This window comes from Coptis chinensis, chromosome 9 (genome assembly GCF_015680905.1).
Source record: "Coptis chinensis isolate HL-2020 chromosome 9, ASM1568090v1, whole genome shotgun sequence".
Taxonomy (NCBI): domain Eukaryota; kingdom Viridiplantae; phylum Streptophyta; class Magnoliopsida; order Ranunculales; family Ranunculaceae; genus Coptis; species Coptis chinensis.
The window spans coordinates 33578119-33639066 of record NC_141464.1 but is presented as its reverse complement, the minus strand read 5'-3'; the positions used below and the strand labels follow the sequence as shown (position 1 = coordinate 33639066).

The window sequence follows — 60948 nt, the reverse complement described above, 5'->3', positions numbered from 1 at the left end:
GTCATCAAATTTATGACGCTTTTTGTTAACTTTTATGACGGGCTCTATAATGACCGTTGTTTTTAAAATGAAAAAATGTCATTAAACCTATTTCATGACGGCTAAAAGCCGTCATCACAAGTCTTTTTTTTAGTAGTGACTGTTGAAATGTAGATAATAAAGTAATAATCCTTGATTGGCTGCTAACAAAATCAAATTCTAATACAAATTATGACTACCAAATTACTAGGATATTCTAGACAGTGATTCCATGCACCTCACTTATATTCAAAACAAGTGCAGAGTTATGACATATGAATTATGATTACTTGCAACTTAAGAAATTTTGGTCTCTATATATAGTTTTTCATGGCTCTTAACCACCACAAGTACTTTCATCCTCTTCAACACAACGTCATGTCTAACATGGCAAGTCAAGCAGGTCAAGCACACCCTGATCGATACAAAGAACACAATATCATTTACAATCCTGATGAAACTCTAACTAGACTCATCTCTTTCCCATGTACTAGTACAACAGATCATAATTCCATTCCAAATCAACCTGTTTTCACTGAAGACATCCCTCTCAACCCAGTTAATAAAACCTGGATGAGATTCTTCAAACCCAATAACCCACCTCCTAACACAAAACTCCCTCTAATACTTTATTTCCATGGTAGTGGCTTCATAATAGGTAGTGCTTCTAATACCACGTTCCATGATTTTTGTACTTCTATGGCAATGGAACTATCTTGTGTTGTCCTCTCATTAGGATACCGTCTTGCCCCAGAAAGTCGACTACCAGCTGCTTATGAAGACGCGATGGAAGCCATAAATTGGATTCGGAACCAAGCGTTAGATTTGGACAGTGAGAATTGTTTGAAGGACATCGTTGACTTTTCAAAATGTTATCTCATGGGCATTAGTGCAGGTGGAAACATGATGTATCATGCAGGTCTGCGTGCGTTGTCAATGGATCTTCATCCTTTGATTATAAGAGGATTGATATGTAACCAACCATTTTTTGGTGGGCTGAAAAGGACTAATTCAGAATTGAGATTGGCTAACGAAAAGAGCCTCCCATTAGCTTCTACCGATATAATGTGGGAGTTGTCGTTGCCAAAAGGATCGGATCGCGATCATGAGTACTGTAATCCAGTGGTTGAAGGGAGTTACAAGGATAAGATTGGATTACTTGGAAGGTGTTTTGTGAATGGGTGTGGTGGGGACATTTTGGTAGACCGTCAGATAGAGTTTGCTAAGATGTTGGAGGAAAAAGGTGCGACTGTTGTGACATGGTTTCAAGAAGGAGGGTACCATGGAGTGGAGCTTTTCGAACCAGAGAAAACAAAGGCCTTGTTTTTTGTTCTGAAAGAATTTATATCTGGTCAATAATTTACGTTCTCTAGTATACAATATTTAACTAGTGATCTTGCTAGAGGAGTTTGGAATTATTTTGCGTCTGTATTTGGAGTTAATCTTAGTGGAGTTGTTGCTGTGAAACATGCTATGTCTCACTGGTATGGGCACTGAAAAAAAAAAGCTTGTTTGAGTTCTTTCCTAAAGAAGAGAACACCTCCTCTAATTGTTTGGGAAATATGGTTGGCTCCCAACAATAAGAAGTACGATATTGTTCCTATTTCTTGTCCGATGGTGATTAAGAAAATTTGCAACTGGTTGAGAAAACTCTCTTATTTTTCTGATCATGAAGCACCTTCTTCTTTTACTGAAAAAATTACTTTGCAAGCTTTTGGGGTGGAATATAGACTGGTGAGGGTAAAATGTCCTACACTCAGGGGCGGACCCAGCATTTCAACTCTCTCCGGGCTAAACAACGATAACCAGTCTTAAACCAAAAAAAATAATAATAGACACATTCCAAATAAACAAATGAAACACCAGAATTCACAACTAATTAACCAAATATATATATTAATTCATCAAAATATCTAATTAAGTTCGACTACAAATCTATTTAAAAAACAAAACTACTTAAATGGTATTTTGCGGGTCTTGCAGGCGTCAAAATCATCTATTACCAAATTCAGATCAATATCATTAGCAAAATCTCTTTCAATGTAGATGACCATTGAATCTGCAAGAAATTCATCCTCCATCTTGTTTCGAAGCTGTGTTTTGATAAGTTTCATGGCTGAGAACGCCTTTTCTGTAGTTGCTGTAGATATGGAAAGAGTAAGTACAAGACGAACCAATCTATCAATCAAGTGGTAGGACTTCGACTTTCCAGTTTCAACTAATCTTCTACACAGCTCAGACATCGTAGACATATTATGGAAAACTGAATTACGACAAACATCAATCTCATAGTGCTGCAGCTGAGTTCTCAATATAAGTAACTCTTGATCACTGAAATCTCAAAAGTAAAATCTCTCAGCAAGACTGCAAATATCATCAATCCTAAATGATCTGAAAGCATCTTTAGGGGTCAAAGCAAAGCTAAGAGTAAAAAGCTCTATTGTTTCTTCGGTGAATCTACTTTTCAACTCCATTAACTGAAAATCTATGGCACTGTTATATATATCAACACGATACCAATGCTCAAACGTTATGCAATCATGTTGCTGACAAGAACGACCCGTGCCCATCGTATAACGTGCATCCATATCAGGTATATCAATGTTATTCTTTTTGCAAAACGAGTCAACTTCACAAAAAAAAAGTGCTCCAACCATCGTCTCTCAGGTTTTGAAGGAGTACTTAGAGACTAGATGCATAGTGTTAAAAATGTCTTGAGATTGATCTTGCAGAGCTTTGCAAAGTATGTCAGTGATTCCCATAACCTTATGTAGCAAATGTAACATGAAAACAAACTCAAACGATCTAAGTGTAATAAGATTACCCTTAGCTTCCCCCCAGTTAGAATTAGTTGATCTGTTTTTTGTGTTGTTCTCAAGAACACGAGAAAGTGCACTAAATGAAACTATCAAACTCTTTACAGATCGAAAATGGGAGCTCCAACGAGTAGACCCAGCTCTCTGCAATGTCGTAATCTGATTCTCCCCCCTTCCTGTCTCCAGTTCACCATAATCAATCAATTTTGAATTTCTTCGACTTGAACAACTAGTAACTTCGGCTTGGCTTAGGAAGCCTTTTAAAATAATTGACAATTGTGCCCAACTTCAAAAAAAATAACCAAATATCTGATACATCTTTAGCAGCTGCAACCAATGCTAATTGTAAACGATGAGTGAAACAATGCACATAATACGCACTAGAGCACTCCCTAAGAAATAAAGCTTGCAATCCATTCCAAGCACCCCGCATGTTGCTAGCACCATCATACCCTTGACCCCTCATATCATCAACAAAGAGATTGTTTTGAACAAGAATATCACATATTTCATTCTTTAGGGTTTGTGAACAAGTGTCATCAACACAGACAACATCTAAAAACCGTTCACGTACAAAACTATCATAGTCGACAAATCTTAATACAATAGCCATTTGTTCTCTATTTGAAACATCTTGTGATTCATCAACAAGAATACAAAACTTAGCATCTCCAATTTCCTCGCAAATCTTACCCCTCACATGATCACTAATAATATTCAAAAGCTCTTTTTGAATATTCGGAGAAGTATATGTGGCTTTTTCGGAAGCACTATCTAAAACACGGTCAATATCAGGATCCAATTCAGCTAAGAAGTTAATAGTTTCAAGAAAGTTTCCACGATTACTTGACTTGATTGATTCATCATGTCCTCTAAGTGCACAACCTTGTAATACAAGCACTACAACATAAATCGCATTTCCTATCACTTAAAAAGTGATGTCAAAAGTATAAGACATCACTTTTGAGAGTGTTGTGAATGGTGGCAACGTGAAAAGTCAGAGTTTTCCACATCACTTTTTAAACGATGTCCACAAGTGATGTTACTTCACATCACTAAGTGATGTTACTTCACATCACTTTTTAATTGATGTCCACAAGTGATGTTATAACTTTGCATCACTTTTTAATCGATGTCCACAACTGAAGTTATAATATTTAACATCACTTTTCATTCAAATTCTAAATTACTTGTAAAGTGATGTGAAATAACTCTATAAATCACTTTAAAAGTGATGTCCCATTTATCAAAATAATAAAAAAAAAAAAACAAAAAAAAAAAAAACAAAAACAAAACAAAAAAAACAAAATTGCCAATATCATCCCAATATAATACCATTTTCCTGGTCATTTATCATCAAATAAAAATAAAATGTATTTTAAAATCACATTTAAACAGTTATGAGGTAAACGTTAAAATAACCGAATCCAAATAACCACAAATAAACCTTAACACATGAAAGTTGGAAACATAAGTGTGTAGAGCAGTCAACACAGTGTCAAAATCATAATAAGAACATATCACATGACAGCCAAAAGTACGATGGGAAAACCCTAACTTGATAATTAACACCTTATAACTTGTCCTTAAATTCGGAGAGAGGTATCATTTGCTCCTTCAAGCCCTTCCTCATATGAATCTCAGACATAAGGGTTGCTGCTTGCTTGCGACCCAGCCTCCAAAGGGTCTGAGGACATCATGTCCCAGTGATCAAACACACACTGTGGGAAGGCATGTCCGGATGTTGTAGCTCTGAGTGGACCGGAGAACCCGAATGACTCAATGACTAGCAAGTACGCTTTGATGTTATATAATGGACTAATGGAGTACTTGGCCTCTGCATCTCCTCAAAGACATGCCCACGTTTCTGATTCAAAACACCATAAATGCCACCAAGTGCCTACTCTGGGGCCTGGATCTCGACCATGTAAACAGGCTCCAATAACCTTGGCTTGGCAGTAATCTGTGAAGCATAGATGACTCTCCTTGTCGTTGGAATGACCTGACCACTCTGTGAATGGCATCAGCATGGAGCACGACATCACATACCTCAAAGAAAATACCCCTCATGTTCTTCAGATAAATAACCCTCCGCCTATATAGCCAACCAGCTTTTCAGATATGTACTTGGCAAGAAACACATCTCCCAGAATAGCCACAAAAGTTACAATTAGGTGCTCAGCAATTGCTTCGCCAGCCACACTCCAAGGAGATTGTACAACACCTAGAGCGATTGTTTAACTACGGCTGGTAGTATAGAATATATATTTGTTGTATGAATTAGGAAATATATATTTCGGAAGGAAGACATATAGCTAGAGACCACTGGTAATGTAAGAAAACAAGAAGAAGATGGAACTTTATGTTGATCTATGATAAAATAGATGGGAAATATATATACTGAAAAGAAAGACATCATGTCTAGGAATAGAAATTTAAGTCACAGAAACAGGTTCTTTGCATCATCAGACATACAATTGAGACTGACTCGAACCACCAAGATGGTAAACTTCCATACAATTTGTTCTATGACAAATCTCTACACATAACAATATATGCAAGGTAATTATGCATCTGATACAAATAATAAAGGATGAAAAGTATGAATACTCTTGGAAGTAAATTGAAATTATGCTGGTAAATGCAATCAAGGAACCATAGGGCATAGACAAGATTCCTTATTGTCTTAATAAGAATAAGAACAAGGACTTACACAGTGATAAGCCTTCTCATCGTAGGAAACCTGCTAATTGCAGGAGGAATGATACCAGAGAAGCTATTGTTTCCAAGAATCCTGCCCATTACAACAATTAGAGGGTAAATAAATAACATGAGATCCCAGTCAGCACAAAGGGGTAAAAAAGTAATCCTATTTATCTGTTTCTTACAAATAAGAGAGGGAATTCATATTGAAAAGGGAGCTTGGGATTTGTCCAGTTAAATTGTTGAAGCTAAAATCCCTAAAGAAGAAGTGGAAAGCTTCAAACAACATGAAGAAACTAAGACAATGGTACTTGAATGGAAGTATGTTTCTTCAATGAAAACCAGCAGGATTTGTTTTTAATGTACATGAATATGTAAATGAGGGTTTATGTAGGTAACAGTGCGGCAATAAAAAATGTCTTGTCCCCGATTTCAGAAACAAAAATCAATGTGAATGCGGCAGTGAAACCTAACTTTGCAATTGCTTTTAAGATTGATGAAGGACTCCCTTTTGCAAAAGCAATCAGCGAAAAAGCTAGAGCACATCCAAGTAATACAATAACTATGGAAACAAAATATGGAACTTGTATGAGAGGCTTCTCCCTGCAAAAACATTAGTGTGTCTGAGTAAGGTTAATTTAAGTACAAAAAAAATTGATTCCCACTAGCAAACATATGACACAGTTAACTGCGTGGGCATTCATGAAGTACAATTTTGTTCAGGGAAAAGGTATATGGAACAGTGTCCAATTAGTAAAACTTATCCATTGTTATGAACATGTGGTTCTCCATTGTATGAGTCGATTTCCAAATGGAAAGCCAACAAACGCAAAAGTAAAACTTAGAAATTGGAGTTACGGTTTAGATATATCTTTAGCAGGAAGAGTGCCCTTCTGGTTGTCATTTTCCTCTCTTCCATCAAATCCCCCATACCCAATACTAATATTAGACGCTTGAGCTCTAAATGTGCCCCGAACTAAACTCAACCTCGATAGTTTCTTGTATCTCAATGAAGGAGATGTTTTAGTTGTTGATAAATTAGTAGAACAAGGCAACCATGTTAAAAAGATGGAAAATATTGAGTAATTTTGGTTACCTGAGGGATGGGAGAATGAGAAAACAAAAGGCGGTCGAGGAGACTAGAGAGAGATTAAGCAGGAAGAAGAAAAAGGGCATAGCCGATGTCCATGGGTATTTTTTTTTTTTTTTTGAAGCATTTAGAGGTTAGGCTGACCTTGACCTACATTAAAGAAAAAGAGACTCATGTTCTCAAATACATTTTCCCCTGTGCGTCCTCCTTTACCATTTCTGATATTTCATAGTCTAAAGGAGGTAGGAAATACAAAATAAAGTTCTCATGTTCCTTGCTTAGCTTTGAGAAGTAATCAGCAACTCGGTTTGATTCCCTGAACACATGTTTAAAATCCACCCATTCAAAGTGTAACTTCAAGCAGGCAATAGCAGCCACTATGTTGAGGGCAAGCATGCAAAGGCTCCTCTACTCGATAATAGATCCTATCGCTCCCTTCGAAGTCCGAGCATACAAAAATCCTCCTCGCTCCTATCCGGATTGCTCCCTTTATTCCGGCCGATTGCTAGCAACTCTTGGGTGATAACCGATCTTTTAGTCAAGTTCCCCTGTAAACACTAATTTGACGGCACCCGAATTCATCTCGAATAACACCACCATACCCATTTCGTCGGTGAAACCGACCCATCTGTGTTGACCCGATGGAAATCCCACAGTTTGCGGCTTGGACCATTTGCACCACACCGAGCCGAACTGTGAATTGCACTTGGATACCGATCCCCGGCCCGTAAAGTACCTTTGTTTTGCTACTTGTTCCGGCACTTCGGTCAACATGATTTGTAGATCGTCTTCATCTCGACTTGATCTTTGCACATACCTGCGCGGTGCAGCCTTTCGCTGAAATTTCCTTAAGTTCCTCTCTCTCCAGATGGGATATATTGTGGCAGAGATTACTGCTCTAGTAATCTCAGATTCAAGCGAGGCATCACGACACATCCTGAGGAGGCTGTACCATTCAGCAGTCGATGCCTTCACTTGCGTGCTCAGACCCAGCCAACCTTTGACACTAGACCAAACCTCTTTTGTATACGGGCAGTCGAAAAAGAGATGCTTGGAATGCTCCCTAGAAGCATTGCAAAAGTCGCACATAGAGTGGTGGATAATCTTCTTCTTAACCAGTCGGTCTTGGGTTGGTAAGCTATTCGAAAATAACTGCCATCCAGTAAACGAGTGTTTCGGTATAACCAACTTGCCCCAAACCACCCGATGCCATTTCACTCTTGGTCTGAGCTGCTTTAAGGACATATACGCTGATTTGACTGTAAATCTACCTGTAGAAGTCGGTGTCCAGATGACCTGGTCCTGCTGTAGCATGGGATTAATTTCGGTGTCTTCAATCTTCTTCTTCAGTGCACTATCAGGCAGACTAGAAACGATGTGATTCCACCTACCATTAGCAATAAGATCACCAACCAAAGCAGTGTGAGGAACCTGTAGCAGCTGAACTGCTTCATCCCAAAAGATGAGCGGAGTGTCATGGCACCATGGGTTGTGCCAAACATATGTTTGCTCGCCTCTCGCTATCTGATGCCTAACAAACTTCTGAGCAGCTTTGCGGTGCTTTAGTACATTCCTCCAGACCCATGAACAGTCAGCTGGGATCTCCATTGTCCAGAAGTGTTGCTTCCGACATGATGTTCAATTGTCCATTTGACCCATAAAAAGAGTCCTCATAGCTGGCTATCTTAAACACCGAGCCACCGCGATCTGTTGCCTTGTTCCACATGCTAGGGTCCACAATGCCCAATCCTCCCTGTTCTTTATCCATTCTAGTGAGAGTGTGGCTAGCATGGTGCATCTTCGGTGTCATGTCTGGCCCTACCCATAGGAAACTATTACAAAGCTTAGCTATATCTCGCAATGTTCTTTTAGGTAACACAAACGCTCGAGCCCGGTAAACATGAAGAGATGATAGTACAGTTGGATTAATTGGAGCCTTCCCGCGCATGAGAGGCGACTTGTTCTTCCAATTAGAAATCTTCTTGGTGACCATTTCCGTCGGTGGCAAGCATTCTTTAATACCCATTCTTGCTTTGCGGTGAGAGGCAATCCTAGGTAAGTTCTGAGGGGGATGCACCACCTTCCAAAATATCCGCCAATTCACACGCCCTCGTGATTACTCATATGCACCTGCAAGGAGTGTCGCCTTCGCCTACTTAGCTTCAAAAATTTCGATTACGCAGAGAAATCATCAATAGTCTTCTTCACGCCTCTCACCTCTTTTCATCCCTTTCTGAGAACACCAAGACATCATCAGCAAAACACAGATGCGTTATGTCTAGTTTCTTACATTTAGAGTGGTAAGAAATTTCCTTCGCCATCACACTCCGATTCAGCATTCCCCCAAGTACCTCCATAACAAGGACAAACAATACGGTGATATAGGATCCCCTTGTCGGAGCCCCCTACAGCCAGCAAAGTAGCCCTGTGGTGTACCATTAACTGTAATAGAATAGAAAGGTGAGGAATAGCACATCTTTGTCCACTCAATGAACTTCTCATGGAATCTGAATCTCGCCATTACTTTCTCAATAGTCTGCCAGCTGACTGTGTCATATGCTTTGGTTATATCAATCTTGATGGAGCATCTTTTAATCCCGTGTGCCCGGTTATAGCTTCTGATAAGCTCATGAGCCAACAGGAGGTTGTCTTGGATCGATCTACCAGGGATGAAGGCCGATTGTTGCTTAGAGATGATGTCAGGCATATACGGCTTCATTCGGTTCGTGAGGAGCTTAGATACACACTTATAGATGACATTGCAACAGGCAATAGGTCGGAATTCTTCTACTCTTGAGGGAGTTGCACATTTAGGGATGAGGGCCGATGTGAGTTGAATTAACTCCTCTATTAATTGTCCTCACAAAGAAACACCGGCAATGCCTTTAACAAACTCCGCTTCACACATGCTACCAGCTTTTTGAAGAAGTATGCATTGAACCCATCAGGCCCTAGGGCCTTATTATCATCCATCTCAAACAAAGCTAGTTGTACTTCTGCTTCAGAAAAATCCCGCACCATAAGTTTTGCCTCGTGTGTAGTGAGCACTCTTGGGAAGTGGAGCTCCTCCATACTTGCCGCATCACATAGAACCGGGGCTGTTTGCCCCAACAACCCTTTGTAGTAATCTATAAATGCTTCTGATACTCCCACCTGTCCCTCCCTCATAATTCCAGTAGTGTCCTGAATCGCCCATATAAGATTCCTGCCTTTTCTCTCTTTGAGCGTCTTATGGAAAAATTCAGTGCATTTATCCCCGTACTTCATCCAATCACATTTTGTTCTATGTCGGAGGTCCTCCCCTTCCATGATAATAAGCTGACAAAGAGTGGTTCTGGCTTCCTTCTCCCGTATGCTTAACAGTCTATCCATTGGATTGCTTTGTTGCTCTTTCTGGATGCTCTTGAGCTCTTTCCTTGCTGCTTCTGTCTTCTTGGATAATTCCGAACAGAAGAACTTTGCCCACCCTTTTAGCTTACTCTTTAGATTCTTCAGTTTTTGGGTGAGGACGAACATGGGGCACCCAAACACTGCTTCATTCCAGCTTGCCGACCGCGTGCCCAAAAATCGGGATGCAAAACCCGAAGTTCTTTGAACACGAAGGGGAGACTTCAGAGGCAATATTCAAAATAGCAATAATAATGGGTGAGTGGTCGGGGCGTGCACGGGGCAAAAATCAGACAAATGAGTAAGGAAAAGACGAGCTCCAAGAGCTGTTTACCAAGCACCTATCTATCTTAGACCACTTCCCGGCAAAGTTAGTCCAAGTGTAGAATCCCCACAAAGCTTTAATATCATACGGTTCAGGCTTGGACTAGGCAACCCAAAAAGCCCTGCTCTCCTGGCATGCACCGCCTCCCCTCCAATCCGTTCAAAGGAGTATAAGACATTGTTAAAGTCCCCTGCCACACACCACTCCCCCTGAAGTCCCGAGTGAATAGAACAAATATCTCCCCATAACCTCAGTCTGTCAGCACTTGAGTTGCTAGCATATACCACAGTTAAGAAGAACGATTGCATTGTAGGTAACAACTCCACCTTGTAGTGAATTAGCTGCTCCATTTCCATAATTTTCATCAATGAAATAATGCCCGGATCCCATGATATCCATACTCGACCACTTGGATTACTCGTATAGTTGTGAACAAAGGCCCATGAAGGGCAACAGAGGCTGCTGATAGCCTGAAACTTCTCAATCTTGACTTTTGTTTCCAACATACCAAAAATGCACAATTTATTCTCATTTCTAAATTTATTCATACATCTAGCTTTATTATTGTCATTAAGTCCTCGCACATTCCAAATAGCTATCTTCGTCATTTCTATTGTTTGTGTTTCCCTTTCCTACTCGAGCCCTTATTCTTTCCCTTTCCCTTCTTCCGGGTGCTTTCCTGCGCTTGTGACCGTGTTATTACTTGCAGGGGAAGCACAACTGCTGAGGCTGCTTGTTGTGGCTACTCATCATTAAAGAGCTCCGTTTCTGGTTCAGAAAGGTCATCCTCAATGATGCCTTCTTCCAACATTGTTGCTTCGTACACTTCTTGCTCATCCCGAAACTGCAGTTCTTCAGTAGCTGCGGGAGTGTCCCTATGGATGATCACTGCCGTACTGTGTTCATGTTCTTCTGCTGTGTTTTGGAGGATGGCAAAGCTACCTCCACTAACATCCAATGGAGCTGCCTGCGGGTTCTTGAACCCGGTTTGCATTCTCACTCGAGATGGTCTCAACCAAATAGCATCCACTGTTGTTGCCCTCTAGTCTGCCATCAGCTCCAGCGCAAGAGTTTAACACTCCAACATTTAGCTCCTCAGTTCCTTCCCTAACATCTTGCGTACCACCCTCATATGGGACTATTGCCCTGCTACCAATACTCAAGCTCACCTCTACAGGAGCAGTAGCCACCACTCTTTCTCCCTCGGCCACCTCTCCTTCCTCTGCTGCCGGCTCCCTCAAGGTATCACCTTCATGTGCACACTCTTGCACAGTAGTATCTACATTAGCTTGTGACTGGCCGCTATGCTGAGTATTTCGTCTTCTCCAAGCTTGACCATTTCTTCCACGACATTCGTCTTCTAAGTGCCCAAACCGATTACATTTTGAGCAGGAAACTGGCCTCCATGGGTATTCTAGTGGGATTACAACCTCTCGAAGTTCACCTTGCAATCGTTAGTACCTCCTTATACTCATGATTCACAAGGAATTCAATGCAAAACCTCGCAAATGAAAGCCTTTTCCGTTGTGCTGTAGCCGCATCCATAAACATAGGTGTTCCTCCGACTAGGCTCGCGAGATAGGACAACCCATCAAACGTCCACATTTCCTTAAGAACATCCATCAACTTAACCCAGACCGGTGCCGAGGCAACCTTGTTTCTGTAGCTATCCACCTCTACTACTGTCCAAGGCTTAACTACAAACACTTTCCCAGCTATAAACACTGGGTATTCTTGAACCAAAACCCTTGCGAGAAAAAAAAATGGGTCGTGACATTTTGGTTTAATTGACCTGGGCTTTTTTTTCTATGGGTTTAGTAAGGGGCAAATATTCTCACCCCCTCAAATTGATAACCTCCCCGCCCTAAAAACTAAAATACCCCGTATGCCGTTCTATCAAAACACCACCACAGTCCACGACCAACTGCTAGTCCTTTCTCTTTTAGCTCTCAATTGATCATCTAATTGCAGCATAGTATATTTATCAAACGTGAAATTGCTTTGGTTGGTTTTAATTTGAAACCAATTTGACGTCAATTCGATAAAGTAGTCTAAAAAATGTCAATAAAGTTTTAACTACTTTGGTTTATTTATTATATTACAGACTTGACTGTTTTAGGAAACCCATCTAGCAAACTAAGCGTGCGCCAGTTTCATTTCTATTTAATCTAATTTTTTCGATGACCTTTTTCTAACTAATTAACTTAATTAAGAGGTATTAGGTATATTAATAATAACATTTTTGTAAGTCATATTATAAGTGATTTTGAATACTTGGCAAAGTTACTTTTAAAGTGATGTTGAATATATAAATATTACATCACTTTATAAGTGACACGGTGAGTGACAACACCTTTAAAGTGATGTTGAATACATAGATATTACATTACTTTATAAGTGACACGGCGAGTGACGTAAAAAGGTGTTACTATATCACTATCACGACATCACTTATTAAAATGATGTTGTACCATGGACCAAAATATCGCCGATATATCCGATATATCGCCGATATATATCGGTATTTTGGTACACCGACATCGATATTTCCGACATATATCCACCGAATATAGAATCCTTTTTTTCCGATATATATCGGAATTTCCGATATGAAACTTTATATCGCCGATATAATCGATATTTCCGATATAATCGATATATATCGATTGACCTTTTGACTATTTTAAAATATAAATCCGATATTTCCAATATATTTTCGATATATATCCGATATTTCCGATATTATATTTCTGATATATCCGATATTTCCGATATTTTAAATAGTTTGAACTGATTACCAAAAAAATGGATATATCCGAAATATCCGAAATATCCGATATATATCGGTTTTTTAGTACACCGATATATTCATCGATATCGATATTTTGGGCCTTGTGTTGTACAACTCTACTACATCAGCCTTTCAAATAAGTGATGTTTAAAAAAGATTGTGATAATTATTACATCACATGCTGAGAAAAGTGATGTCATAGTTTTCATATGACATCACTTCGCTAAAAGTGATCTAAAATTAGTGATGTCATATGTCATATTCGTTGTAGCGAAGCCATCGGAGAGTCCGTAAAATAGTTTTCAACATAAACCTATTCTTCACTACCTCCTGTTTGTATTGGGCATTTAAAAGATTACCAATGTGCCGAGATGAATTCACTAGATCCTCACAAGCAGCTACAGCAGACATATGAGCCGAACAAGGGCCTCCAACATGTCGCAAAAATGCACATTTAACTCCACAATGAACTCTCTTCCAACTTCAAAATCCATTAACAACAAAATTAGAACGTCTAGAACTAAAGACAAAGCAAGGAAAACAGAAAACACTATTTTTTTCTTCAGAATATTCTAACCAAGGAAAATCGTCAAACCAATGACTATTAAAATACTGGTTTTGTTTTCCATTAATGGTGGGTGGATATTCGTCGAGTCTAGAATGAAGTGGCCCAAATGTGACATAAGCTCGTCACGCTGATTAATAGGATATTCACTTATTTGACGGCGTAACCCCGGGTCACGTACCAAAGAACTAGTAACACCGGTTTGACTAGATTCAATCCCTTGAGAGTTGGGACAAACTTGTTCAATGGGTTCAACTCTTTGAAACTTTGAACGACCTTGATCATTCTTTTCAATAGTACTAGCAACATTGGATGTGTCGGCCGTTTCTTTTGGTTTAAAAAAAGAATCTATCTTTCGCACTCCCTTTGACATTGAACGTCTAAAAAAAAAGAAAAAAAATCACACATTTATCTATAACTGTTTGATGAGAAGCCTAAATGAGAACTACATGGTTTCAATACACTTGCACAAAAAGATCCTACCCAATACCCATGGGAGAGGCAGAAATGGTTTTGCAATTTATGAAATATTTTATTCACCCAATTCTAATTCAAACAACCATAACAAGATTATACTATAATTAGACCAACTCATGCAACTGAAATCTATCAAAAACAACAACTAAACCAATGTACAAATGAACAACAAATCTAATTACCTGCCAATGAGCCAATCTCGATAGCAAAATCACCACGAATAGTTCCAGAAGCAGACTCAAAAAGGTTAGTTACTCGTTGCTCCAATAATCTTTTGACCAGTAAGATAACTATAAGAGTAATAACAACATTCAAAATTCCAACCATATATATTGTAATAATAATAATAATAATAAGCGGAACATACTTTCGAAGTTTGAACGAGTCAATGTGTAAAAAGCTTGAGCTAGTAAGCTTTATAATCAATATCTGATAATCATATATCTGAATAGCATAATAGAAGAATCAAGATTCAAGAGACTAAAGAAAGAGAGAGAGCGGGGGTTCGTACTTCGTAGTCGTAGAGTCGGTAGAGAGAAAGAATGGGGTTCGTACTTCGTAGAGTCGTAAAGTCATTCGTATTTTTTTTTTTTTGTTCTTTGGGCTGGCTAATGGGCTTTCAGCGATTCCTGCTATTTTTTTGTTAAGGAAAGGGACCCCGAGCTGAAGCCTGGTGCAGCCCTCTCCTGGGTCTGCCCCTGCCTACATTTATTACTTGGAAAAAATCACCGGTTGGTTTTTTTAAACTTAATTCCAACGGTCGTCTCTTGACAATCGTCGTAGGTGTGGAGGAGGGGGAATAATAAGGGATCATATTGGATTATTTTGTGAAGCTTTTGTTTTTTCTTTTGGACATGGTTCTAATACAAAGGCTGCGCTTTTTGCTTTGCTGGAAGGTTTGAAGATTTGTCTACAATGAAATTTTAGATCGCTAATAGTGGAGGTAGATTCTCATATAATTTGGGCTGGTTTTATGGAGGAAAAGGGCCCCCTTGGTTGTTAAGAAAAGCATGGTCAGCGGTTCTTCAATTGGTGAGTTCTTTTAATGCTTCATTTATTCATGTCTTCAGAGAGGGCAAATGTGTCGCAGATGCTTTAGCTAGGCTTCCAACTAGTACGGATTGTCACTAGATTTTTTCTAATGCGCAAGATCTTCCCAGAGATGCTAGAGGTTGTTATATGCTTGACAAGTCAAGTATGGGTACCGAGTATAAGTTGCTTCTGAACAGGACCAGCTCTGAGGGGTAGGCAGCATAGGCGTTACCTAGGCCCCCACGAAATAGCCCACTAAAAAGGCCCCCACTTGGTATGACTAATGCAACACTAGGTCCAGTTTTGTGTAAAATGTCTCTATCCTAGGGGTGCAAACGGATAAGTTCGGATTTGGATATGCCTGTATCCGAATCCAACAGATATTAAAAAATTTATCCAAATTCGATTTCGGATATCAGATAATATTCGATGATCTGAAAATTAAAATTAATTAAAATTTTATTTGCTTTGAATAATTCATTTTACCACTATAAAAACTAGTATAAATATATATTTGTCATTTATTATTATATTTTGTTAATATAGTTTTATATTATTAGTTTATGATTTTATATAATAAAAAAATGAATAAATTAATTATATATAATAACTATTAATTTTTTAAATCGGATATTATCGGATACTGATATGGCAGTATCCGAAACCAGTTCGGATATAAAAAATTACCCGAATCTGAATCGGGTTCGAATATCCCACTTGCACCCCTACTCTACCCGAACACTAGGTCTAGTTGTGTGTAAAATGCCTATACCCGGAGTCGAACTTGGGCTAAAATGAACAAAGTGTAAGGTTCTAAGAGCATCTTTAGGAGAGAAACCAAGAAAACACCAAATATTTGAACCAAACCAAATACCAAACCAAAAAAACACCAACCAACTTCAGGAACGATATCAGATATATAGTTGACATTGAATGACGTGGTTTTGGATAACCGCACCATATAGCCCGTGCAGCTTTCCCAAAACTGCGCCATAGACACCCACTACAGAAGCCCAAGCCCACGCGGTTTTTCAGAAACCGCGCGATGTGTCGCACATCAACTTTATTCTTTATTCTCTAAATCTCTCGTGCGGTTTTCCAAACCACGCATTTTGGAAAAACCGCGAGAGAGATTTGATACAGCACTAAAGCAAACACCAAATTTTGGCCGATTTGGTGTTTGCTTTGGTGTTTTTTTGGTGTTTTCATCAACATTTGTCTCTCCACTACTAAAAAAAAGGGGTTGTTGTGTCGATTTTTAGTGTGTCGGGTATGTAGGAAACTGACACATCAACTTTTTGTGTCGATTTGAGGTTTGTTTGTATTAGAATCAGGTTTGTTGTGTCACTTCATCGAAAACCGACACTACAAGTTTTTCAATTGTGTTAGTTCTACTAAAACCGACACTACAACGTAAGCTGTTGTGTCACTTTGGTGAAAACTTTAAGTGTAGTGTTTTGGATGCTTCATGAGACCAACATATCAAAATTTCAGCAGTGAAATGTTTGATGTATCTTGCTCCAAAAATATTTTTGTCTCTCTCCTTTTCGTCTCTTTCACACTACAAAAAAACTCTAGCTTCATGTAAACATTGGTTTATATTTTGGGTAAAATCGATGTACCGTGGGCAATAAAAGTTCATGCCAAAGTCCAAAACCCTCTCGCTCGAAAAAAAGAAAGGGATCCACTCGAAACTGTTGTGCACTCAAGCTATTTTTCTCTGCAATTTCGAACCCTAACTTTCACAAATCAGTTTGATTCACATCATTTTCAATTCATTTGGTAACTTTCACAAATCTGATTCTCGATTCATGCTTCCAAAAAGTCGTCCTGCTCACTTCGTGTTTGATTCACATCATTTTCAATTCATCTGGTAAGAATTTCTCGTTTTTAGTTCAAAATTTATTATGGGTTTCTTTTTATTGCGATTTCAACATTTTTAAATTAAATTTCTCTTTTTTAATTTAGAACTCATGGTGCATAATCCCTGATTATCGTCGCATTACTACTCCTTTGAGAAATCCTGATGAGTCTTCTTGCCAATGAACTTTGAAAGAGTCGTGCTTTTTCTGTTATTTCCTTGTTGGTTTGGGAAATTTTACTGTAGTTGCACCAATCTGAAACTTAGATTGCAAGTTGTCTTATTCTTAATTCTTAATTTGCTTAACTGAAATAATGTGTTGGTTGGGTGAAGTGGTCTAGATCGAACTAGGCAACAACAGACATAGTAGCACATTATTTCTCTGTTGTTTTGGGTTTTCAGTCCATCTACAAAGTGTTTGACTAATTATAAAAGTCACAATAATGGCGTATAGCTTAATGGTTTAATTTCACAGCTATTGTTTTTCTTCCCTCTTTGCAGTAGCCGCTTAAATTGTCTACCCTAGCTGGTCTTTGATTCATTGTTGCAGCAGAAATATATAGAAGCAAGATGGATTGTATTGTGTAATATAATTAAATTAACTTTTAGTTAAGCCTGCAAGAAAACTGGTCTTTGATTCATTATTGCAACTGTTTGGGTTTTTTGAATGGGTGTCTAATTTGATTTGTTGGTATGAATTGGAGCATAATTTAGTTACCTTTTTTTTATGAGAAAGCCTGGTTTGGTGAATGCGTCTTTATAGCTCCTTTTGTTTATGGATTTTTGTATGTAACTCTCTTTGAGTTAAGAATAGTTAAAAGAGTATAAGACTATTGTTGGAGAGAGATAGAATTATTCAGGAAGTGGTTAACTATAGTTTCTACTTTCTACTACTCGTTCTATTTTTTAGTGACCTATTTATTTTGTTTTGTTTGATCATTCTTGAGGGTTGGTTAGATTTGCAGGTGTCTCAAGTTCAAGAGCATACTCTTTTAGTTGTTATATATAGATTGTTAGGTGTTGGACAAACTACATCATAAAGGTTAGTTTATATACTAGTCCTACTGTTGACCATAGTTCCTACCCAAAGACCATGAGTCCATGACTGTAGCTTATATCTACTTCAGTCGCTTGAGTATTTAACTCATATCTGATTGGTCATTGGTAGTTTGTTAGTTACTTGTTTTATGGTGGTATTGCTATTTCAGTTTTGTAGATTGCAAATGCTTCAGTTTTGGTTGGTGCGAGGTAGTGAATCAAATGGCAGCAGTGACTTTCTCCAGTGCTTTCTCTCTCTTTCGATGGCAACAAGGTAAGTTGTAATGTAAAATGTAAAAGTCCTGGTTTGATAATTAAAGGGGTATCTAAGGAAGTTTAGTCAGGTATGAATTAACACTTTTATAGTAAGTTTTGTTTGTGTGAGAATAAAAGATGGGTTAAGTTTATTGTTTGGTTAGTATTTGAGAATTGGTGCGCAAGGAACCGATAAGTATTCATTCCATCTTTCTTTATGTCATTAGCTTGGGTGATACATAGTCTGATGCTTGCATCTTCTACTTGAATTATTTGGTTCCACTCCTTAGCACTTTGTGAGGGTGAGTGGATGTGTGGAATTAGATCCTTAACCATACTATAAGTATTGCCCGTTTGCTTAGAAGTTTAGAATACTTATGCTGCAGTTTGCCCAGGCAGCTGCATTGGACTGACTTTGCACTCGAATTTGTCCTAGGATGAAAAGTTAGTTTTTTTAGTGACCTAAGATGAAAAGTTAGGTCTCTGTATCTAATTTCTAATGGTCCCAGTTTCATTATCATTGGATAACTGAGCTGGGAGTTATGGGTTTTGAAAGTTGGACTGTTCCACCTCAATTAGTTTTTGGCCCAAGTGTTGCTCTTAGCCCAAGAGTGGTTGTTGTAATATTTAAGATTTGATATATAGCGCGCCAACGTATAGATCCTGTCTTCTCGGCGTTCTGTGGTCCTAGTCGATATCCTGAAAACAATGGATGCTTGTTACCGAGAGTGGATCGGGTTATACGGGGAGACACATGGATATATGTGTCAGTTACATCAGTGTGTAGAAATGACTATCGTGGTCGTAGCTAGGGATATTTGTGTATAATAGTATAATGAATTCGGATATGTTAACTAGTTACACTTGTTTAAAATATGCTTTGCATGATGATAAGTATATTAACCTTTTTGTAGGGGTGGATTACCATATAAAGATTTTTGAACAAGGTAAATCTATTTTATTTGTTGGATTACTTTGATAAAAGGATGCCTCACACTGTAAGATTTTTCTGTCTTTGTTTAGTTTCGGTTTTTCTTAGTTGGTCAGATCACGTCCCGAGTTTCATAATGACTGTAGATGCCACGTGTCTTTGGTAATCAGTTATTATGAAATTTGGGGCATGACAATTACTTACTAGTTTCTAAACATGCAAAAGCTACATGTTTTATTTTGGATGCATGACATTCAACGAAGTCCATTGGTTTTGCTTCTTGTCTCGCCATGTGCACCTTTAAATGCTATCAGCGCTTGGGGCATATACCATATTCTATTTGTTGTTGTCTGGTCTAGTGTATGAACTTTCGTTCTTCTATTATCCTAAGTTATCAATTTCAATGTTCACGAATTGCGTGTGTTTGAGACTTTTTTGCATTTGTTGTGTTTTAATTATAGTCAAAGTTTGTTGATTCATTATCATGAGTTGATTCTAGGTCTACTAATTCTACATTTGTTTTTTCTAAGGTGTTTTTTATTGTTTTGCTTCCCAAGCATTGTATCCGGCATAGAAGCTTTTTTTAATAATCGTGGGTAAGTATTTATTGTCTACATCATTTTTACAAGTTTTTAGTTCTTGAATTTAATTTTGTTACCTTGAATATATATATTAGCTACTTAATAGGCCTTATTAATTTAGTTTACGAACATTTTTTTATGAGTTCATCGACTCTAGTATTTTACGTCTAATGATTTATCTACTAGTGCATCATGACATTGAAGCTTTTTGTATCCTTATCTTTATAGGCACGAAGGGAAGAGTTCTTATAGTTTAGTTCAACCTTGATAATATTCTCATGGATGAATTGTTATCATGAGGAGTCTTCTAATCTTTATTGGTTTGTCGTAAACTCGGGTTGCTAAGAATTGATATGTCTAATCTTGAGGAGTCTTCTAATCGTTATTAGTTTCGTAGTTTTATTGTTACCAATTAACTAGTTCTTCTTGACGTACTATACTGGATTTTGTCGCTTTACGATATATTGAATCTGACTAGTTCTTTTGATTGTTTTTTTCTTTTTTGTAGATTGAACTTAATAGAACGGGGCTATGATGGCTGAATGGATGCATGGATATGCTAGATGTGAAGTCATTTTCTCGCATAGTGTTAGGCTAGGTTGAATAGATTTTATTTTGCAGGTTTTGTAAACATTTGGAGTTGTATTTTGGTCGGTTGGTTGTTTGTAAACTGATGTTGGATAATGAAATTATTTAGTAATGAAATGAAATTGTTTTTGAGATTGTTAGTTGTGTTATATTGATGTGGATGGCAATGATTTTATACCGGTCAATTGTTGTTCTCCATTTTTTTTTTTCGAAACAGGTGATCCACTAAAATCGACAAAAGAAGGGATCCAATTTTGTGCGGTTTAAAGAAGAACCGACACAACAACTCTATTTCTTGTCTCGGTTTGTGCTTTCCCCAGAATAAATTTACAGTTGTGCAAGGCTAAAACCGACACAAGTAGTATACCTGTTGTGTCAGTTTATACTTAAAAACCGACACAAGTACTATATCTATTGTGTCGGTTTGATATAGACTTGTTGTGTCACCACTACTTGTGTCGCTTTGTAAATCAGAAAAACTCGACACATCAAACTTGTTGTGTCACTCAAAAACCGACACAACAAGCCTTTTTTTAGTAGTGCTCCTGAAAATGAAAAAACACGTGTTTGATGCTAGGATAGTGTCTCACCTAAAGATGTTCTAACCAATAGGTCACTCACATTTTTATGTTAAGAGAATCTTAAAATTAGTTATTACTTATAAACAATATGCATATAATTTTTCACTAGATATTTTGAGTTTTACAAAACCCGATTTTAAAAACTCACCTAGGCCCACAATCTAGCCGGCCCTTCTTGTGAAGTGTTGGTCTTTATTATTTTGTAGCTTTTAGGGCGTGTTTGCCCTATTTGTAATGGGGTAAGGCTTGTTATGTCCCCCCTTTATTTCTTATGATTAATAACCAAGTAGGGGTCTGAAATGAGAAGCATTAGTTGAGTATATTGAAAAAATATTGCTCCTGTTTTCGTTTGTAAATTCAAATCAGGATTAACCGTATCCCATTCTCCTTAAGCGGAGAGCATCTTTATATATTTATGAACTGATCTAATTTCCTGGTGATTACTGTATATTGAATTACTGATTAGTACATATGTACATAAACCAAACAATTGGAATCACTTTGCAATAGGTCCAAGGAGGATAGAGAGGGACATAGAAGCTAATTGTAAACTGACGACAGAGATCCAGGGAGCAGCGAAGCAGGTGGTTGCTGGACTTAACCAGAACCCTCTCGTTGACGAAACGAAATTTGGAATTATGAGGTACCAACCCCGGTTTGTGAGGTATGAAGGGACGGGAGACCTGGCAGATCACGTGCATCCCCTTCGTCAGTAAATGCCTTCGTGGCAGGGGGAGAGCCAGGTTGTCGTGCAAAATCATTTCCGTGTCTAGTATGAAGGATGGGACCTCGGATGGGTTTTATAGGATGCCGACATTTGTAAACCAGGAGTATAAGAAATTTTAGAGAGTTTGAGCAGGCATTTGTAAACCACTTCTTCCATCCTGGGAGATGGAGAGTGGAAGTGGCATATTTGTTTTATGCGAGACAGGAAGTTTTGGGGGGAGACGTTGAGAGAGTTCTTGTGTAGAGTTAAGGAGGAGACGTTTATTGGGCGTTAGGTAAAAAAGCTATAGAGCTAGAAAAGAGAAAGCCATGACAATCAGAAACACTTTTTGTCTTCGTAGAGAAAAGATTGGGATTCATGAGTTGATGTCACGACCAAATATGTTTGTTTTGGCCAAAATAAAAAGCAAGAACCAAAGTCTATCCAGAAAGCTAGAGTTTTGAGTTGCTGAAACTCTACCCAACCTAGTTAACAGGCGATTCAACCTCTGGGTCTTCCCTTCTTCATCGTTACTGACCTGAAGTTTTAGCTTCTTTCGTGGCTTTCAATCCAAATGCCGAGTTAAGGTAGATATATAACTTGGATGATTTGAAAGGACGGCCGTGAAAGCATTCAGAAACAAAGTTCAACAGGAAGCAGGGTGCATAAATAGTTGTGAAGAATGAGATACTGAACTAAGAGGAGCTATACCCTACACTGGAGCTTAGAGCAGAATGAAAAGCCGAGAGAGAGAGAGAAAATGGATGACCACTGCCACACCACAAATTTCCCACCACAGACCTCGGAATGCGATGAGGCTAATTGGGTTCGAAAGAAGACTCAGAAAACTCACTTTTTCATGTTTTGGCGAGAGTTTGAATCTGACCCTAACTAGGTGAAAACTCGATTCCAAACCAGGCACAGATTCGGTCCAAAAACAAACTCTAACCCAAAACCATCTAAATTAATAGAATCTGGTCCACTTAAAATAAAAAAACCCAGCCCACAAAAATAATAGAAACCAACCCAACAACTCAAGGCCCAAAACCATATACTACTTAAGCCCAAAAATTTATAAAACAACTCAAGCCCACCATTCAAATTCGGCCCAAGCTCAACTGAAAGAAACTAAAACCCAGCCCAATTCAAGTCGTCTTCTTTCTCCTTCTTCTTCCCCAACAGCCCACACCACCACCGAAACAACCACCACCACTCTCACTCCCCACCACACCAAAACCATTCGGTTTTGATCCCCCTCAAAAACCCAACTCATTACCACTAACCCAATTCAATTCCATCACTCCTCAAAAATTCGATCGCGACCGCCATTAACAACCTTTGGAGCTTCAACCGCCCACTCGACAGTATCCACCCAGCCCAATACACTCAACACAATACACTCACAAAATCACCAACCCAACAGTCACCATATATATCCAATTCAAACCACAACCCAAATCAACCCGACGTCCACCAACAGTTCAAACAAAACCATTAAAATCGATTTACCCAAAATCAACAATTCTAACATTAACAATTTTATATCAACAATATATAAATAATTAAAAATTGATTCATAATCATCATTTTATCACATAGCTTTGTTTCAACAATACGTAGACTAAGTCAAACACAATGAGCATACTAAGTCGAAGTGAATATAGAATAAGCACCGAAGAATAATTGAACATAAAATAATGAGCAGAGATAAGACAATAAAGTTTTCAAACATACTTAAAAATATAGGTTCAGTGAAAGATAAGAATGATACTCACCGGTTATACGCTCTCTGTATCTCCAGCAAGAAGCCTCCCTTTTCCTCTCTTAGTAAAACTCTCTCCCTTTTTTATATGTGAAACTCTCCGTGTAAACTACTCTACGTGTTTCCATTTTTTTCTTTGAAAACCCCCGAAAATAGGGAATGGGGTTTATCCTCTTTACCCTATCTTTTTCTAATCTTTATCCTTTTTATTTTTATATTATTATTACTATTATTATTTTTATTGTACTAGTAAATATAATATGGAGAAAAATGGGGTGTTATAATATACACACCTTAAAAGGATCTCGTCCCGAGATTCAAGGTAGAGAATGTAGCTTCACCAAACAAACATTACGCCAAATAATAAATCTTTATAGAGTCCAAAATTAACATATTATATCCCAACAACTAAGCTTTAAGAAATAATCTAAAACATGTCATGAAGATTAATTAAACACGTCATTTACAACTTGCATCTAGAATTCATGATAAGCATATATAAGAAATGAAATATAGGTGTATACCCAAGTATACACACCTTAAAAGGAATACACATACATAACTGTATAATTTTACATGTGGACATACGTAAATTAAAACCACGTAATGAGAAACACCACTTTATCCGAAAATGCATAAGACCAAAATCCAAAATGAGAACGAAACAAATTTGAAAATAGCAAGAAACTTAACACCACAAAGAAACAATCTTACCACCCATACACCACAATCCGAGGATCACCTAGACCTTCTCATTATAGGCTACCCTAAGCTCTGATACCAAACTGTCACATCCCAAATTTTCAGACATCATATCTACCACCACATATCTCGGAATGCGACGAGGCCAATTGGGTTGGAAAGAAGACTCAGAAAACTCACTTTTTCATGTTTTGGTGAGAGTTTGAATCTGACCCTAACTAGGTGAAAACTTGATTCCAAACCAGGCACAGATTCGGCCCAAAAACAAACTCTAACCCAAAGCCCATCTAAATTAATAGAATCTGGTCCACTTAAAATTAAAAAAACCCAGCCTACAAAAATAATAGAAACCAGCCCAACAACTCAAGGCCCAAAACCATAAACTACTTAAGCCCAAAAGTTTATAAAACAATTCAAGCCCACCATTCAAATTTAGCCCAAGCTCAACTGAAAGAAACTAAAACCCAGCCCACTTCAAGTCGTCTTCTTCCTCCTCCTTCTTCCCCAACAGCCCACACCACCACCGAAACAACCACCACCACTCTCACTCCCCACCACACCAAAACCATTCGGTTTTAATCCCCCTAAAAAACCCAACTCATTGCCAATAACCAAATTCAATTCCATCACTCCTTAAAAATTCGATTGCGACCGCCATTAACAACTTTTGGAGCTTCAACCACCCACTCGACAGTATCCACTCAACCCAACACACTCACACAATCACCAACCCAACAGTTACCATATATATCAAATTCAAACCACAACCCAAATCAACCCGACGTCCACCAACAGTTCAAACAAAACCATTAAAATCGGTTTACCCAAAATCAACAATTCTAACATTAACAATTTATATCAACAGTATATAAATAATTAAAAATTGATTCATAATCATCATTTTATCATATAACTTTGTTTCAACAGTACGCAGACTAAGTCGAACACAGTGAGTAGACTAAGTCAAAGTGAATATAGAATAAACACCGAAGAATAATTGAACAGAAAATAATGAGCAGAAATCAGACAATATAGTTTTTAAACAGACTTAAAAATATAGGTTCAGTGAAAGATAAGAATATCTACTCACCGGTTACACGCTCTCCGTATCTCCCGCAAGAAGCCTCCCTTTTCCTCTCTTAGTAAAACTCTCTCCCTTTTTTCTGTGTAAAACACTCCGTGTAAACTACTCTATGTGTTTCCCTTTTTTTCTTTGAAAAGCCCTGAAAATAGGGAATGAGGTTTATCCTCTTTACACTATCTCTTTCTAATCTTTATCATTTTTATTTTTATCTATTATTATTACTATTATTATTTTTAGAGGATGTCTAGTATGCGCAGGGTGCATGAGTGCGCTGGCATAAGAGACATTGATTGCAGTACTTTTTGGTGCAATGCACCGTCACTCCTGCCTGATGAGTGTCACGGGGTGTTATAACCTCACAAAGAAACCGTATAAGGAACTATTGCAGAGTCCCGCTGAAGAGATCCTAGACACGGGCAGATATCTTGCCGTTGATAAAAAATCGGCCTTATTATAAGGAACCGTGGTCAAAAGCACTAGAGATCCAAGGTATACTACCATTATCACCGCCGTTAGAAAGTCATTGTACAAAACTAGAAATGATTATTGTGCTATACTACCATTGTCCAAAGAATGGTTGATAAAGGTTTATTTCGTGAGTATGCGAACATGGTCCGCTTCGAGAGAGCGGGAACCAGCCCAAATTTAAGTTAGGGACAATTAATGTCATATACAGCGGGTCCTAAATTACAACAAGGGTCTTAAACTAAATTCTTGATCTCTCAGTTTTATTTTCAGGAACTTAAACAGATCCAGAAGTTAAATTCGGTTCTCTAAATTTTTGTACAGTCCCACACGTGAACTATGAACTATCTAATTTACTTCAAAGCCTAAATATATATCCTACAATGGATGGAGAATGATTTGAATACCATGTTGAGCGCTAGTAGTAATATACTGCACAGGAGAGTGCACATAAGAAGGTGAGAGGGTGAAAGTGAAGCGTTGCAAGATCATGGAGAGGGCGACCTTTGCTTCTATAGTTGCAAAGTTCAAGCCTACACAGATTCGAGGGCCCATACCAAACGGGAGATAAGCATTGGTGTTCTTGGCCGCGTTGGTGATTCCGTCTGCAAATCTATCTGGTTTGAAAAGATGAGCATCTTCTCCCCATATTTGTGGGTCTCTTTGACTTGCTACTTTGCTAGAGGAGGTATAATGATGTCTACATTTGGTGGAAGCAAGATATCTCCCAATCTTACTTGACAATTAACAGTTCTGCGCAAGTCAGGAGTAGGAGGGTATAATCTTAACGTTTCGTTAATTATCATTGTCATCTGCAAGCAAAACCGAAAGTTTATCATCAGAAATTACCAATACGATCTTGTGTGTATGGTTATAACAATAAACTTCAGTTAATCTGTCCTGAACGAAGTTCTAAAATCCAAAAACTTGAATGAAGGAAACTTTAAGTATAGAATAAGTATACCAAGATGTAATAATAGATCAAATACATACTGAACAAGACCAACATCTAAAATGTCTATGTAGTCCTCCTTCCAAAGTTCTTCCAGTACTAGATCATGCTTAGTTTTCACTATCGAGCTTCCACTGATAGTTTGTGTATGCAATTTAAGTTTAGTACATGTAAGACCGGCCAGAAACGTACCGTTTTCATTCTTGCAATGTTGTTTTCTTCTGGATTTGGATGTTTATCACCAAATAAATAAAAAACCTCCTTCCTTGCTTTCTCTTGCCAATCCGTATGTGTGGCTAGTAAAAGAATAGTCCATGAAAGTAAAGTCATGGTTGTTTCGTGTCCAGCAAAGTACAATGTCTTGCATTCATCAATCATGTCGTCTATGGAGATTTTATTGCCTTCCTCATTGTCCTGGTTTGCATTTACAAGTAATCCCAGATAATCAGACCCATGGCCTTCTACTTCTCCTTTCTGTACCTTCACCTTTCTTCTTCTTATAATATCTACAAAAGATTCTCTTATTCCAAGTTCAAGTTTCTCTGCTTCACGGTCATCATTGGATTTGATAAACTTTCTGCATTAATAAAGGATTTAATTTGTTTACATGAGATTTAGAAACACAGAGGATGTCTTGTAATTAAGAAGTAAAATCTTCAGAACATCGCTTTTAATATAGTTATCATATTTCTATGAGAAACCACATGTTTGGAAAAGTTTGAACAATATACAGGCATGTTTAAATCCTAAAACAAATTCCAAAACTCCAAAACCTTAACGCTGTAGCCAATGTAGAAGTTATACGCCTATAACCTATTCATTGTTAGACACAAGGAAACAATAACAGCCTATGATAAGGATATTATTTTCCTTGTATATTTACGGAAAGCTGCATATTGTGTAGCGTGAACTTTCTAAGGACAGCTACACTCTAAAATTGAAATGTGTCCCATTTTTTCTAAGGACAAGAATTGCTGACAAAAAGAAAAATAAAATAAAAATAAAAAATGACTATAGAGATGGTGATCGTACGTTGTCCTTGAGAAGAGAGTTGCCTTGATGCTTTCATGACCATGCATCATAATACAAGTACTTTGCTGGGTTCAAATACAGACATGACCATGTGCGAGATGTGTCATATGATGCGGTTTGGGCTGTTATGGAGGCTTCTGTCAACTACCTCACAGGCTCGAGAGAAGGCAGCAGATCGATGTTTCGAGTAGCAGATGTCTTGATTTATAATTAGTGTGAAAGAAAAGATACATGTGTTGACGTTAGAGGATCGGAGTGTCTCTAATAGTAGTAGGTCGGATTTGGTCATTAATGAATTATTTTTAGGGGTAGGAGAAGCAACTAGTGAAGGTGGAGAAACTCGAATTGAAAGAGCATATAGTGTGGCTAACCAACATTATTGTTTTGTCCCATTTGCATTTAATACATTTAGTTTTTCGGCATCGGATGAGCTGCTTAGTATGTTGCATAAGGTATCATCAGACAACAATATAATGATAGTTGGGTCCAATAAATATGTTTTTAGGAGGATTGGGTTTGCTATTTAGAAAGAGCACGAAGCACAATTTGTAGTGAGCTTAACCTCGAAATTGATATTTTGTATGATATATTTTGGGTATCAAATAAAATATGCTCTAAAAAAACAATAAAAGCATGGGAAAATGGACAGAAACTGATTCAACAACTCAAATAATTATATATATATAAAAGTCAACCCAACTCATTTTTCGTTACAAGAGCTTCTAGTTAAATTGGTTGTGTACCCCTTTCCTTATGGGAGATTTTTTTTATTGTGTAATTATATGATGGGCCTTTGGGCCAGGTGAGCCTTCGGGCTAGTGATAAGGGTGCTACTATGATAGGTAGACCAAAGAGTGAAAACAAGTCTTCATGGACAAGATGGAGGCAGTTGGGTCTACTACTCAAAATGGCGCATCGGTGAGAGCCTTCGGGGTTGATGAGCCTTTGGGCAATGTAAGCTTTCGGGCTAGGGTCCCTCAATGTAACCGATGTGGGTCTGTCTTAACCCTCTAAAAAAAAAATTCTTTTTATGTTTTTATTTTTGTCAAAATTATAATTTTACTCAAAATAAAGGATTAAAGATAAAAGTCACCCCTGAACTTGTCCTTGATTGTCATTTACACCCCCCAACTTTTTCCTAAACAAAAAACACCCTGAAGTTGCAAGTACCAAACGCAACAGTTAGTTTCATAGATGGCGTTAGATATATATGATGTCATTTTATTTTTTACGTACATGACGTCATCGATCATTTTATTTACCCTGTAATTTATTTTCCAATGTGGCAAGAAATAAATGGATGATGTGGAAATCAATCAGTGGCTCAACTCCAACGGTCACCTGTAATTTTATATATTGATCATCTTCTTCAACAATTCTAAAGGTCATAGCCATAAGAAAAAAGCCTTAGCTACCAAATTGTTTGATTTCTATTTAATTCTACCAAATTGTAATGGGTATTGTTATTAATTTTTCCTTCATTGTTCGCAAATTCTAATCGATTTCTTTTAGGAATCCATTTCTTTTTTGGCATAAATCTCACTTGCATTATATCAGTGAATTACAAGGTAAATAAAATGATTGATGATGTCATGTAAAAAAAATGACATCATATATATCTAACGCCATCTATGAAACTAATTGCTGTGTTTGGTACTTGTAACTTCAAGGTTTTTTTCGATTAGAAAAAATTTTAGGGGTGTAAGTGACAATCGGGGTCAAGTTCAGGGGTGATTTTTGTCCTTAATCCAAAAAAAATTATACAAAAATAGTGGACACGCTATAAGTTGCGCAGCTAGCAAGTCCATTCCAGCCTTCCGGGTAGCAAATCCAATTTGCCTAAACACATTTGTTAGGACCAGGAGTCATTAGGGGTGGAGTTCAAGCCCGAGCAGAGCAGCTTGGCCGGGCTTGGCTCGCTTATAACTTGTCTCCGGCTTGCTCATTTAACATAGGAGCCAAGGTTGAGCTTACTTCAAATCTCGGCATATAGACGAACTTTGGTGAAGCTCAACTTAATAAGCTTGAATACCATCCCCAGTCCCCACAGTGTAAATCGTTATGCTCGGGCTCAGCCCGTTTATTGGTTGGCTCAAGCTCATATTCTGTAATATATTTTAATATGCGGCCAAAGCTTTGAGCAGCATTAATCAAGCTAAGCTTTGAGCAGCTTGTTTAATAAACGAGCCAAACTTGAGCATTGTGATGCTCAACTCAATAAGCTCGGATTCCACCCATAGCATTCATCAAATTGCTATCCATTTAGGGTTAGTTGGCGTCGGGTAAGAACCGATATCTGATCTGGTCCGAACTAATAAAAGCGGGTATGGAATAGATAGTTAGCATTTTAGACCGGTTCTGGGTCTTGAAAATCAGAACCAGTCTCTTCTTGGATTGGTTATGGATTAAGTATGTATCCGATACGGTTGGGAATTTTGAACATTCTTCTTCCTAATTTTTCTCTACCCTATATTCCTATTGCCTTATGTAACGTTTAAAATTCCAAAACAAAAGATTCTTCCATTTACCAAAAGAGAAACAAATGACAACCACACAATTGATTAAGTAATTAAACTTTTTTTCTTTAATTAATGTGTTATGCCTTTTCGATTTATGTACCTTATTTATATTTAGCACAAAAATATTAATTAATATTTATATAACGGATCCAATTACAAAAGACCCGGTCCACCCGGTCTAAATTGAGATTATTGGTTCGGAACGGATGGCTGGATCCGGAATTAAGTAAAAGTTTTTGGTTCGGTTTTCGTTCTCTACCTCAAATATCCAAACGGATCTGGTCGGGTTCTTGTTATGCATTGTTGAAAGGCGGAACGGTTTTGGATTTTGATATATCCAGACCAATCCAACCCATCGCCAGCCCCATATCCATTATTCTATGCAATCTCCTTATTAGGGGTTCTACAAAATCTAATGGTAATAAAAAGCCACAAGTACGTATCAAAAGCAAACGAGAAAAACTAGTAGTGGATGGCTGGTCGTGCATGGCTACATGTTCATGTTTGTCCTTCTTCATGCTATTGCGCTATTTCCATCTTGTCCTACCTCAAAGGCTCCATTGTCGAACCCTACCATAGAAGAGTTTCATTTTAAATCAACACACACAGACTTATCCTCTGACCAATTATAGATCAATACATATAATTGTCGACTTGACTATCTGTCATCTGATGGGTATCTAAGAAAGTTGGCAAGGGCCTCTTTTCTCACTCATGCTCCTGCCATCTAATCAACATGATATAAAATATTACATTCCTAATTGGGAATACTAGTAAGGGTGTTTGCCTATACTTAAATTTCTTGAAAAGAGGACTCACATTTTCAACATTTCTTGGTTGAAGTCTTGTTTATTTGTTCAATCTTTTTGAAACCTCCATTGACTACACCATGACGATATTTAATACCTGGGGAGCACCTACGCAATGCGTTGCATTATCTCCAAACGCATCCAGTCGACTCTTCTAACATAGTCAACCAATATTATTATACACGGGGATCATGAGCCGATAGTGTCGGATAGTACAGAATTCGGTCACCATCATTTTTTTTTGTTGAATGACAACCCTCATGTAATTTTGTGGTGCCACCTCAAGTGTATTTATCAAATAAAAATCAGGTCCCACGAATTTTGTGGCTTCACCTTGTGGCTCACAAAAGACAATGAAATTTTGATGCTAACTTGGCATTGAGAATTTATGATGGAATATGAAATTGGGATTGCAAAATTTTGATAAAAAGTTCTAATACCTATTGTAAAGCCCCAACCCACTATATCTTAGCAGACGAGACCAAAATATAATGAGTAGGAGAACCTTGCTACTTAACTGTCTCGACAAATGTCAGAATAGTCAAGTAACAAGTTTACAAAATGAGATAATTATAATAAGTTAAATACAGGTGAGAACTAACAAAAATATCAAAAAGAAAAATACTAAGGGTGTGTCCAGCAAAGCCAAACTCTAACCGAATAATGTCGGAACTCGTCTCTTTGCACTCAAGTATCAAACACCTGTAAAACTCTGTAAGGGCGTAAAATCGCGTTCCCAGCAAGTATCACCTACAAACTAATCATTTACATCCAAATAAAAAGAGTTACATAAAGAATAACGTAATAACACTATTACTAGACTAGACCATAATATAATAAAATCCTTTAACCATCATAACACTTCACTTTACACACCTTAACATCCACTTTTAGCAAATCAGCAAGCCAATTATATATACTAGCAATAATGCACGTGTTCTACACGTGGGTGAAAAACATACTAAAGAGTAAACTTTGAAATTGATCAAGCTAAAACTATATGAACTTATATGAAATGATAACAAATATATACTAAATTTGTGAGATAGGATATGATTCTTGTTTACAGAGTGATGGCTGGAATAATATTACAAAAGCTGTCACTTTGTTCTAGAGGTGGAGCCATGGTTGGTCTATAAAAAAAAAAAAGTGAAAATATAGAAATGCATGTGTTGCTGTCTAGAGCCAATGACTTAATAAAATAAATAAATAAATAAGAAATACCTCATAATGAAGTTTGTGTTTCCTTGTCAATGCATTCACAGGTTTCAGAACATAAGTACGTCAGTGTTGAGCCAAATCAACTATTCATAAAAACATCATACATAGAACAACAATTGTTATCCACATCACCTAAAACTCTATTTGTAACAGACATAAATCGTATTATAAGAACAACACCCATTTAAGAAAGTGTCGAATTCGTAATCATCTCTTTATTAACTTTATACAAACCACTTCCAAACCACCAAACTTGAAATAACAGTAGCGAAGATACTTATTGTAAGAAGTCTGGTACTTATGGCCAAAGGTGTCAATTCCTTTGAACACATTTCCCATTAGCCTATAGCCTACTATTACAAGTTACAATTGAACTTCTACTACATTTGACAACATTTCCCATCTAGTAGAAACCATCAATCAAAATGTTGTAGCTATGAATTCTGCAGCTCTTTTTTCTTCCGTAAGTGTCATAGCCTCAGTTACCTCTTATAAATCAATCGACACGAATGCATCATACACAATGAATTGAAGTAGCTATCATATAACCATTAACCACCAGGCCATCATTAAAACTCCATAGATGCTGTAGTTAGTGTCATTTATATAAAAAAAAATCAGAATACTATGATCCTATAAGACAAAATCTTCCAAATCTTATTACAATTGAGTAGATAGAAGAAAACTCCACTAACTTCATAAAAAGAAAAGAATGAAAAAAAACTTATTAAGAAAAACCCTGTAAATACGTACATAATGCATTTCCAATAAGAAGAAGACATTTCCAACTCTTATTATAATTGAGTAGAAAGAAGAAAGCTCTTATAACTTAATAAAAAGTAACGGATGAAAAACACTTATAAAAGAAAGCGACCTATATTATACTAATCTATATATACGTGATGCAAAACAGGAAACAAATGTCACTTAACAATCTACAAATTATTTCCAAAGCAGAAAAAAGTTTGGGGTTGAATACCTTTTCCAAGGGAAGTTGCAGAGATATGTAAATTGGATGCAACCGCCCACATGAAGAACACCAATAGCGGTAAAATTTCCAAAAAGTTCATAAAATGAGGACTTAAGAAAGGGGTTAGGATTCAGTTCGATTAAAGTCATTGAAGCGCGTTGAAACTAAACAATGCACCTATAAAGTCTTAACATAATTTTACACTTTGTAGAGCTCAATAATGAAAGCTCTTATAATGATTTTCTCTGAAAGGCAAACCTTTGGTGTGTCAATTGAAAATAGGAGGCGGCCCCAAAGCCATGTACACCCTTGGAACTTGGTTTTTTAATTATGTTCAAACTAATTCCAAATTAGCTTTCATCAATTGGGAAATTCAATATTAAAATGAAGCTTCCAACTTTTAGTGATAAAACCCAATAGGCCGAAAAACACCATCATGCCAGAGAGAGAGATTGGTCAAATGATGAAGTTATATAAGTTGCAAAGCTACAAGAAAAGGGATAGCATTTTGATAATGTGAATATACCTTTTGCAAAATTGTTCCATTTGAGAAGATAACATAAACTGATGTTGTTCCAAAACCAAAATGATTATTTTAAACAAACACTCTAACTCTATTGATTGACGTTGTATGTCACCGGCTTGTAGAATAGGAAAACATAATTAAAAAATGTGGAGTTCCAATTTCCAGCAATAAAATCCACCATCTTCTTAGAGAAATTAAGAACAATCTACAAATCAATAATAAAAACTAATTGATGAAGAAGATAGATGATACATGTTGGTAAATGCCAGATCCAGACATTTTTACTCCAACAAAAAAACCATGTGAATTTGGAAAGTGTTCTGAAAACTTTCGGGTGGTGTTACAGATCAGATCATATCAATTGATAACTTGAAGCCTTTTGCCAATTGGAAGGGTCGACATCTACAATCTTATGCTCCTATAAGAAGCACAATAAGACGAAATGTTAACTGGAAGTATTATTTATTTATTCATATAATTCTTAAACTATAATGGGGCAGGTATTACCTCCAAGTGAAGAAGATATAGATATGAGTCTAGAATTAAGTTTCATCTGATATGATCCATCCATTGTGGAATTAATCGACCAATCCAACCCCGTTCAATTTCAATTTTGATGTTACCAGTGCTAACCAGAACACATATCAAAATCAGAAGAAGTTGATGCCCTTTCGCAATTTTCAATGGCTCTTGAATAATGCAAAACATAAATATAAATGTGGATAATAAAATTATGAGATCTTCCTTTAGTAAGAGTAATTGAGATCATTGAGATATTAAAATGCATTACTTCTTTGATACTCCCTAAAAAAGGATCTGTTGCTTAAACCAAATTTTAATTTGCACATAACACACAGGGTGGTAGAAACTTGCTATAAGCACTTTCTTGTTTAGTAGATAAACTATTTATATCTAATGCCTACACATTTTTCTCCAAAGGCCTCCCTCTTTCTCTATTAGCCTTAAGTGTGCAAGAAACTCATTTATTTGTATATTGACCTAAATAGCTACTAATCTACAGAGAATTATGAAAAAGTTAACATTAACGCCGAGTTTTTAAAACTATAAAAGTTCAAAAACTCAACAAAAAGAACTGTTTGAACAGAAAATCCTCATGAACCATCAAAACTGAATAGATTGAGTCCTACTGCTATGAGATGTAAGTAAAAGTGTGTTTTTGGGGTAAACTCTAATGACCGAGAACTAAAATCCGTAAGATAAAATCCCACTTTCAGTGGGGAAAGGAACTTTATTAGGGGAATAATGTTGTAACTATATAGGGTATCAAACTAAGTCAACATTTACTTTTATGGAATGAAAACTTACCATATCCATGCAGTCTCTGAATGGTATAAAGTGAATACGATGAGGGTCTGAGAAGATTACATGCCAGATAGAGGAAGCTCTCTTTGTTCATATTTGCCAATAATGAACGTTTGCTACTTCATTTGCAAATTTGTAGCCAACTTAGTGAGCTCTTCCTCACATAACAACTTCAAAAATATGAGTTGGTTATTCTCTAATGGTAGCAAGCGTCTGAATAAAACATTTGGTTTATAGATCCAACATTTATGAGAGAATCATCATAAGAGATCTAACAGGGAATGCACTAACAATGTATTGACTTCCCTAAACCAATCGTTAATTACTCCCTCAACCCTTAAAGTGAATAAAAAAGATTCATAAATATAATAAAGTTTGAAGCGATTCATATCCCTATCTTGAACTATTATTTCTCATCAACTAAGAGGTATGCTACGAAAAAGGGAGTAGTAGATACTCTAAGGAACACAATAGACTATAAGTCCTGAAGTCTATCCTTCTCTCGTTACACTGAAAATGACGAAATAGAAGTCTGTAACAATGTATGCGAGACATTTTATCAATAAAGTGATGCCTCTCCATATAGTTGATGTCTTTAAAGTAGATCAGCCCCTTGGTTTGTTAGTGTACTTGAGCTTCATGGGAGAAGCTCAGTCATTGTCCTCTGTTACTCTGTTAGCATCCCCATTCCCTTCTCGTTTGTGGCCATTGTTCGGAATCAACGCTGAGTTGGTTCCCAGAAAAAGAAAATGAACCATAATTTGTTTTTGAAAGGAATTAAGGGTGTGAAATCAAATTATGTAGCCCTGCCTAGTGCTTACTATATTCACCGTGCAATGCCTATATTGTTAGTGAACATTAAGGTAAACTATATATATGCTGAACTTGGAATAGTTAGAGAAACAAAAACAGTTGGAATTTGGAAATAATTCATCATTCAAAAAGAACAATCCAATCACTAAAAAACGGCAAAATTCAAAACTTCAAATTTGAATAGTTTTAATTAGAGGTGATACCATATATTGCAATTAAATTTTCATCGTATTAAACAATTTCTAAACAATCAATATAGAATTCATTTTTACATACCTCATATTTGTGTTTGTTCAATTCCTTTCGGAGTTGTACCCATTCTTCCTCTTCTTCCGCTTTACAATAGGTAGCACCCTAATAGAATATACCATAAGGTCAGCATGCAATCATTTCCCTTGTTCAACACATCCTTTAACCAACAAACAATAATAAAACATTAAGATCCTCCTTGAAAAATTCATGAAAGAAGGATTGAGTTGTCTATATCTAGTAGGTACTCACCAAGCACCATAGAGATGAAGTCTTACAAAAAGTGAGTCGGTCGCTATATGTAAAACTTGCAAAAAGCCTTCAAGTGATGAAAACTTTTTGCTACCAACAAATTTTCAGTATTTTTGCTATAGTAAGAAACCAACGTATTGAAGCCAAAAATAATACGATGAGGAAACTACTTTTGAGTAAAAAAATACAGTGTGTTATTAACCATAAAAAGAACCTAAAGACAAAAAAAATGTTCTTCCATTTCAACCTAGCTAGCAAAGAATCAATGGCATCAATTATCATTTAAAATCTGTAGACTCGGCACTGCTAAGATAGCTCATGGTAATTTTTGGTATTGATTAAAGAACCAGGAGTAGTTCCAAAGAAGAAACTATGGAAAACAGAGTACTACATCAGAACGAAGCCCAAAACATGTAACTAATCTGACCACAAGGAAGGTCTGGATGACTAAATGTATATTTTATGTTACCCGTTTTGGTATCTTGGATCGAATAACTTTCAAAGCTACCTGAAAAAAAAAATACTACATACAACGTACATGATGAATAAGTTATCCGACGTGGATGCAATTGATAACTGTAAAATGAATAGTTTACCTACGAAATGAACGATGAATTCAAAACGTAAGTAAACTAAAACTGGACTTTTGAGCCTTTGTTTATCAAAGCTTCTACTCTCGATGCGAATTGCACTAAGTGGAGTAGGAAGTTCGTTCCACTCCTAGTTCCCTAGCATGGATTGTTTTCTAAGTCTAAGAAATCAGTCTTAAGTCTAATGAGAGCTTTACGAAATGTTATGCTAACAAGACGCGTTAATTTAAATAACGAGATGTAATAAATAACAAGATAAAATATAAACTAAAGTTAATCTACGAAAGCTATGGAAATACGATTGTTTGAATCTAGATTAATAAATTAGAGGGGAATTGAATCCACCTCGAATCCAACTTAACGACCTAGCGTAGAATGTTGTATCTCAATTCTCACGTTCTTACGGCGAGAATTTCGAGTTCTAATCCCTAGTGTTCATGGCATTCCTACCGGATACTAACTAGCATGTGAGGTCGTCCACCCATTCTCATGGCGAAACACGACCTTCTAGAGTGGAATAGATTCTACAACCAATTCTATACTAACCACTAAGTTTTCATCAAGGCTTCATCAACCCCTCTAATGGAGGTTTTAGCCTTGAGTCATAAAACATCATTTCCCATATTATTATAACTAAACATAATATCAAGATTGAAATTTACTTAATCTAACAATAATGAATCTAATTTAATGGCTGGAATGAAATAAGAACAAGAATTGAAATTAGATTTAGAATGGAAATAACCAAATTCGAAATTGACAAACTAACTATTTTATTTATCTAATCAATCAAGAACAATGATTCAATAATTTAATCTAAAAGCGAGAATTGAAATGGAACTAACACTTAATTAATTAATAAAACTAGATCTAGAATTCTATATATTAATTTAGGTCTAACTAGCTACCATTAACAAAGAGCTAAGCTTTTGTTTTTATACATCCAGATCAAAAATCGTGCATGGGCTTGGAGCCATGTTTTGGGCGAGAATCGGGCCCAAAACCCAATTCTTCGATCCAAAAAGGCCTCTTCAGCTGCAGTTCGCTTCAACAGACTTTTCGTCCACTTCTGCTCCTCTGATTGGGTCAAGGCTTGGACCATTGGAAAGCTCTTTCCGGCGCGGTCGTTTTGACATAAGGTAGGCCCAATTCCAAGGTCTGAGTCTAAAATATGGTCTTGAAGTTCTGTTGACTTTTTTGTTTGTTTACTGCGTGGACTTTGACTTTTCATCTTTTGACCGGGCTTTACAAAGGCTTTGTCTTCTTGAATCTTGGCCTTTAATCACCGAACTCCTTAGTAACCAACCATTGCTCCTTTATCTCATCAAAGTGGCATATTCCCTTTTATAATTGACTTTGACTTTTGAAATACATAAAAACACGTAATCGGTATTAACTCTTACTTATTACTCACATAATTGGTCTAAAAGTATGACTGCTAATGGGTTAAAACTACAGTTTTGGGCTCTTATCAACCACCCCAAACAGCATTTTGCTTGTCCTCAAGCAAATATGAAAATTAGCATAAGTGACCAAAAATGGAGTTCTATCTACTCTCCTCTCATGAGAGTCGCGATTGCATTGACCATATCACAACAAGGCCTTAAACCACTAGGAATTCCCTAGTGGGCGAGTTATAACCTCGTTGAGGTTTTTCAGTGAAGGTACTCACACAAACTTCATCTATACTACAACGACTAAGAAATAAAACTATTGTTTTCTCCTTCATGTCTCAACTATCTATACATCTCACTATCAAATACATAAGAATAACCCGGTCGAAACCCTAAGCTAATATATGCATAATAATCAATCATCTAAAATAAACATATAACAATGAGTAATACTATGAAATGTAATAGCGAGGTTCGTTTATGAAAACTTCGAATAAGCGTCCTTAAGTAGGTCCTCACATAAATGTCAAGACAAAACCACTCTCGATTTTTCCACTCAAGTTTCGTTGCTCCGATTAATGCGATGGGCACACTTTACCTTACAATCTCAATGACAACAAGGAAGCCGGTCGATCAAACACATCGCCACTTACTATCATCACACTAACCTATTCCTAATTGAGCTAGAGGTCTTTATTAGGTATTGCGGGGATTAGGAGATGGTTTAAGAAGGAAGGAAATGGAAATTCAAAAGGACAAGTCCGAGATAATAGAGTCTTCATATTATGTAACTTAGAAAACCTTTTATTTCCTTTTGCTTCTATACTTTGTTTCCATCCTTAGCCATATTTTTCCTTTTTCTTTTCTTTGGCTTTTGACTCCTTTATTCTATTTTTTGGAGTTTTTATTTATTTCTATATATTTTTTTTTTTTTCCTTGGATGGAAACTTCTTTTCTTTTTAAAGCAACTAACTAATTTTTGTTTACACGGTTTTCTCTTCTTCTTTCTTCACTCATTCTATTCTCGGACTTATTCTAAATTGGGTAGGTTGATTTATTCTTTTTTTTTTTTTTTTTTTTTGTTTTTTTTTTTTTAATTTTGTTTTTGGTAAAAAAGGAATTGTGGTTTATGGAAGGCTAAAGAAAGGCTCGAGGGGCTTACTAGCGGAAAATAATTCATAGGTTTGAATTTACGGCTATATCGATCCAAAGAGGGCCTAAATTCTCGCTTAGGATATGGCTTAGTGATCAAGCAAGTGGGCGTGTGATTTCTCTATCCGGATTTTACTTTTCCCTTGTGTCATTTCTCAAATGTTTAGCTCATATAAGGCTTTAGGCTATATTCTCCAGGATTTGTAGAATAAGTACTCTAGCCTAGATTTGAAAACTTCTTTGCTAACAATCATAGATACTCATGTAATATATTTATAGATAGATGCAAAGATTATTACCTACATATTAACCTAAGTTTCTAACAATTATTCTGATGCAAAAGCTATGTGAGACTTCTAAATTGTTAAGAGCATAGAGAAAGAAAACAATACCAATATTCCTAAGTGTATAGCATATTTTTTTATTTATATTTTTGAATTTTTGAAATTTTAACTAGAAAACAAGTGCATATTATACATATCTATATCCTAACAGATGTCTTAATTACACGTGTTTCTATGCCCCCCCCCAACAAAGAAGCATGCTTTGTCCTCAAAGCATTTAAATAAAGATGGTAGGAAAAATACCATTGAAGCGCGTGAAATTCAGGAACATCTGCAAAACAAGGTTAAAACATACAAATATAGTAATATAAAAAACTGACGCAACTCTATAAGAGTTCCACCCATTATGGGGTTAACAGAATGAAATTGCTTGGGACATAAGCAGACACTAACTTAACTAAAACTTACCCGCACCCCACCATTTACTCGTCATCCTCCTCTTCTATATGAGGTTCTTTTCGCATCTGCCATGCCATAACAACTTGCCAACTTGCCGCCTTCCGTGGTGTATCATCAACTAGTGCTAACCTCTCTAGTGTTACTTGGTCTGATGGGGTGTAAGGGGCAACCAAATGTGGTTGCACCTGCCATCCCGCCAAGTCATGGCTCGGAATGATCTTACCACCGCGATTGGTGGGTCTCATGGTTTCGACCCTTTCCCGATCACATTATGCGTAATGCGAATATGGGTAAGCAAAGCGCGCATCGCGGCAAACCAAGACGGGCATAAGAAGGTACTTATGCCTCAAGGTATGGCCTCGCTTCAGAGTAGCAACTAAAACTTCGGGGAATGTCATACCGGCGGCGTCCCTCGGCTAAAGCAAGGAAAAACGTCACCGGTATTATTGGCGTAGTAAAAACCGCGTTCCTAGAATGTTCATCATGATGAACAACATGGTTGTGCCTACATTCAGCGATAGGCTACTTTCGAGGCGATGTTATATTGGTCTTGGTCCATGATCTGAAACACCCCTCCCCATAATACTCATGGAAATAGGCATATTCATATAGGTATGAGTTATCGTCATATATCCCCACGTGTGCATAGAATCGGGTAATGGCAACCCGAAACCAAAGCTATCAATTGCTTCTTGAATTCCATAGTCGTGCCATCAATAGCAAGGGAAAATTTTTGTTCTCCTTCTTGGGTACAAAAAAAGTAATATTATTATAGAAGAATTCAGTTAGCTTAGGTGAAAAGAATCGTCATCACTCACCGAAAGATGCGCCATCCTAAGCTGCCGATCCGCTTCGCGAAAACGATGCTCCATAGGTATCGGTTCCCATCAAGTCTTCAAATGACTGTTTAGGAATCACTATAGGAGGTGTCATCTCAAAACTACTTTGTAGAACAACTGCGAAAACCTGGAAGAAACCTCAGAAAATCAGAATTTCCTATGCTTAACTACGGGAGGAGGCGGCGCCTTCATTATAGAGGCGAGTCGGCGCTCGTAGGTTTTGGAATTACGGTGTTTGAAGCTGGTCGGCTCTGCTTAGGCGCGAAGTTCGTGGGATTTTAGGATTCTGATTGTAGGTAGTGTTCTGCTTGAAAGTGGCCTCTCGACAAAAAAATTATGGCGGTGTATAGGGAGCGGTAGCTCTCTTAATGGCGTGCGCTTCGTAAGTCTTGAAAACGGTGTTTACAAGAAAAACAAGCGAGAAAAAGCTTGGAGTGAAAGGTGAGAGATGATTGTGGGGTGTAGTATGGGTTGTGAGTGTAGATTGATGGAAGTTTAAATAGGTTACGGGTTTCCAAAGCGAATCGGCAAGTTGCCAAATTGTTTTAAAGGCAATTTCGGGAATAGAAAACTGCCAAACCAAAACGGAAACTAACCATAGTTTTGATTTCCTAACAACCACGGTATCTTTTAAACTTGGTTTAGAATAGTAACTTCTAAACTCTACTACATATCATGCTACCACTACAAAAAATCATAGATATGCGATGTCGGCCTAATTTTCAACTTTGACTCCAAGACAACCTTCACGAAAGATGATCAAAATAAATTATATTAAAATAATATGAAATCCAAGCAATCGAAAACAAACAACTTAATATTCAAATCTAACTACTGAAATAAAATTCCACTAACAAAACAATAAAAAAAAATGAATAACGGGACACAAGTGATGGTGAACACCTAGGTGTGAAGAAGATGGTCCACAGGGATGGAGGCTGGTTACGTGGTGAAGAATGGCTTGCCATCGGCTGCCTGGCGGCGGCGCTCATGCCTCTCGGACTTCGGTGAGACGGACTCATCCACGAGTGGCATCGCGTCGTAGCATCTCTATCTGAACAAAGCGTGCTTCCATCCATCTCGATCTTGAAGTCTTGCATCTTGGGCTTGGTGATTACGGTGGATAATCTCCAAGTTAGACAAGATATCTTCGACCCCTTTCGAGCATTTCAACTCGTCTGAAATTTCGTTTGCTTATTTCGAGTACAATTTGTCTATGTCGGATATCTTCCACGGATCGATAACCGCATCGCAAACCGGTTCGCGGCATTATCATTCGTTCTAAATTAGAAGTATGACTATCGAAATTATCCTCAACCAACCATGTCATATCTTCCCGCTTCATTATGCGACTCAACTTCATTCTCTGCGGACAACGGCCAAGTCTCTTGGATGCATTCCTTATAAATACTTGCATTAGAATGCAATTTGATCTTAATAGGAGCAGATTTAGGCGGCTCTAAATGAGAGCATAATCTTAGTGATCAATCACGGGGAAGAGCCCATGCTCTTTCCCCTCCTCTAATCACATTCAAAATTAAATCGAGGATGCAGAAATTACACTCATTCGTTTGCAAAATCCGGAGAACGTCTCGACAAGTGAAGTCCGATGTCGCTGACTTTGTCTTTCAGGGGCGTTCCTACCAATCCAGCGAGCTCTGCCCGGTTGATTGGTTCTCGAAATCGTCTGGCGAAACGCGATGAGATATCGTATTGTATTCACCCTCTATGACCGTATCTTTCATCAAAGCGGGAACTCCGGTATCTTTGGGATTCCTGAATGGTTAAATATCTAGGTTGGTTCTGGTGATTCCTAATAGTTCACCAACAAGCTGTCTCCGTTACTTCCTCCTCGTTCTGCTATCCTAATGAAAATCCTATTTCCCTCCAATCTCGTTTCTTATAAAACTGTTCTACCAAATCATAGTGATAGAACTCATCGGTCGAATACCACATCTGTTCCAATCCCTCTTAATCATATTGGCGTCGTAAAATGGTGCGAAATGGTGGTGGCCTCAAACGCGGCGTGCTCGGAACATTCTTCGTCGTAAAGCCATTGAAGTTTCTTAGATAACTAATGGTTTTGTAGCCTGTGGGGGGGCAAGTTTGATAAAAACAACGAAAACAATGGTGGTGGCGGTGGTGGTTCTGGTGGCAGGTTTGAAAACTTGAATTGGTGGGTGTTTTCTTGGTGGAAACGGTTGGAGATTGTGTTGGTGTTTCACAAAGGCGTGGGTGGTCTTTCTATTTTGATGTATTCTATTTTTATTTTTATTTCTTTATTTATTTTTTTTTTTTGGTTGCTAGGGTTTAATTTGAATTAGTGAAAGGCGGTTTGAGAAGATGAAGTCGCGATTCTATTTTGGGAGGATGGATGCGGCCTTGAGAAGATGAAAGCCCGATTCGATTTTTCGACTTTAAAATCGATTTTTAAGCGCAACTTCAAACTAAATTTCCGCTTAGTTATCGGTCCGATTTTTGCGAATGAGATATGGAAATGATCAGGAGAGAATTTCCAATCAATGATCCATAAACTACTCTATTCCGACCTTGGGTGACATATAAGATAGTGGAAAATGCCTCGAAGTGCGTGCATGGCGTAAGTTATCGAGCGAATGAACACTAAATTAGATGGCGTCAACCCCAATGAACTATTCTAATGGACCTAAGCAACACAAATAGAAAGTTCGAGCAATCCGGATGGAAAGACTGATTTCCACCCCCAAACAAATTTTTAAACACAAAATTTGTTTTAACATGGGTGGTTTAAAGTCGATTCCCAAGACTTGTTGGATTGCTAGTTCTCACGGGTTTAGATATATATCTATATCTAAAAAACAATTAAAACAATTATTATTATTATTATTATTATTTTTTTTTTTATTTATTTATTTTATTTTTTTTTTTTTTTTTTTTTTTTAGGAAAAACATTAAGCAAATAAAGACATAATTCACACCATAGAGAAACATGACTCAAAAATCCGAAAACATGCAAGAGTGGAAAACGTGAAATATGTGAACCGTGGACTTAGGATCCGTACTTACAGCCACACACTCCATAGGGAGGGCCGGTTACCTTAATGGTGCACTTACCATTAAATGGAAGTGAAAGGAAGTACACCAATGACAAGGGTCATTCCTCATATATAGGGTCTGTAAAAGGACTTCCTCTATATCGGGGGATGAAGTTAAGTGAAAATGTTTTAATCGTTGACCGTTAACTTGAAAGATACTTGTTGTCCTTGGGATTTACCAAGGTAATTGCCCGTAAGGGGTGACTTGATAACGAGAAAAGGGCCGGACCAACGGGTTTTAGTTTCCACAGGAAAATATGTAGGCGGGGAGTTGTAAAAAGCAAAACCTTTTGTCCGACCACAAACTCTTTCGCGAAGATATGTTTATCATGAACCGTTTCATGTTAGCTTTATAATCCTTGGCGAGATCGTAAGAATCGCTACGGTTTCTTCAAGCTCATTTAATTGTAACTAGCGTTTGACACCCGCCTCATCAATATTGAAGTTAAGGCTTTTTATAGCCCACGAGAGCCGCGGTGCTCTAATTCAACGGGCAAATGACATGGTTTCCCAAATACAAGTCTAAAGGGAGACATACCTATAGGAGTTTTGAAAGCAGTTCTATATGCCCATAAGGCATCCGATAGGCAACCGACCCGATCTTTCCTATCGGGGTTTTCTTGTTGTTTCTAAAATCTTTTTGATTTCCCTATTAGAAACTTCTACTTGTCCGCTAGTTTGTGGATGATAAGGAGTTGCTACTTTGTGTGTAACTCCATACTTTTCACTAGGGATGCAACAACTCTGTTGCAAAATGTTCCACCATCACTAATGATGGCTTTAGGAATGCCAAACCCGGCAAAAATATATTCTTTAATAAAAATACAACGGTCTTATGGTCATTGCTCTCACGGCAAGCTAGGGCCTCTATCCATTTAGACCGCGTAGTCCACGGCAACTAGAATATAAATATAACCGTGGGGAAATAGGGAAAGGGCCCATGAAATCAATACCCCAAACATCAAAATTTCTACTATCAAGATTGGATTTAATGGCATCATATTACGCCGTGATTAAGCCCAAGTTGTTGGCAAGCGAATACCGTCTTGCAATGCACTTGGGCATCCTTAAAAGGGTAGGCCAATAAAATCCACATTGAAGAACTTTAGCGGCTGTTTTCATTCCACTAAAGTGGCCACCACACTCTTTGTCATGGCGAGCGATAGTACTTCATTATATTCCCAGCGGGGAATACAACGGCGAATAATCGATCCGCCAATACTTAAAAAGGTAGGGCTCATCCCAATGAGTATAACTTGACTCGGCCAAGAACTTCTTCGTTCATTTCTTGACCAATTATAAGGCATAACATCAACATCAGCTAAATAATTTTACAATGTCGGATACCATGGTGCTAAAAAATAGCATAAAGATGCTCATCGGGGAAAAGAGTCCGGTATGGACTCGGAATCACTACTATCGTCATTTGTAAGTCTAGATAAGTGGTGCGGCAACTTCGTTTTCGACCCCTCTTTTGTCCTTTATTTCTAATGTGAACTCTTGCGGGAGAAGAATCCATCGGATTAATCTGCGCTTAGCATCCTTCTTTGCAAGAAGGTACCTAAAGAACTGCATGGTCCGTGTAAACTAAAGTTTTAGAACCAACCAAATAAGGGCCGAAACTTATCTAAAGCATAAATGACAGCTAAAATTCTTTTCAGTAGTTGTATAATTCCGTTGGCGTCGTTTAATGTTTTACTAGCATAATAAATAACGATGGACTTATTATCTAGTTTACGTCCCAAAGACGGCACCAAGCTGCATAGTCACTAGCATCACACATGAGTTGAAAGGTTTAGACCAATCGGGGAGGCTGTATAATAGGTGCGATGGTTAGAAGCGGCTTTTAAGGTTTCAAAAGCCTGTTTCTGATTAAAATTAAAATCAAAGATTGCATCCTTCAAAAGCGAGGTTAGTTAAAGGCCTAGCTATTTTTGAAAAATCTTTAATGAAAGCGCTATAAAACCACTGCATGGCCTAGAAAGGCTCTAATCTCACCGGACGATCCGTGGTTTTAGGTAGAATTAAGCTATCTTATCTAGTTTGGCTTTATCTGCTTGATGCCATCACTAGATACAATATGACCTAGTACTATGCCCTTTTTGACCATGAAATGACACTTTTCCCAATTTAAAAGCGAGGCTCTTTTCTTCACACCGTGTCAAGACCTTAGGCGAGGTTAGACAAGCGATTCGTAAAGGAGTCTCCATAGATAGAAAAATCATCCATGAACACTTCCATAAAAGCTCTACCATGTCACTAAATATATGAAGCATACATCATTTGGAAGGTACCGGGGGCATTACAAAGGCCAAAAGGCATTCGATTATAGGCATATGTTCGAAGGGACATGTGAAGGTTATCTTTTCTTGGTCATCAATATCAAAATAATCTGAAAATAGCGGAGTAGCCATCCGAGAAAACAATAAAAGGCATGACCCGACTAGGCGTTCTAGCATCGATCTATAAATGGTAAAGGAAAGTGATCCTTTAGTGTCATAGCATTTAAGCGTCGTAAATCAATCTGATTCTCCATTTCATAGGACCTTGGTGACAACATAGTCACCCTTCCGTTCACGTACCATGGTAACTCCGATTTCTTAGGAACTACATGAATGGGACTTACCCATTAAGCTATCGGAAATTGGGTATATAATACCCGCATCGAGTAATCGCAAAAACTTCTTCCCTAACCACCTCTTTCATGGCGGGGTTCAAGCGGCCGAGGGTTAGCGAAAGTCTTGCGTTATCCTCAAATGGATCGATGAGTGCAAACATTAGGGTCAATTCCCTTAATGTCGGCTAGGGACCAACCAATCCCGGACCGATGTTCCCTAATCACCCTTATTAAACATGTCTCTTCATCCTTAGTTAACGGAGAAGATATAATTATCGGGTGACTACCATCCGGATCAAGTTGAATATATTTTAACTCGGGGAAGAGGTTTAAGCTTGGTGTGGGCCGGAATGTCCGTTGATGTTTCATAAGTGTCCTTATCTTGCGTAATGAAGACTTGCTTAGGTAGCAAGTCTTAAGTAATCGATATATGGAGCAACCGGCGGGTCTACAATTGGTGTGGACTCGGGATGGTGTTGACTTCCTCTAAGTAGGAGTCATTTACAAAATCTGAAGTTCAAAAGAAAGGAATTTGTACATATTGTTTTTCGAAGCGTGTTGTTAAAATAATCTTGAGCTAAACTCTCCGATCATGCTAACCTCCCCATCTGACGCGAATCACAGTAAGCTGTTTCATCATTTTAAAACATTTACCTCGGCGAGAAAGATGGCCAAAAGATAAGGACATCTTTCCATCGCGACAATTTATAAAGCGCGTTGGCGGTTGCCAAGAAGGGCGTCCTAAGATGATCGATTGAGTCATTAGCGACTTACGTATCGAGGATAACAAAATCAGCGGGATAGTAGAAATCCTGAACCTTAACAACAAACCGTTTTCCACTACACCTTTAGGATACTTAATTGACACATCCGCTAATTGCAGCGTTATTTTTGTAGGTTGCATTTCACGTAGACCTATTTGTTTATACAAATAATCACGGGGTAAGTTAACACTTTCGCCCCGAGTCTAATAAAGGCGATTAAATCGTGTGGGAATCTCTAAGGTGCATTTTCTGATGGGGCGACCGGGGTCCTTGTACTTAACAATTCCATTATTTTTGGATAAAGTTGGGAACTGTTCAATTAAAAAGGCGTCTTTAGGTATGTTTGGTCTTCGCCTAGTAGTGCACAACTCTTTAAAAACTTAAGCGTGGTTAGGTAGCTTTTAATAGCCGAGAAAAGGAAGGTTTATCGTTAGATTCTTGAAAACGTTCCTAATTTCCTCAAAGTTTGTATCCACTGGTTAGCATGGCTAATTTTTTTGAGAGCGGTGGTTTAAAGCTCTATATTTAGCATATGGCTCTACTTGCGTGTGTAACCTTGGCTTTTCGGTTTCTTTGGTTGTGATTTAAGCGGGTACCTCTACCGTGGTAGGCTCCTCGGTTTCTATTCGCGGTATCTAGTTAGATATCGGTGTAGGGAGTAGTGATGGGGTAACTATAAGTAGTTACTTTGTTATCAACCACTCTTCGAGCGGAGTGGTGATGGCATTTAGATCACCTACGATTGTAGTTTCCGTACTAAATTACCGTTTACCTCAAAGGTTGTGTTTCTTTGTTTTAGGGTTTGGTATAAACTTGTCACGGAAACCGCCTTTTGGTTGGGCTTTCGCTTGGGCTAAGCTGTTGTATGCCCCTTTTATGGATTGTAAAATCTGTTGGTTTGATTGAGTCATTATGCGGAAAAGTTGTTGGGTAACTTGTATAAAGGCGTCGATCTGATCCGGTTGTGTAGGTGTAGTAGTCATGGGTGGTGCGGTGGAACTATCTCGTTGATTATTTATGGGTGGGTTGTGATAGTTATTATTATTAACCTAACGATACCTCTATTGGTATTATAATTATTATAATTATTCTGACCTTGTGCTTGACCTTGTCGTGGTTGAGCTTGGTTGTTATAATTATTATAATTCCCTTGACCTTGTCCTTGCCTAGGTGGAGCTTGGTTATAATTGTTTGCTTGCCTAACGTTTTGATTATTGTACCCTGGAGGTGTTACTTGTTGATTATTTCTCCAACTGAAGTTGGGATGTTGTCTCAGGCGTTAGGAATAGGATAGTTATTAATAGAGTAAACATTATCTTGTTACGGTGGTTGTTGTTCATAAGCTAGAGGAGAATAATCGTCGAGGGTGCTCTGGACTCAAACAGAAATTACATGGGTTGGAGTTTACATTCATGGCCGGGGGATAGGCTTTTGTTGGCGAAATAGCCTCTACTTTTTAGTTAGAGATTCGATTAAATTTTTAAGTTACGGATCGGTTTTCTTCTCAAACATCTGCGTGACCTTGGTTGTTGAAGAAGAACTAGGCGGGGGGGGATATCATCACTACCCCCAATTATTATTTAGTTTAGTTTGGTCTTCTAAAATTTGTAAGCCTCAGAGGCTCCTTTACTTAGGAAACTACCCCATTCATTATGTCAAGGACTTCTTTATGGTGGTGTAGAAGACCTTTGAAAAAGGCCGAACTAACGTGTCTTTAGCTAAGTTATGATGTGGACACTCTATAAGGAGATCGGTGAAAGCGATTCCATGCCTCGAGAAAATGATTCATGAGGATTACGTGGAAAAAATGAATCTTGGAAAGCATCTCATCCGTCTTTAGGGGTGGGTAAAAATGTTCCATAAACAAATTTGAACAAGTTTAGCCCACGAGTCCACGAAATTAAGTGAGCTTGGCGGTTAACCAAGGCGCCCGCCTTATCGGCTAATGTGAAAGGGAATACCCTCGGTTTAATTTGTTCCGCACCTACCGTAGGATGATGGAATGTTGTAAGGACTTGTTCAATCCTACGCGTAATGATAAGGTTTTCATGGTCTAACCCATGAAAAGCGGGTAACAAATTAAATATGTTTGGGGATTCGAAAATCCCCCAATTTAGATTACTAGAGCGATGCGATTTAGGGCTATAAACTCAAGGCTTTGTAAAAGTCGGAGAGAGGAGTCTCTCTTTCTTCCCCCGTTATGTCGGTGGTGTGTGTGAAATAGTAGCTAGAGGTGTAGTGTGTGGTATACTAGATAGACTTGTTTGTTGCCGTGTAATTCGTTTGTTGTTTTGTTAGACCCGGACCTTAATCTCATGCAAGACTAAGTTGAGCTTAACTAAACATGCAACACTCCAAACAATTACGATATACTAGTAGAAAACCTCTAACCGGAAATCGAGGTATGGAAGAAAGGAATACGATAAGCGTCCTTGCTTAAGCTTATGAATAGCGTCTTGTTTACGGCTTGTTCGGTGTATATAGCGAGGTTAGAACACTGAAAAATATGAAAGATCAAAGTTTGAATCAAAGCTGTCCGAAATCCGAAAAATTTAACCGCGAATGGCAGCGCATCGCATAGAAGCGATGCGGCGCTCGAGTAATTTTCAAATTACAGTGTTTTTTAAGCGCTCACGTAAATGCGCTCCACATAAATTGTTCGGTGATGTTTGGTTTTTCGATGGTAGACGAAATTCCAAATTCCATTACTTAACTTAAGCGGGTTGGCGCTCTCTTTGCGCGGCGTGGCTCAGTTATATTTTCGCGGAATTTGTCAAAGCTGAAATGGGCAAACCACGGTATGAAACAAACAAGGGTGGGTGGGTTTAATGGGACTTAAAATGACTACTTCTACAAGGAAAACAATGCTAAAGTGCAACTAAGATGGCGTGTATGCCATTTGATAAAATGTAAAATGAATAGTTTACCTCTGAAATGAGCGATGAATTCAAAGCGTAAGTAAACTAAAACTTGACTTTTGAGCCTTTGTTTATCAAAGCTTCTACTCTCGATCACGAATTGCACTAAGTGGAGTAGGAAGTTAGTTCCACTCCTAGTTCCCTAGCATGGATTGTTTTCTAAGTCTAAGAAATCAGTCTTAAGTCTAATGAGAGCTTTACTTAAATGTTATGCTAACAAGGCGCGTTAATTTAAATAACGAGATATAATAAATAACAAGATAAAATATAAACTAAAGTTAATCTACGAAAGCTACACGAAATCACGATTGTTTGAATCTAGATTAATAAATTAGAGGGAATTGAATCCACCTCGAATCCAACTTAACGACCTAGCGTAGAATGTTGTATCTCAATTCTCCGTTCTTCGGCGAGAATTTGAGTTCTAATCCCTAGTGTTCATGGCATTCCCTACGGGATACTAACTAGCATGTGAGGTCGTCCACCCATTCTCATGGCGAAACACGACCTTCTAGAGTGGAATAGATTCTACAACCAATTCTATACTAATCACTAAGTTTTCATCAAGGGCTTCATCAACCCCTCTAATGGAGGTTTTAGCCTTGATTCATCAAAACATCATTTCCCATATTATTATAACTAAACATAATATCAAGATTCAAATTTACTTAATCTAACAATAATGAATCTAATTTAATGGCTGGAATGAAATAAGAACAAAATTGAAATTAGATCTAGAATGGAAATAACCAAATTCGAAATTGACAAACTAACTATTTTATTTATCTAATCAATCAAGAACAATGATTCAAGAATTTAATCTAAAACAGAAATTGAAATGGAACTAACACTTAATTAATTAATAAAACTAGATCTAGAATTCTATATATTAATTTAGGTCTAACTAGCTACCATTAACAAAGAGCTAAGCTTTTGTTTTTATACATCCAGATCCAAAAATCGTGCATGGGCTTGGAGCCATGTTTTGGGCGAGAAATCGAGGCCCAAAACCCAATTCTTTCAGTCCAAAAAGGCCTCTTCAGCTGCAGTTTGCTTCAACAGACTTTTCGTCCACTTTTGCTCCTCTGATTGGGTCATGGCTTGGACCATTGGAAAGCTCTTTCCGAGCCGGTCGTTTTGACATAAGGTAGGCCCAATTCCAAGGTCTGAGTCTAAAGATATATGGTCTTGGAAGTTCTGTTGACTTTGTGCAGTTTATTTACTGCGTGGGACTTTGACTTTTCATCTTTTGACCAGGCTTTACAAAGGCTTCGTCTTCTTGAATCTTGGCCTTTAATCACCGAACTCCTTAGTAACCAACCATTGCTCCTTTATCTCATCAAAGTGGCACATTCCTGCACATAATTGACTTTGACGCCTGAAATACATAAAAACACGTAATCAGTATTAACTCTTACTTATTACTCACATAATTGGTCTAAAAGTATGACTGCTAAGGGGTTAAAACTACAGTTTTGGGCTCTTATCAGCAATCTTGATGGAATTAGCCAAAAGAGAACAACTACTTTTATCTACCTCCCAATTCAATGGATCAACCGATAGATAAAAACAACTAAGGACCTTGTGATAATGCTTCCATGTTATGGTTATGGAGGTTGGTGGCTGGGAGATTAACCACTAGATTGTACCCTGAAGTATAGGATTCTACCCCATGATCAAACTAATAGCCATACCTAATCTATCCATGAATTGGTCTTGCATCCACCAACTCATAGAGGATGAAACCTCCACTAATCCTGTTTATATAATAACCTGTCAGAAGCAAAGCATTCCTCCTATTGCGATTATGCAATCATCAAGATATACATGCCGCTGCTGGAAGTGCATAAATAACAAAGTAACAAACTATATGATATTTTAGGCAAATTATATAATCGACCAAATGGAAAAACCATTGCGTTAAATATAGACATAAGAGGCTCAAGTGAAATTGAGATAACCCGTCATCCTAAAAGAAAATATATGTATTTGTGTTGAAGGCTACACTTCAAATCTAACATGTGCATTTTGAAAAAGTTTCAAAAAATGGGAATGATGCACACACAAACATTTTAAAATGGCAAGCTCACTTTTGAATCCCCAAATCCATCCTGAACCACTTGTTTTAGTATTTGGATGGTGTTAGTGCATGGATAAACTACCTCTTGACGGTTGCAGTGTCTTTTCGAACAGAGGGAGAAAGATATTTGAGGGCACCGGAAGTAGAGGCAAGGTTTAAGAAATTTCATTGTAAAGAGGCATTAAATGAAAACAACCCTTTGGAAAGATGCACAATCCAAGCAAATTGTCCATTACTATTATTTATTTATTTTTGTTTCTTATGCACTGATCTTTTAGAAACCCAATGTTAGCGCATTTACTTGAATGTGTAATGGTAGGAAAAAAGAAAACAAAGAAAGAATAACCAAGAACTTTGACTTGAGCTCATAACATCCTTTTAAAATGGTATTTTGAAGCCAGAAACTAAGGTAACCTAATGCCACATCATCTTAATTTATTGAAGGGGCATAGAAAAAATACCTGGGCTTGGAAATTAAAAGTGTTAATGCGAAGTTGTTGTATAAAGCGCGGTAGCCAATCAATCAACTATGATGCTTTTCCCATTTCTGCTAATCCCTATAACATGTAAGAATTGAGACAAATAGTTAAGCACATTAAGATATAAAAAAATATAAAATAAAAACAATACAAATAAAAATGAATGGATGTGAAAATGGCAAATAGGTGTGAAAAGAGCACTTGTTATGTTGCTTAGTAAGGCAGTCAAAGTAGACATCCAAAGATCATAATAGAACATATTCTGGCTAAAGTATTTGCAATTTGTTCAACGCAAGTTAAGAAAGAAGGCCACAAATTTAAAAAGGGGAAATAATGGAAAAAGTAACCAAAAATTTGTTTGCACTCGAAACCTTGTGAACAGTTGAATTCCTAGAAAATGATGAAAACAATCTTATGCCAAAGTACACAAGTGGTTGCATTGTTATCTCTACTATCATCTATATCGATTCTCAATCATTTAGGTATAATTGATTCAAAACCACAATCTTATATCAAGATATATCATCTCTGACAATATGAAACTAAACTAACTAAGTTTTCCCCAGAAATGATCAAAACCAAAGAACATAGTCATAGGCATACTTGTACTGCAATATGTAGGATTCAATCTCCTTGAGCTGACCGACCCTTGTTTTGAAAGAGGGAGTAGATGATCACTTGATCCCATCCAAAAACCTTCTGACCTACAAAAAGTTTTAAAAAATACAATGTAATCATCATAAATCTTATTATTTATGAATAGATTAGTCGACTTACCACCAACGAAAAGGTCGTTGTGTCTAGTTGATTATTATTTCCTATATCAGCCTAGGAATTTTCAGAGATGACCATTCCTGAACCTTTTGCTCTAACATAAACAATGTAAAAATGGATTTCGCAAAAGAAGCCATAGCATGGCACCATTGTTGGATGATATGCCAGATGCTTTTAGCAATGTATGCAAATGAACTACTATGACTAGTAGGCATTAAGAGCCAAGAAAAAAAATGATAATAAGCTTAATGAGTGGTGTCTTAGTAATAGTTCCACATACTAATAAAGTAATACATGTATAACTTCATACATGTCTGATTGAATGGGCAGTATCCCTCAGTCCCTTATATTCTTGAAATGAACATGAATATCAGAACCCCTGGCCTTGCATGATTTGGTAGGCTCATCAAGATCCTTCGAGTACTTCACCATTGTTGCTTTTTGCTTCTGCCTGTCTTATTCTCTCACTCTATGTACAATGAGAGTTTAGAATTGAAGAATAATTAGATGTTGACAAACTATACTAATCAGAAAATTTTACAATTGAAATGTGACAGTTTTAGTTTCTTTCAAACTATTAACCCAAGGTTTTATTCTTCCAATTACTAACCTTTACTTGTTCTAAACCCACCCCACCAATTTTTACCAAATTCTTTAACCATGTAATGTAATTAAACCATAGCATGCATATACGAACTTGCCCACACTTAAAATACTGCAAAATCTGCACTTACTAATTAGAGGAGCAATAATCCAATCCAATCAGGTTTAGAAAAAATGAAAGCGTCTCTACTGAATGATAAAGGTCATTTGACTTCTCATTCTTCAAACTCCCAATTTTCCGAATAGCACAGATGTATAGGTCATATTCATGACATGGGAGGTTATTGGTGGCAAGTGGGCTGGATGCGGTATAAGAAGGAGAAGACATGCTGTAGTGGATCGGATTCCACAGAACCCTAAATGCAAGATAACCGACACAGCACGTGGAGAGAGATGGACTGCTAGATGAAAGAGAGATGGACCGCTGGATGAAAGGGAGGAGAGATATAAAGAAGAAGAGGCCAAAGAAAAAACAAAGAAAGAAAAAAGAAAAGATCGAGAGAAGAGAAAGAGAAGAGGAAGTGACATAATACTAGTAATCTTATAGGTTGTAATAGTAGATCATACACCCAGCTACAAGCCTAGCACCAAGAGAAAGTGTTGTCGGTGTACTCTGCAAGTGCGTCAATGCACCTGCGTTTTTCTTTGATTTGATTTCACTATCATTTTCTTCTTTTTCTATTCAATAAATTAAATTTCATTACTAACTAAAATCTTAATATGTCACTAGTTTAGTATGCTTGGACCAAGATGTTTTGTGCAAGTGCTTTAAGGCGTCGCTGTGTTTGGTAAGCTGTGAAGCCTTTTAGGGGCAGCTCGCTTTGCCCCTAGGTTGATTTGGACGTTTAGTCTGCGAAGGGCTCATCCCCCCCGCTTTCTTTGGTCAGCTGTGAAGCTTTTTGGGGGTAGCTCACTTTGCCCCCACGTTGATTTGGACTTCAGTTCGCGAAGGACTCATCCCCCCCGCTGTCTTTGGTCAACTGTGATGCCTTTAGGGGGCAACTCACTTTGCCCCCATATTGATTTTCTTCATTCATTCAATACCCTTGCCACCATTGGAAGAAGCAAGCTCTTTATTTCAAGGATATAACAATCAAAAGACAAGATATCATTCCTTGTCTCACATAACTTTTATTCAAAAGCAAGTCTATTCTTACTCAACTAAATAAAAAGAAAACAAAACTAAAGAAGGCCTCCGCTATGGAAGTTTTTCAACATTCTGATGTTCCATGGTTTCTCTATCTTTTCTCCTGCTGATGTCTGTAATCTATAAGTTCCAGAAGTACCCTTTTACGTCGCGACATACGATCCCTCCCAGTTGGGACCCAATTTACCTTCATTCTCCTTCTTGCTGGCCAGTGTAACCCATCGCAGCACCAAATCCCCAACCTTGAAAGTTTGTGGCTTCACTCGCTTATCATATTGTCTCTGCAACTTTCGATGATATTCCTCCAGCTGTATGCGCACTATTTCTCTTCTTTCCTCTATGAGATTCAACTCAGTGGCTAAGATCCTCTCATTCATTCCCAATTCCATAGCTCTGGTTCTTGTCGTTTTCTCTATCATCTCCACTGGTATGACTGCCTCTACCTCATACGCCATCGCGAATGGTGATTCATTTGTGGAGGTTCGCGGTGTTGTACGATAAGCCCACAGTACGTGATTTAGTTCGTCAGCCCATGTTCCTTTCCGATCCTCCAGTTTTCTCTTGAGATTATCCAGTATGATTTTATTTTACGACTCTGCTTGCCCATTTCCTTTAGGATTGTAGGGGGCCGAGAACCCTTGCTTTACTTTGAACGCCTGTAGAAACTCTCGTACGTTTCCCCCAGTAAATTGAGTTCCATTATCCATGATGATCTTATGTGGCAACCCAAACCTACATATAACGTTCTCCCACAGAAACTTCTTCACATGTTCTTCTTTAACTTGTTGTAATGCCACTCCTTCTACCCACTTGGTAAAGTAGTCGGTAGCAGCCAACATAAACCTCCATTTACCAGTCGCCATGGGCAGAGGTCCAACTATATCCAGTGCCCACATGGCGAATGGCCAAGGGCTGAACACATTATGTAACGGCTCAGCTGGTGAATGTATCAATGGTGCAAACATCTTGCATTTCTCACATCTCTTAGCATACTCTGTGACATCTCTCTTCATGTGGGGCCAGAAATACCCCTGCAATATCAATCTATACGTGGTTGTTCGCCCAGCTGAGTGACTTCCACAATCACCTTCGTGCACCTCGACCAAAATTTCTTGAATCTGCTGCGGCCCTATACACTTTAACATTGGTTCGCTCAAATTTTCCTATACAAATCTCCATCTAGTAATGTGTACCTCAGACTCATCTGTTCCATCTTCCATCTCTCTTGTTTGTTTTCTATCTCTACTTCCATCAGAAAAGTTTTTATGGGTGTCATCCAACTTGGATCCTTCTCAGTCGTAAACCAAACCACTTCTTCCTCTGATGTACTTGGTTTATTCAATACCCTCACTTCGATAGACTGACCCTCTGTCCATGGCAGTACTGCAACCACATAAGCCAAGGCGTCAGCATGTCTATTCTCTCTGCGGCCTAAATGGGCAAATTTGATCGTACTGAACTTGCTTGCTTTTCTTCGTAGAACCTCCAGGTATCTTGCCATCCTTGGGCAATGGGCCACGAACCCCCCATTCACTTGACAAATTACCAAGTTAGAATCGGAATAAACAGACAATTCACTCACTCCCAGATCTTGTGCCATAACCAATCCTACTATCACTACTTCATACTCAGACTCATTATTTGAAGCCGCGAATCCCAATTTCATCGATAAATCTAGCCGAGTGTTCTCAGGCGTCATTAGGACGATGCCAATTCCGTTTCCTGTATCTGTAGCGGAGCCATCCGTAAAAACCCTCCACCCGTTCCGCGTATCCCACAGATCCAAGGGATCACGGTTAGGTTCCCCCTCTTGTTCCATGACCATTTCCTCTCCCCACATTGGGTCCTCGGCTGGGAACTCTGCTAGATACTCTGCCATTGCTTGTGCCTTTTCTGCTGTTCGGATTTGGTACTGAATCTCATAACAACTGAGCATCACTGCCCATTTTAGCATTCTGTTTGACTTCTCGGCCTTCAATGCTTGCTTGAGGGGCAGATTCATTACTACCACCACTGAATGAGCCTTGAAGTAAGGCTTCAACTTCAAAGCAGAAAATACCAAAGCAAAGCGTATTTATCAATTCTGTTGTACCGGGTCTTCGCGTCCAGAGTGGTTTTACTCTGAAAGTAAACTGGCTTTTCTACTTTTTCATTGACTCTCACCAGGACTGAGCTTACTGCGTATTCCGAAACTCCCAAATATAAATACAATTTCTCCCCCTGTTCTGGTCGCAACAGTAGAGGTGCCTTTCCTAAATAACTTTTCAACTCCTGAAAGGCTTTTTCACACTCCGCAGTCTATTGGAAATCAGGCGTTTTCCTTAGCAGACGATACAGTGGTCGGCACTTGTCCAATGATTTGGAAATAAATCTGTTCAGTGTCGTGACTCTCCCAACCAACCGTTGCACTTCTTTCACATTTTGAAAGGACGACATTTCTATCAAAGATCTAATCTGATCGAGATTCGCCTCTATTCCGCAGTGCATGACTATGTAACCCAAAAAGTTTCCTGAAGTTACCCCAAATGTGCATTTCTCAGGATTGAGTTTTAGCTTATGGGTCTGCAGTATGTGAAAAGTTTCTTGGAGACCTTCTAAGTGTTCCTCTTCTGACATGCTTTTTTCCACCATGTTGTCAATATATATCTCCATCCCTCTCCGAATCTTGCCTTCAAACATTTTTTCTCCTAAACGTTGAAATGTAGCACCCGCATTTTTTAAATCAAAGGGCATCCTGGTGTAACAATAGGTACCACCCTCCACCACGAAGGTTGTCTTTTCCTGATCTGGACCGTACATTGCGACTTGATTGTATCCCATGGACGCGTCTATGAAAGAAAATACTTTGAAACCAGCAGTTCTGTCCACTAGCTCGTCCACTCACGGCATAGGGTAACAATCTTTTGGACACTCTTTGTTTACATCTGTAAAGTCAACGCACATTCTGACTTTGCCGTTCTTTTTTGGAACCGCAACCACATTGGACAACCATTCCGTGAATTCTACATCCCTTATTATTCCCGCCCCTTTTAGTAGTATAACCTCCTCGCGAATCCCCTCGGCGTACTTGGGTCTCACGCTTCTCATCTTTTGTCTCACAGGCTTCGCATCTTCATTCATATGCAAGTGATGACAGACAGGCAAATTCTGGATCTAATCCCGTGATATCCTCAATCACCCATGCAAATATATCTGTATTCTTTGCCAAAAACTGCACTAACTTACTTTTCCATTCCTCCGGCAAGTCAGATCCCACCGATGTAAATTTCTCCTCATCTCCCACCCCCAAGTTCACTACCTCAATCTCATTCAAGGTTTTTAGTCCCAGCGAAGGCTCGTATACTTCTGTTGCAGCCGTCTCCTGTAATTGCTATGTTGATCCTTGTTCACATGACGACCCCTCTCCTTTCGTTCCTCAGATCATACTCTTTACAGTTACCTGATGGATGTTCTGTGCTGTCACTTGATCCCCCCTTATTTCATATATTCCCCCATTGGTGGGGAAGCGGATCACCTGGTAATATGTCGATGGAATTGCCCTCATTTCATGGATCCACCTTCTCCCTAAAATTGCGTTATATTGGGAACTAGTGTCCACTACCATAAACCTTGTGAATATCATCATCGGACCTGCCGTTACTGGTAGCACCAGCTCCCCCATTGGCTCTATCATACTGTCGTTGAACCCATACAAGTTAGTTTGAGGGGATTTTAACTGATCTCTGCCGATGTTCATCTCCTCCATGGTCCTATAAATAGCAAATCCACTGAACTTCCATAGTCTATCAACACCCTCTTTACCAGATAATTACCCATTGTTATAGTAATCACCAACGCATCCTCATGCGGCGAAGTTACCGATTCTAGGTTTTTCGGGGTGAACATTATGTTTTTATCACTCATTGCGGTTCCACTAAGTAACCGCGGTATGCTCACCACCTCATTAACCTGTTGCAAACTCGATGTCCTTCTTATCTTGTCTCTGTGGGCATTCCTTCCCAGTGCTTCCCCACTAAAGATGACATTGATAGTACCCAAAATTCTAGCTAGTGTTGGCACTCTCTCGGCTTGACGAACCTCTGTTACAAACTCCCTAAGCATCCCCTTTTCAATCATTCTTTCCACTAACCACTTCAAAACATAACATTAATTAGTGGCAGGATTCCTGATCTGATGATACGCACAAAATGGTTTCCCTTCTATCTCCCCCGGAGTACTCCGTAGACCCTCATAATATTGTTGCCCCTTAATGAGAGGCAAGATTTCCTCTAAGGGCCTGTTAAGAGGAGTCTGTTCTATTTCGCGGTATGACTTCCTTTCTCAGACATCCCTTATGCCTCGATCCCCCGTCCTCTCTGGACCTCGGTTCTCCCCCTGTATGATCCTCTCTCTCTTTCCTTTACCCTACCTTTATCCTTCCGGTCATCTCTGTTTACAGCCTGCAATGCCTTCCATGCTTTCTTCTGTTCCTTCGCATTCCTTTGCATTATATCTTCATATTGTATGTATTTTTCTACCTTTGGGTACAAAGCGTGCAAAGTAGTGATTTCGATATTGGAAACCGACTCATGAACTCTAGTTCTCGGCCTCAAGCCGTGCTGGAAGGCTATGATTGCCGTATGTTTATCTAGGTTTTCCACCCTCAATGTTTCCTCCTTGAACCTGCACAAAAACTCCCTTAAGGATTTCGCGGATCTTTGTTTAATGTTGAACAGTGCTACGATATCGACCACCCTTCTTTTCTGGTGTATGAAGTGATCAACAAATGTGCGCTCCAGCTCTTCAAACCTTTTGATGCTCCGCAAACCCAACCTGTAATACCAATCTGAGGCTCCCCCCTTAAAACTGGAGGGGAACATTATGCAGCGGAGTCCATCATACTTATTCTCTTGCCATAACAGCATCAGCTGTCGAAAATGGTGCAAATGATTAGTAGGGTCTCTTTTCCCATCATATATCTCAAATCTGGGCTGGGAGAACCTCTTAGGCACTTCCGAATTCCATATCGAATTTGCCAGCGGATTTTTATTAAGACTCGCAACCTCCTTCTGCGCTGCACTCTGGTTCGCTCTTTCCGCTACGCGGTTCATTTCCCTATCTTTCTCAATCATAGCCTATATTATCTCCAAAGTGATGCCCGCGGTTTGTTCTGCGTCTGGCGGCGGATACTCTTCGTTCTCCTCCTCTACTTCACTGCTCCGAGGATCCCCCCGCTCCGTTTCACCCCGTGTAGTCTCCCTCTCCTTTCTCAACTTGTCATTCTCATTCCTTAGCCTAACTATCTCTTCTTGAAGAAGTCTGGTAGGTTTGACCGCCACGTCTGATATTTCTTCCTCTCCTACCCCTTCCA

The 60948-nt window shown here is 38.1% G+C and overlaps 5 protein-coding genes and 2 pseudogenes across 6 annotated transcripts; 1 reads left to right on the top strand and 6 right to left on the bottom strand.

Moving 5' to 3' along the window:
• Positions 1-383: 383 nt before the first annotated feature.
• On the top strand, positions 384-1728 carry LOC147475649 (3-O-acetylpapaveroxine carboxylesterase CXE2 pseudogene; annotated as a pseudogene).
• Positions 1729-1970: 242 nt separating this feature from the next.
• Positions 1971-3847, bottom strand: LOC147475648 (uncharacterized). The gene is made up of 3 exons (XM_086585485.1): positions 3796-3847; positions 3137-3734; positions 1971-2349 (listed from the first exon to the last, which is right to left on the bottom strand). The coding sequence occupies exons 1-3, from the start codon at positions 3845-3847 to the stop codon at positions 1971-1973; spliced, it is 1029 nt and encodes a 342-aa protein (XP_086441611.1).
• A 2951-nt stretch (positions 3848-6798) lies between these two features.
• On the bottom strand, positions 6799-8235 carry LOC147475647 (uncharacterized). The gene is made up of 2 exons (XM_086585484.1): positions 7445-8235; positions 6799-6943 (listed from the first exon to the last, which is right to left on the bottom strand). Exons 1-2 carry the CDS (start codon positions 8233-8235, stop codon positions 6799-6801), a joined length of 936 nt encoding a protein of 311 aa, XP_086441610.1.
• Positions 8236-9477: 1242 nt separating this feature from the next.
• LOC147475646 (uncharacterized) lies at positions 9478-10143 on the bottom strand. The gene has a single exon (XM_086585483.1). It carries the CDS (start codon positions 10141-10143, stop codon positions 9478-9480), a length of 666 nt encoding a protein of 221 aa, XP_086441609.1.
• Positions 10144-25408: 15265 nt separating this feature from the next.
• On the bottom strand, positions 25409-28102 carry LOC147475645 (cytochrome P450 CYP749A22-like; annotated as a pseudogene). Its single transcript, XR_015208608.1, has 3 exons — positions 27743-28102; positions 26903-27287; positions 25409-26570 (listed from the first exon to the last, which is right to left on the bottom strand). The product of XR_015208608.1 is annotated as a cytochrome P450 CYP749A22-like (transcript).
• A 28649-nt stretch (positions 28103-56751) lies between these two features.
• LOC147475644 (uncharacterized) lies at positions 56752-57600 on the bottom strand. Its single transcript, XM_086585482.1, has one exon. It carries the CDS (start codon positions 57598-57600, stop codon positions 56752-56754), a length of 849 nt encoding a protein of 282 aa, XP_086441608.1.
• Positions 57601-59929: 2329 nt separating this feature from the next.
• On the bottom strand, positions 59930-60709 carry LOC147475643 (uncharacterized). Its single transcript, XM_086585481.1, has one exon. It carries the CDS (start codon positions 60707-60709, stop codon positions 59930-59932), a length of 780 nt encoding a protein of 259 aa, XP_086441607.1.
• Positions 60710-60948: the final 239 nt, after the last annotated feature.

What these genes read in the sequence shown, in the direction of transcription:
- LOC147475646 (XM_086585483.1), bottom strand. Translation starts at nt 10,143, where the DNA reads ATGTTCGTCCTCACCCAAAAACTGAAGAATCTAAAGAGTAAGCTAAAA.
- LOC147475644 (XM_086585482.1), bottom strand. Translation starts at nt 57,600, where the DNA reads ATGAATCTGCCCCTCAAGCAAGCATTGAAGGCCGAGAAGTCAAACAGA.
- LOC147475648 (XM_086585485.1), bottom strand. Translation starts at nt 3,847, where the DNA reads ATGTGGAAAACTCTGACTTTTCACGTTGCCACCATTCACAACACTCTC. An exon ending in CATTCACAACACTCTCAAAA is followed by an intron (nt 3,735 to 3,795) that starts GTGATGTCTTAT and finishes TTTATGTTGTAG; the next exon opens with TGCTTGTATTACAAGGTTGT. An exon ending in AAAGATGTATCAGATATTTG is followed by an intron (nt 2,350 to 3,136) that starts GTTATTTTTTTT and finishes TTGAGATTTCAG; the next exon opens with TGATCAAGAGTTACTTATAT.
- LOC147475647 (XM_086585484.1), bottom strand. Translation starts at nt 8,235, where the DNA reads ATGGAGATCCCAGCTGACTGTTCATGGGTCTGGAGGAATGTACTAAAG. An exon ending in CGAAAGGCTGCACCGCGCAG is followed by an intron (nt 6,944 to 7,444) that starts GTATGTGCAAAG and finishes ACATGTGTTCAG; the next exon opens with GGAATCAAACCGAGTTGCTG.
- LOC147475643 (XM_086585481.1), bottom strand. Translation starts at nt 60,709, where the DNA reads ATGATTGAGAAAGATAGGGAAATGAACCGCGTAGCGGAAAGAGCGAAC.